At 42.8% G+C, this 61,068-nt stretch overlaps 1 protein-coding gene and 1 long non-coding RNA gene across 3 annotated transcripts; one reads left to right on the forward strand and one right to left on the reverse strand.

Moving 5' to 3' along the window:
• Positions 1-14,470: 14,470 nt before the first annotated feature.
• Positions 14,471-23,000, reverse strand: LOC120033109. Its single transcript, XR_005473930.1, has 3 exons — positions 22,887-23,000; positions 19,999-20,335; positions 14,471-14,514 (listed from the first exon to the last, which is right to left on the reverse strand). It is a non-coding gene; the product is annotated as an uncharacterized LOC120033109 (long non-coding RNA).
• Positions 23,001-23,956: 956 nt separating this feature from the next.
• Positions 23,957-45,871, forward strand: LOC120033606 (sex comb on midleg-like protein 2). Of its 2 annotated transcripts, XM_038980024.1 has the most exons (9): positions 23,957-24,038; positions 26,670-26,731; positions 35,032-35,134; positions 35,227-35,310; positions 35,405-35,475; positions 35,988-36,222; positions 43,287-43,375; positions 45,098-45,206; positions 45,390-45,871. In XM_038980024.1, the coding sequence occupies exons 3-9, from the start codon at positions 35,113-35,115 to the stop codon at positions 45,572-45,574; spliced, it is 795 nt and encodes a 264-aa protein (XP_038835952.1). In that variant the 5' UTR covers positions 23,957-24,038; positions 26,670-26,731; positions 35,032-35,112; the 3' UTR covers positions 45,575-45,871. The 2 variants fall into 2 exon arrangements, with proteins under 2 accessions (XP_038835952.1, XP_038835953.1); XM_038980025.1 differs by lacking the exon at positions 26,670-26,731 and having other exon boundaries at positions 23,960-24,038.
• Positions 45,872-61,068: the final 15,197 nt, after the last annotated feature.

Genomic DNA, 61,068 nt, shown 5'->3' on the forward strand with positions numbered 1-61,068 from the left:
AAGGACAGCCAGTAACCCACCTCCTACAGTTCTCTCATAAGGACAGCCAGTAACCACACCTCTACAGTTCTCTTCATAAGGACAGCCAGTAACCACACCCCTATTGTTCTCTTCATAAGGACAGCAGTAACCACACCCTCCTACAGTTCTCTTCATAAGGACACTGGCCAGTAACCACCTCCTACAGTTCTCTTCATAAGGACACTAGCCAGTAACTCCACTCCTACAGTTCTCTTCATAAGGACACTGGCCAGTAACCACACCTCCTACAGTTCTCTTCATAAGGACACTAGCCAGTAACTCCACCTCCTACAGTTCTCTTCATAAGGACAGCCAGTAACTCCACCTCCTACAGTTCTCTTCATAAGGACACTGGCCAGTAACCACACCTCCTACAGTTCTCTTCATAAGGACAGCCAGTAACCACACCTCCTACAGTTCTCTTCATAAGGACAGCCAGTAACCACACCTCCTACAGTTCTCTTCATAAGGACAGCCGGTAACCACACCTCCTACAGTTCTCTCATAAGGACAGCCGGTAACCACACCCCCTACAGTTCTCTTCATAAGGACAGCCAGTACTCACCTCCCCCTCTACAGTTCTCTTCATAAGGACAGCCAGTAACCACACCCCCTACAGTTCTCTCATAAGGACAGCCGGTAACCACACCCCCTACAGTTCTCTTCATAAGGACAGCCGGTAACCACACCCCCTACAGTTCTCTTCATAAGGACAGCCGGTAACCACACCTCCTACAGTTCTCTTCATAAGGACAGCCGGGTAACACACACCTCCTACAGTTCTCTTCATAAGGGACAGCCGGTAACCACACCTCCTACAGTTCTCTTCATAAGGACAGCCAGTAACCACACCTCCTACAGTTCTCTTCATAAGGACAGCCAGTAACTCCACCTCCTACAGTTCTCTTCATAAGGACACTGGCCAGTAACCACACCCCTACAGTTCTCTTCATAAGGACAGCCAGTAACTCCACCTCCTACAGTTCTCTTCATAAGGACAGCCGGTAACCACACCCGTACAGTTCTCTTCATAAGGACAGCCGGTAACCACACCCCCTACAGTTCCCTTCATAAGGACAGCCGGTAACCACACCCCTACAGTTCTCTTCATAAGGACAGCCGGTAACCACACCTCCTACAGTTCTCTCATAAGGACAGCCGGTAACCACACCTCCTACAGTTCTCTTCATAAGGACAGCCAGTAACCACACCTCCTTACAGTTCTCTTCATAAGGACAGCCAGTAACTCCACCTCCTACAGTTCTCTTCATAAGGACATTAGCCAGTAACTCCACCTCCTACAAGTTCTCTTCATAAGAACACTGGCCAGTAACCACACCTCTACAGTTCTCTTCATAAGGACAGCCAGTAACTCCACCTCCTACAGTTCTCTTCATAAGGACAGCCAGTAACCACACCTCCTACAGTTCTCTTCATAAGGACAGCCAGTAACCACACCCCCTACAGTTCTCTTCATAAGGACAGCCAGTAACTCCACCTCCTACAGTTCTCTTCATAAGGACAGCCAGTAACTCCACCTCCTACAGTTCTCTTCATAAGGACAGCCAGTAACCACACCTCCTACAGTTCTCTTCATAAGGACAGCCAGTAACCACACCTCCTACAGTTCTCTTCATAAGGACACTGGCCAGTAACTCCACCTCCTACAGTTATCTTCATAAAGACAGCAAGTAACTCCACCTCCTACAGTTCTCTTCATAAGGACAGCCAGTAACTCCACCTCCTACAGTTCTCTTCATAAGGACAGCCAGTAACCACACCTCCTACAGTTCTCTTCATAAGGACAGCCAGTAACCACACCCCCTACAGTTCTCTTCATAAGGACAGCCAGTAACTCACCTCCTACAGTTCTCTTCATAAAGACAGCAAGTAACTCCACCTCCTACAGTTCTCTTCATAAGGACAGCCAGTAACCACACCTCCTACAGTTCTCTTCATAAGGACACTGGCCAGTAACTCCACCTCCTACAGTTCTCTTGATAAGGGACAGCCAGTAACCACACCTCCTACAGTTCTCTTCATAAGGACAGCCAGTAACTCCACCTCCTACAGTTCTCTTCATAAGGACAGCCAGTAACTCCCCCTCCTACAGTTCTCTTCATAAGGACAGCCAGTAACCACACCTCCTACAGTTCTCTTCATAAGGACAGCCGGTAACCACACCTCCTACAGATCTCTTCATAAGGACACTGGCCAGTAACTCCACCTCCTACAGTTCTCTTCATAAGGACACTGGCCAGTAACCACACCCCCTACAGTTCTCTTCATAAGGACAGCCAGTAACCACACCCCCTACAGTTCTCTTCATAAGGACAGCCAGTAACCACACCTCCTACAGTTCTCTTCATAAGGACAGCCAGTAACCACACCTCCTACAGTTCTCTTCATAAGGACAGCCAGTAACCACACCCCCTACAGTTCTCTTCATAAGGACAGCCAGTAACTCCACCTCCTACAGTTCTCTTCATAAGGACAGCCAGTAACCACACCTTCTACAGTTCTCTTCATAAGGACAGCCAGTAATTCCACCTCCTACAGTTCTCTTCATAAGGACAGCCAGTAACCACACCTCCTACAGTTCTCTTCATAAGGACACTGGCCAGTAACCACACCTCCTACAGTTCTCTTCATAAGGACACTAGCCAGTAACTCCACCTCCTACAGTTCTCTTCATAAGGACAGCCAGTAACTCCACCTCCTACAGTTCTCTTCATAAGGACACTGGCCAGTAACCACACCTCCTACAGTTCTCTTCATAAGGACAGCCAGTAACCACACCTCCTACAGTTCTCTTCATAAGGACAGCCAGTAACCACACCCCCTACAGTTCTCTTCATAAGGACAGCCAGTAACTCCACCTCCTACAGTTCTCTTGATAAGGACAGCCAGTAACCACACCTCCTACAGTTCTCTTCATAAGGACAGCCAGTAACCACGCCTCCTACAGTTCTCTTCATAAGGACAGCCGGTAACCACACCTCCTACAGTTTCTCTCATAAGGACAGCCAGTAACCACACCCCCTACAGTTCTCTTCATAAGGACAGCCAGTAACCACACCTCCTACAGTTCTCTTCATAAGGACAGCCAGTAACCACACCTCCTACAGTTCTCTTCATAAGGACAGCCAAGTAACCACACCTCCTACAGTTCTCTTCATAAGGACAGCCAGTAACCACACCCCCTATTGTTCTCTTCATAAGGACAGCCAGTAACCACACCTCCTACAGTTCTCTTCATAAGGACACTGGCCAGTAACCACACCTCCTAGAGTTCTCTTCATAAGGACACTAGCCAGTAACTCCACCTCCTACAGTTCTCTTCATAAGGACAGCCAGTAACTCCACCTCCTACAGTTCTCTTCATAAGGACACTGGCCAGTAACCACACCTCCTACAGTTCTCTTCATAAGGACAGCCAGTAACCACAACCTCCTACAGTTCTCTTCATAAGGACAGCCAGTAACCACACCCCCTACAGTTCTCTTCATAAGGACAGCCAGTAACTCCACCTCCTACAGTTCTCTTCATAAGGACAGCCAGTAACCACACCTCCTACAGTTCTCTTCATAAGGACAGCCAGTAACCACACCTCCTACAGTTCTCTTCATAAGGACAGCCGGTAACCACACCTCCTACAGTTCTCTTCATAAGGACAGCAGTAACCACACCCCCTACAGTTCTCTTCATAAGGACAGCCAGTAACCACACCTCCTACAGTTCTCTTCATAAGGACAGCCAGTAACCACACCTCCTACAGGTCTCTTCATCAGGACAGCCAGTAACCACACCTCCTACAGTTCTCTTCATAAGGACAGCCAGTAACCACACCCCCTACAGTTCTCTTCATAAGGACAGCCAGTAACTCCACCTCCTACAGTTCTCTTCATAAAGACAGCAAGTAACTCCACCTCCTACAGTTCTCTTCATAAGGACAGCCAGTAACCACACCTCCTACAGTTCTCTTCATAAGGACACTGGCCAGTAACTCCACCTCCTACAGTTCTCTTCATAAGGACACTGGCCAGTAACCACACCCCCTACAGTTCTCTTCATAAGGACAGCCAGTAACCACACCCCCTACAGTTCTCTTCATAAGGACAGCCAGTAACCACACCTCCTACAGTTCTCTTCATAAGGACAGCCAGTAACCACACCTCCTACAGTTCTCTTCATAAGGACAGCCAGTAACCACACCCCCTACAGTTCTCTTCATAAGGACAGCCAGTAACTCCACCTCCTACAGTTCTCTTCATAAGGACAGCCAGTAACCACACCTTCTACAGTTCTCTTCATAAGGACAGCCAGTAACTCCACCTCCTACAGTTCTCTTCATAAGGACAGCCAGTAACCACACCTCCTACAGTTCTCTTCATAAGGACACTGGCCAGTAACCACACCTCCTACAGTTCTCTTCATAAGGACACTAGCCAGTAACTCCACCTCCTACAGTTCTCTTCATAAGGACAGCCAGTAACTCCACCTCCTACAGTTCTCTTCATAAGGACACTGGCCAGTAACCACACCTCCTACAGTTCTCTTCATAAGGACAGCCAGTAACCACACCTCCTACAGTTCTCTTCATAAGGACAGCCAGTAACCACACCCCCTACAGTTCTCTTCATAAGGACAGCCAGTAACTCCACCTCCTACAGTTCTCTTGATAAGGACAGCCAGTAACCACACCTCCTACAGTTCTCTTCATAAGGACAGCCAGTAACCACGCCTCCTACAGTTCTCTTCATAAGGACAGCCGGTAACCACACCTCCTACAGTTCTCTTCATAAGGACAGCCAGTAACCACACCCCCTACAGTTCTCTTCATAAGGACAGCCAGTAACCACACCTCCTACAGTTCTCTTCATAAGGACAGCCAGTAACCACACCTCCTACAGTTCTCTTCATAAGGACAGCCAGTAACCACACCTCCTACAGTTCTCTTCATAAGGACAGCCAGTAACCACACCCCCTATTGTTCTCTTCATAAGGACAGCCAGTAACCACACCTCCTACAGTTCTCTTCATAAGGACACTGGCCAGTAACCACACCTCCTACAGTTCTCTTCATAAGGACACTAGCCAGTAACTCCACCTCCTACAGTTCTCTTCATAAGGACAGCCAGTAACTCCACGTCCTACAGTTCTCTTCATAAGGACACTGGCCAGTAACCACACCTCCTACAGTTCTCTTCATAAGGACAGCCAGTAACCACACCTCCTACAGTTCTCTTCATAAGGACAGCCAGTAACCACACCCCCTACAGTTCTCTTCATAAGGACAGCCAGTAACTCCACCTCCTACAGTTCTCTTCATAAGGACAGCCAGTAACCACACCTCCTACAGTTCTCTTCATAAGGACAGCCAGTAACCACACCTCCTACAGTTCTCTTCATAAGGACAGCCGGTAACCACACCTCCTACAGTTCTCTTCATAAGGACAGCCAGTAACCACACCCCCTACAGTTCTCTTCATAAGGACAGCCAGTAACCACACCTCCTACAGTTCTCTTCATAAGGACAGCCAGTAACCACACCTCCTACAGGTCTCTTCATCAGGACAGCCAGTAACCACACCTCCTACAGTTCTCTTCATAAGGACAGCCGGTAACCACACCTCCTACAGTTCTCTTCATAAGGACAGCCGGTAACCACACCCCCTACAGTTCTCTTCATAAGGACAGCCAGTAACCACACCTCCTACAGTTCTCTTCATAAGGACAGCCAGTAACCACACCTCCTACAGTTCTCTTCATAAGGACAGCCGGTAACCACACCTCCTACAGTTCTCTTCATAAGGACAGCCGGTAACCACACCTCCTACAGTTCTCTTCATAAGGACAGCCGGTAACCACACCCCCTACAGTTCTCTTCATAAGGACAGCCAGTAACCACACCTCCTACAGTTCTCTTCATAAGGACAGCCCGTAACCACACCCCTTACAGTTCTCTTCATAAGGACAGCCAGTAACCACACCTCCTACAGTTCTCTTCATAAGGACAGCCAGTAACTCCACCTCCTACAGTTCTCTTCATAAGGACAGCCAGTAACCACACCCCCTACAGTTCTCTTCATAAGGACAGCCGGTAACCACACCCCCTACAGTTCTCTTCATAAGGACAGCCGGTAACCACACCCCCTACAGTTCTCTTCATAAGGACAGCCGGTAACCACACCTCCTACAGTTCTCTTCATAAGGACAGCCGGCAACCACACCTCCTACAGTTCTCTTCATAAGGACAGCCGGTAACCACACCTCCTACAGTTCTCTTCATAAGGACAGCCAGTAACCACACCTCCTACAGTTCTCTTCATAAGGACAGCCAGTAACTCCACCTCCTACAGTTCTCTTCATAAGGACACTGGCCAGTAACCACACCCCCTACAGTTCTCTTCATAAGGACAGCCAGTAACTCCACCTCCTACAGTTCTCTTCATAAGGACAGCCGGTAACCACACCCCGTACAGTTCTCTTCATAAGGACAGCCGGTAACCACACCCCCTACAGTTCCCTTCATAAGGACAGCCGGTAACCACACCCCCTACAGTTCTCTTCATAAGGACAGCCGGTAACCACACCTCCTACAGTTCTCTTCATAAGGACAGCCGGTAACCACACCTCCTACAGTTCTCTTCATAAGGACAGCCAGTAACCACACCTCCTACAGTTCTCTTCATAAGGACAGCCAGTAACTCCACCTCCTACAGTTCTCTTCATAAGGACATTAGCCAGTAACTCCACCTCCTACAGTTCTCTTCATAAGGACACTGGCCAGTAACCACACCTCCTACAGTTCTCTTCATAAGGACAGCCAGTAACTCCACCTCCTACAGTTCTCTTCATAAGGACAGCCAGTAACCACACCCCCTACAGTTCTCTTCATAAGGACAGCCAGTAACTCCACCTCCTACAGTTCTCTTCATAAGGACAGCCGGTAACCACACCCCCTACAGTTCTCTTCATAAGGACAGCCGGTAACCACACCCCCTACAGTTCTCTTCATAAGGACAGCCGGTAACCACACCCCCTACAGTTCTCTTCATAAGGACAGCCGGTAACCACACCTCCTACAGTTCTCTTCATAAGGACAGCCAGTAACTCAACCTCCTACAGTTCTCTTCATAAGGACAGCCGGTAACCACACCCCCTACAGTTCTCTTCATAAGGACAGCCGGTAACCACACCCCCTACAGTTCTCTTCATAAGGACAGCCAGTAACCACACCTCCTACAGTTCTCTTCATAAGGACAGCCAGTAACCACACCCCCTACAGTTCTCTTCATAAGGACAGCCAGTAACCACACCCCCTACAGTTCTCTTCATAAGGACAGCCGGTAACCACACCCCCTACAGTTCTCTTCATAAGGACAGCCGGTAACCACACCCCCTACAGTTCTCTTCATAAGGACAGCCGGTAACCACACCCCCTCACAAAAGTCAGAAGTGCAACAAATGAGTTAGTCGTTGTTCAGAACGTGTGACTAGCAAGTGGAGCCTAACATTAGTCATGCTGTGTCTGCAGTCACTCCAAATGTATTTTTTATTTATTTAACTAGGCAAGTCAGTTAATAACAAATTCTTATTTACAATGACGGCCTAGAAACAGTGGGTTAACTGCCTTTTTCAGGGACAGAACAACAGATTTTTACCTTGTCAGCTCGGGGATTCAATCTAGCAACCTTTCGGTTACTGGCCCAACGCTCTAACCACTAGGCTACCTGCCGCCCCAATCTTCCTCAGAATGGATGGTGAAGTGAAACATAGGCTAGTTCAACTCTACAAATTATTTTCAGCCCCCACACAAGACAGAAAACTATTTTCTATGAGTTGTGAGCTGAAAGCCATGCCCAGAGTTGAGTTTGGTTTGGGGGAGCTGGAGCACAAGCGTCCACAGCTGTGCCCAACTGTGCAAACAGAAACGCGTCTGGGAGAGAAAAGACAAATGAAAAGATGCAGTCTCTCTCTGCTGTCTCAAAATAGACCAGCCAGAAACAACACATGTAGACGACACAATCACAGGGAGGAGAGGAGAGCCACCCCTCCATCTCTCCGTTTCTCCATCCAAAGAAACAATGACAGAATGGTAAACAAACTTCAACCAAGTAAAATACCCGTTCATCAAGACAACCTCAACCATCAGGCTGCCGAAGTGGAGGGCTGTGTGTGATTGGTTGGTCAGCCTGTCAATCAAGAGACCAAACATTCTTTTGACAAATGGTAAATTCTCACCAGGCATTAAATTCTATTAGATTTCATCTGAAACATGTACTAGAAGATTCAGCTACTGAGGTGGGTGCTGTTCTGCATGATGGCTTTGACCAAGGCTGCATCCCAAATGGGACCCTATTCCCTATATAGTGCACTACATTTGACCAGGTCCTGCATAGGGTCTGGTCAAAAGTAGGACACTATGTAGGGAATAGGGTCCCATTTCAGACTCAGACCATATTACAGTGAGCAGAGAAATTAAATATTCATCAGGATTCAGGAAACCCCTTTCCACTAAAAAAGTTTCAGGCTAAAAATACACTTCATAACAGGATTTCTGAGAGGCTATTGGGGAACATTAGCATAATGGTAATAATTGAGATAAGAGGTAACTTGGACTGGAAAATATTTTCTGGGACATGGCCTGTATATTGCAGAGAAACTTTAGTGAACTTTTCATAAAAATGATTTAGCCTCATTTGCAAATTAGTCCAGATATTATTATTCTGAATTTATTATGATTCTGACTTGAATAGTTCAATTAATTCAATTAGTAAATAATTTCCCAACCTGTGAATGGAGGTGTCTGCCTACTAAAACTATTGCTAGATTCTAAAATGTCACTCAATTCTCTATTTGGTGCACTACTTTAGACCAGATCCCTATGGGCCCTATGAGCCCTGGTCAAAAGTAATGCACTATTGTTACGCCCTAGCCTTAGTTATCTTTGTTTTCTTTATTATTTTAGTTAGGTCAGGGTGTGACATGGGGGATGTATGTGTTTTGTATTGTCTAGGGTTTTTGTATGTTTATGGGGCAGTGTCTAGTCTAGGTGTATGTATATCTATGGTTGCCTAGATTGATTCTCAATTAGAGACAGCTGTCTATCGTTGTCTCTGATTGGGAACCATATTTAGGCAGCCATATTCATTAGGTAGTTCGTGGGTGATTGTCTATGTCTATGTCGCATGTTAGCACATTGTTTCTATAGCTTCACGTTCGTCGTTTTATTGTTTTGTATAGTTTGTATAGTGTTCTTCATTTTTTCGTCTTCAATAAAAGAAGATGTATTGTTATCACGCTGCGCCTTGGTCCTCCTCTCTTCCACCATACGACGATCGTGACAACTATATACAGAATAGAGTGCCATTTGGGACGTACACTATTAACTTTTCCCCTTGCTCCAAATAGTTTCTCCCCAGGCCTGATCAACTGACCAACTAAGAGATGATCAATACAGGTTTGGCTGCAGCCTAATTAATCAATATGATGCGGAGTTGATGATGTCAATGGTTAAAGGTCCACGTTACAAACACTGCTACTGATTGACCTTGGTTCTGTTGCTTTGCCCTGCCCTGGACAACTATCAATAAACTACAAGGTTCTGTTGCTCTGCCCTGGACAACTATCAATAAACTACACGTTTCTGTTGCTCTGCCCTGGACAACTATCAATAAACTACAAGGTTCTGTTGCTCTGCCCTGCCCTGGACAACTATCAATAAACTACAAGGTTCTGTTGCTCTGCCCTGCCCTGGACAACTATCAATAAACTACAAGGTTCTGTTGCTCTGCCCTGCCCTGGACAACTATCAATAAACTACAAGGTTCTGTTGCTCTGCCCTGCCCTGGACAACTATCGATAAACTACAAGGTTCTGTTGCTCTGCCCTGGACAACTATCAATAAACTACAAGGTTCTGTTGCTTTGCCCTGGACAACTATCAATAAACTACAAGGTTCTGTTGCTCTGCCCTGGACAACTATCAATAAACTACAAGGTTCTGTTGCTCTGCCCTGCCCTGGACAACTATCAATAAACTACAAGGTTCTGTTGCTCTGCCCTGGACAACTATCAATAAACTACAAGGTTCTGTTGCTCTGCCCTGCCCTGGACAACTATCAATAAACTACAAGGTTCTGTTGCTCTGCCCTGGACAACTATCAATAAACTACACGTTTCTGTTGCCCTGCCCTGCCCTGGACAACTATCAATAAACTACATGTTTCTGTTGCTCTGCCCTGGACAACTATCAATAAACTACAAGGTTCTGTTGCTCTGCCCTGCCCTGGACAACTATCAATAAACTACAAGGTTCTGTTGCTCTGCCCTGCCCTGGACAACTATCAATAAACTACAAGGTTCTGTTGCTCTGCCCTGCCCTGGACAACTATCAATAAACTACAAGGTTCTGTTGCTCTGCCCTGCCCTGGACAACTATCGATAAACTACAAGGTTCTATTGCTCTGCCCTGCCCTGGACAACTATCGATAAACTACAAGGTTCTGTTGCTCTGCCCTGCCCTGGACAACTATCAATAAACTACAAGGTTCTGTTGCTTTGCCCTGCCCTGGACAACTATCAATAAACTAGAAGGTTTGTAGTGAGTTCAACATGATTTCCATGTAGTGAATCAGTAAGTTGATCCTATTGTTCCAAACTACACTGGGCTTTATGTCAGGGCCTAATCATCAGGTGTAGTCAACACTGGTGAAATGACATTTCATGGGTAACCATTCAGGGAGAACACGTATCACATCAAAATATGTCCCCGTGAAGACAATGACCAAAAGTTAACTTTTTGCACACCACACATTCCATCAAAGAAATAGATCAGCCCCGGGTATCAGATTCTGCCTGTCTATGGATCTCTGCAGGCTTAATCTCTTAAAAACATGACGTCCTTTCATCAGAACCCACACACTGTAACGGGCCTACAGTGCATTCAGACAGTATTCAGACCCCTTCACTTAAAATGGATTAAATAAAACAATCTATACACAATACTCCATAATGACAAAGCACATTTTTTAAATATATTTTTTAAACAAATGTATAAAACATAAAAACTGAAATACCTTATTTACATAAGTATTCAGACACTTTGCTATGAGACTCGAAATTGAGCTCAGGTGCATCCGGTTTCCATTGATCATCCTTGAGATGTTTCTAGAACTTCATTGGAGTCCACCTGTGGTAAATTCAATTGATTGGACATGATTTGGAAAGGCACAAACCTGTCTGTATAAGGTCCCACAGTTGACAGTGCATGTCAGAGCAAAAACCAAGCTATGAGTTCGAAGGAATTGTCCTTAGAGCTCCGAGAAAGGATTGTGTAGAGGCACAGATCTGGGGGAGCATTGAAGGTCCCCAAGAACACAGTGGCCTCCATCATTCTTAAATGGAAGAAGTTTGGAACCACCAAAACTGTTCCTAGAGCTGGCCGCCCTGCCAAACAACGCCCAGCAAACGGGGGAGAAGGGCCTTGGTCAGGGAGGTGACCAAGAACCCGATGGTTACTCTGACAGAGCTCCAGAGTTCCTCTGTGGAGATGGGAGAACCTTTCAGAAGGACAACCATCTCTGCAGCACTCCACCAATCAGGTCTTTAAGGTAGAGTGACCAGACGGAAGCCACTCAATAAAAGGCACATGACAGCCCGCTTGGAGTTTGGCAAAAGGCACCTAAAGGACTCTCAGACCATGAGAAACAAGATTTTATGGTCTGATGAAACCAAGTTTGAACTCTTTGGCCTGAATGCCTAGCGTCACGTCTGGAGGAAACTAGGCACCGCTCATCACCTGGCCATTACCATCCCTACGGTGATGCATGGTGGTGGCACCATCCCTACGGTGAAGCATGGTGGTGGCAGCATCACGCTGTGGGGATGTTTTTCGGCGGCAGGGACTGGGAGACAAGTAAAGACCGAGGGAAAGATGAACGGAGCAAAGTATAGAGAGATCCTTCATGAAAACCTGCTCCAGGACCTCATACAGGGTCGAAGGTTCACCTTCCAACAGGATAACGACCCTAAGCACACAGCCAAGACAACGCAGGAGTGGCTTAGGGACAAGTCTCTGAATGTCCTTGAGTGGCCCAGCCAGAGCCCAGACTTGAACCCAATCCAACATCTCTGGAAAGACCTGAAAACAGCTGTGCAGCGACGCTCCCCAACCACCCTGACAGAGCTTGAGAGGATCTGCAGAGAAGAATGGGAGAAAATCCCCAAATACAGATGTGCCAAGCTTGTAGCATCATACCCAAGAAGACCCGAGGCTGTAATCGCTGTCTAAGGTGCTTCATCAAAGCACTGAGTAAAGGGTCTGAAAACGTATTAAATGTGATATTTCCATTTTTTTTAATGTTTAATACATTTGCAAAAATGTCTAAAAATCTGTATTTGCTTTGTCATTATGGCGTATTGTGGGTAGATTGATGAGAAAAAACAACTATTTAATAAATGTAAAAATTTTAGACCTTAAACGTGCCCAGTGGGTAGTGACCAATATTTTGTTTCATTTCCTCCAGTTTTACTCGGTAGGACTGAGTCTATCATATAAAATAGTGACTCATCTTTGCCAGAACAATAGTTTTCCTGGAGATTTGATTGATCATTGTCATATTTCAGATAGGCCTAGTTTGGGTGGCTTCTGGCTAGATGTATAAATATAGCTGTAACATCGCACTGCCTTTAATATTACGGAACGAAGATGCCTAATTGTGGGGAAGCACAGCAAGCAGGCTGCCATCCAAAGTGGTGCAGAGAGAACATGCTTTCCATCTGATCCTGCAACCTCCACTACAAGTAGGCTGGATGATTCTGCTTCCTCTGGACTCTAGAGAAGTGACATGATACAGCCCTAGTTGATTCTGCTCTAGACTCTAGAGAAGTGACATGATACAGCCCTAGTTGATTCTGCTCTAGACTCCAGAGAAGTGACATGATATAGCCCTAGTTGATTCTGCTCTAGACTCTAGAGAAGTGACATGATACAGCCCTAGTTGATTCTGCTCTAGACTCCAGAGAAGTGACATGATATAGCCCTAGTTGATTCTGCTCTAGACTCTAGAGAAGTGACATGATACAGCCCTAGTTGATTCTGCTCTAGACTCTAGAGAAGTGACATGATATAGCCCTAGTTGATTCTGCTCTAGACTCCAGAGAAGTGACATGATACAGCCCTAGTTGATTCTGCTCTAGACTCCAGAGAAGTGACATGATATAGCCCTAGTTGATTCTGCTCTAGACTCTAGAGAAGTGACATGATACAGCCCTAGTTGATATTTGCTGCTAACATGAATGACTTTCAGCTCCAAATGCAAGTACAGGATGCAGTTTATTTCTGTAGCCCGTCTTGCATTTTGAAAATGCATCACCTTTTATGTCTGTAATGACAGGCTACATTTGTGCAGCGATTGCACGCGCATGTTCACGTGTGCAAAAAATTGCACCAGCTTCAAACAGCTGAAAATACAATATTTTGGGTTATGGAAAATATATTTCACAGCGCTTTAGGTGGTACAATGATTCTCTACACTATACTTGCTTGTTTTGACACTTAAACTGAAAAAGGGGCAAACTATTTGAATTTTAGCAACCAGGTAAGCGGTTTCAGCATATTGCACCTTAAGGATAAAGAGAACCTGTTATAAACATGTATACCGTAAGGATAAAGAGAACCTGTTATAAACATGTATACCGTAAGGATAAAGAGAACCTGTTATAAACATGTATACCGTAAGGATAAAGAGTACCTGTTATAAACATGTATACCGTAAGGATAAAGAGTACCTGTTATAAACATGTATACCTTAAGGATAAAGAGAACCTGTTATAAACATATATACCTTAATGAAGAGAACCTGTTATAAACATATATACCTTAAGGATAAAGAGAACCTGTTATAAACATGTATACCTTAAGGATGAAGAGAACCTGTTATAAACATGTATACCGTAAGGATAAAGAGAACCTGTTATAAACATGTATACCTTAAGGATAAAGAGTACCTGTTATAAACATGTATACCGTAAGGATAAAGAGAACCTGTTATAAACATGTATACCTTAAGGATAAAGAGAACCTGTTATAAACATATATACCTTAAGGATAAAGAGAACCTGTTATAAACATGTATACCGTAAGGATAAAGAGAACCTGTTATAAACATATATACCTTAAGGATAAAGAGAACCTGTTATAAACATATATACCTTAAGGATAAAGAGAACCTGTTATAAACATGTATACCGTAAGGATAAAGAGAACCTGTTATAAACATATATACCTTAAGGATAAAGAGAACCTGTTATAAACATATATACCTTAAGGATAAAGAGAACCTGTTATGAGCATTTAAACCTTAAGAATAAAGAGTAAAATGTCACTGTGTATTTCACATGAGACTTCCTGAAGAATCAACTGTGTGACAATGATGCCGTTATGGTCTTACCTTGTGCCTGCACTTCAGGACTACTCCATAGGCTCCTGGAGAGAGAAGAGAGGAGAACGGTTAGTAACAGGGATTTATCCAAACATGACTTACATTTGTATTAATGGTTCAGCTAGAAAAGGTTGGTGAATCCTCCTATAAAGAGTTGATATTCTCTAAACAAGGTGTAGATGAAGTGGAGCTCATCTTTCCTATGTTCTGTAGTCATTCAAGGGTGAAGAAACGGTCCTGGGAGATGTCATGCACCTCAGCTCCTATAAAGAGTTGATATTCTCTAAACAAGGTGTAGATGAAGTGGAGCTCATCTTTCCTATGTTCTGTAGTCATTCAAGGGTGAAGAAACGGTCCTGGGAGATGTCATGCACCTCAGCTCATGCACACTTTATGCTCATCCATATTTCAAAGATGAAGACTTCAACTGTGAACCCTTCATTTGGCTTTCTGGCTTTGTTTTTATTTATTTATATATTAAAAAAAATGTGTTTACCCTTTTTCTCCCCAATTTTGTGATATCCAATTGGTAGTTACAGTCTTGTCTCATCACTGCAACTCCCGTACGGACTCAGGAGAGGCGAAGGTCGAGGGCCGTGCGTCCTCCAAAACACAACCCGACCAAGCCGTACTGCTTCTTGACAAGCCGTACTGCTTCTTGACAAGTCAGCCGCACCAATGTGTCAGAGGAAACGCCCTGTACCTTGTGACCGCGTCAGCGTGCACTGCGCCCGGCTACAGGAGTCGCTAGAGAGCGATGGGGACATCCCTGCCCTGCACCTTGCGACCGTGTCAGCGTGCACTGCGCCCGGCTACAGGAGTCGCTAGAGAGCGATGGGGACATCCCTGCCCTGCACCTTGCGACCGCGTCAGCGTGCACTGCGCCCGGCTACAGGAGTCGCTAGAGAGCGATGGGGACATCCCTGCCCTGCACCTTGCGACCGTGTCAGCGTGCACTGCGCCCGGCTACAGGAGTCGCTAGAGAGCGATGGGGACATCCCTGCCCTGCACCTTGCGACCGTGTCAGCGTGCACTGCGCCCGGCTACAGGAGTCGCTAGAGAGCGATGGGGACATCCCTGCCCTGCACCTTGCGACCGTGTCAGCGTGCACTGCGCCCGGCTACAGGAGTCGCTAGAGAGCGATGGGGACATCCCTGCCCTGCACCTTGCGACCGTGTCAGCGTGCACTGCGCCCGGCTACAGGAGTCGCTAGAGAGCGATGGGGACATCCCTGCCCTGCACCTTGCGACCGTGTCAGCGTGCACTGCGCCCGGCTACAGGAGTCGCTAGAGAGCGATGGGGACATCCCTGCCAGCCAAACCCTCCACTAACCCAGACGACGCTGGGCCAATTGTGCACCGCTCCATGGGTCTCCCGGTCGCGGCCGGCTGCGACAGAGCCTGGACTCGAACCACGATCTCTAGTGGCACTGTGATGCAGACCACTGCACCACCCTTGGGAGGCCCACTGCTTTCTGGCATTCTGACAGATGCTGTCAGAGCAAACATGATTCCTCCATTACAACATGACCGGTCAGTCAGTAGTCAGTTTATAGCCAGTTTATAGTCAGTGAATAGTCAGTTTATAGTCAGTTTATAGTCAGTTTATAGTCAGTGGATAGTCAGTTTATAGTCAATTTATAGTCAGTTTATAGTCAGTTTATAGTCAGTAGATAGTCAGTTTATAGTCAGTGGATAGTCAGTTTATAGTCAGTTTATAGTCAGTGGATAGTCAGTTCATAGTCAGTTTATAGTCAGTTTATAGTCAGTGGATAGTCAGTTTATAGTCAGTAGATAGTCAGTTTATAGTCAGTTTATAGTCAGTTTATAGTCAGTGGATAGTCAGTTCATAGTCAGTTTATAGTCAGTTTATAGTCAGTGGATAGTCAGTTTATAGTCAGTGGATAGTCAGTTTATAGTCAGTTTATAGTCAGTAGATAGTCAGTGGATAGCCAGTTTATAGTCAGTTTATAGTCAGTAGATAGTCAGTTTATAGTCAGTGGATAGTCAGTTTATAGTCAGTTTACAGTCAGTAGATAGTCAGTTTATAGTCAGTTTATAGTCAGTGGATAGTCAGTTTATAGTCAGTTTATAGTCAGTGGATAGTCAGTTTATAGTCAGTTTATAGTCAGTAGATAGTCAGTTTATAGTCAGTTTATAGTCAGTGGATAGTCAGTTTATAGTCAGTTTATAGTCAGTTTATAGTCAGTAGATAGTCAGTTTATAGTCAGTTTATAGTCAGTTTATAGTCAGTGGATAGTCAGTGGATAGTCAGTTTATAGTCAGTTTATAGTCAGTGGATAGTCAGTTTATAGTCAGTTTATAGTCAGTTTATAGTCAGTGGATAGTCAGTTTATAGTCAGTGGATAGTCAGTTTATAGTCAGTTTATAGTCAGTTTATAGTCAGTGGATAGTCAGTTTATAGTCAGTTTATAGTCAGTGGATAGTCAGTTTATAGTCAGTTTATAGTCAGTAGATAGTCAGTGGATAGTCAGTTTATAGTCAGTTTATAGTCAGTTTATTGTCAGTTTATAGTCAGTTTATAGTCAGTTTATAGTCAGTGGATCGTCAGTGGATCGTCAGTGGATAGTCAGTGGATAGTCAGTTTATAGTCAGTTTATAGTCAGTTTATAGTCAGTTTATAGTTAGAGAATAGTTATTATATTGTCATCAAATAGTCAGTAGATAGTTAGAGAATAGTTATTATATAGTAAGTAGACAGCTGCCACATAGTCATTACGTAGTCAGTAAATATTAATTGAATAGTTATCACATAATCAGTAGATAGTTGGTGAATAGTCATTACACAGACAGTAGATAGTTGGTGAATAGTCATCACACAGACAGTAGATAGTTGGTGAATAGTCATCACACAGACAGTAGATAGTTGGTGAATAGTCATTACACAGACAGTAGATAGTCAGTAAATAGTCATTACACAGACAGTAGATAGTTGGTGAATAGTCATTACACAGACAGTAGATAGTTGGTGAATAGTCATTACACAGACAGTAGATAGTTGGTGAATTGTCATTACACAGACAGTAGATAGTTGGTGAATAGTCATTACACAGACAGTAGATAGTTGGTGAATAGTCATCACACAGACAGTAGATAGTTGGTGAATAGTCATCACACAGACAGTAGATAGTTGGTGAATAGTCATTACACAGACAGTAGATAGTTGGTGAATAGTCATTACACAGACAGTAGATAGTTGGTGAATAGTCATTACACAGACTGTAGATAGTTGGTGAATAGTCACACAGACAGTACATAGTTGGTGAATAGTCATTACACAGACAGTAGATAGTTGGTGAATAGTCATCACACAGACTGTAGATAGTTGGTGAATAGTCATCACACAGACAGTAGATAGTTGGTGAATAGTCATCACACAGACAGTAGATCGTTGGTGAATAGTCATCACACAGACAGTAGATAGTTGGTGAATAGTCATTACACAGACAGTAGATAGTTGGTGAATAGTCATTACACAGACTGTAGATAGTTGGTGAATAGTCATCACACAGACAGTAGATAGTTGGTGAATAGTCATTACACAGACAGTAGATAGTTGGTGAATAGTCATTACACAGACAGTAGATAGTTGGTGAATAGTCATCACACAGACAGTAGATAGTTGGTGAATAGTCATTACACAGACAGTAGATAGTTGGTGAATAGTCATCACACAGACAGTAGATAGTTGGTGAATAGTCATCACACAGACAGTAGATAGTTGGTGAATAGTCATTACACAGACAGTAGATAGTTGGTGAATAGTCATCACACAGACAGTAGATAGTTGGTGAATAGTCATTACACAGACAGTAGATAGTTGGTGAATAGTCATTACACAGACAGTAGATAGTTGGTGAATAGTCATCACACAGACAGTAGATAGTTGGTGAATAGTCATTACACAGACAGTAGATAGTTGGTGAATAGTCATTGCACAGACAGTAGATAGTTGGTGAATAGTCATCACACAGACAGTAGATAGTTGGTGAATAGTCATCACACAGACAGTAGATAGTTGGTGAATAGTCATTACACAGACAGTAGATAGTTGGTGAATAGTCATTACACAGACAGTAGATAGTTGGTGAATAGTCATTACACAGACAGTAGATAGTTGGTGAATAGTCATCACACAGACAGTAGATAGTTGGTGAATAGTCATTACACAGACAGTAGATAGTTGGTGAATAGTCATTACACAGACAGTAGATAGTTGGTGAATAGTCATCACACAGACAGTAGATAGTCAGTGAATTTCAATCTACTACTGAAAAATGGACTTCTCTATTATCTTCAGAACTACATGTCAGATATGCCAATCAACTAATAATAAATAATGACTCTAGGAAATGCCGAATGTACTCCATTCATCGCTCTTGAAAACTAACTTACTAACTTCCTGGTATGAAGTTCCTTTCTGTGTCACTCAGTCAAGAGTGTCTTGATGGGAGAACCAAAGCCCTATCATGATATGTTCTGTAAGTGGTGGTCCCTCCCCTCCTTTGTTGCTTCACTTCCTGAATTGACGGGAGTTGGAAACTGAATTGCTCTTAACCCCCGGTGTGATGGGTGACCAGTAATCTGTGTGATGAGGATCCTTCAGTCAACAAATGGCATGAGAATGAAATGACTCATCTGATCTAGCGTTAAATTGTATTAGTGGAGGGACCAGTGAAGGAACCATGGGCCAGAGAAGTAGCCAGTCATTATACCCCAGCTCGGAGTATCTCTCCCTGGCCTGAGAGAGGCTTGCCACTACCTCGCCCTGTAGCCCTGGGCTATCAGCCTCAGCCCTTTAGCCAGTCAACCACATATACAGGAGAATTCAGGGGCTAAAGAGCTACTGAATAGATGATTACACACTCTTCCTCCATCTATGTAATTTATGCACATATTATGTGAATTTTGACATGAAATGACAGTTAGATTATTTACACGAAAGTAAAAGTGCGTAGCTCAAGAGATGAAGACATCATTTCCAAAACTCCATTTATGAATCTAAAAGGAATGGATGAAGAGCCAGTTGTGTAAATGGAAAAGGTCAACGAGTGTGATGTTGTCCGTTTGGCAGTGGTTTCTGGAAGGGTTTCATGGGCACAGCAGCTACAAGGCCTAGCCAGAGGACACATGGAGAGATGGAGACAGTTTTAGCCCACTTTAGACCCTCCGGTTAAGTGGCGACTGTTCAGAATTGGGAACATGATGAGCACTTCAGAATAATAATTTAGCTCTAGTTCTGCAAACAGTGTTTTTGGACACAGTACAGAGAACTCCTGGTGGGCTTTACGTTAACCCTTGATCGTTGTAAACGTTTTCAGTCACAGCCATAAGTAACGCAGTGATAACAAGGTCAGAGAGGTAGCTAGAGAAATGGTTTTGGCTTTCAGCTTTGACCACCACACCAACATCACTAAAAACAACCACAAATAAACACATTACTGTGAAACCGTAGTGTTCCCTTTGACAGTGTAACACAGTAGTTGTAAATAATGATCATCAACTTACCTTCACCTACAATGCCAAGGACTTCAAATTTATTCATCACATCACCAATGTCAGTGGTCTTCATGAAGAGGAAACCAGCTGAGAGGAGCAGGAAGGTCTTAGAGAAGAGAGAACTCCAGGCAGGACTGAGACCAGAGTTTTACCACGCAACGCAGAGGAGAGTCCTGAAGGAGTCTCCTCATCTTCTCTCTCTTTCTCTCTCTCACACACACTCTGCCTCTTTCACTCTCTCTCACTCTCACGCTTTCACTTTCTCTCACAAGTCTCTCTCTTCCTCAAACATGATTTATCTTGCAGTCTCTCTGTCTCTCACACCCCACATCCCACACACTCTCACCTGAAAAAAGCAGAGGGAAAATAGGGAAAGTGTGAGGTCACACAGCGCAGATCAGCTGGAGGTCCCAGCTAACGTCATGCCTTTCTGCTGCCTGTGTGACAGCTAGAGACACACACACACACACACACACACACACACACACACACACACACACACACACACACACACACACACACACACACACACACACACACACACACACACACACACAGTCTTGCGCAGCTAACCTTGTGGGGACATACAATTCAGTTCCATTCAAAATTATATTTTCCTTAACCCCTAACACTAAACCCCCTAGAAATAGCATTTGACCTTGTGGGGACTAACAAAATGTCCCCAGTTGGTCCAATTTTTGTTTGTTTACTATTCTTGTGGTGACATCGGGTCCCCACAAGTATAGTTAAACACGTCCACACATACACACACACACACACATACACACACGTCACATGTCATCACACGTCAAATAACATCACGCACAGATGGTAGTCAATACATACAGCAACATTTCCTTCGGTTCTATAACTCTTATAACCCTCCCTCCCTCCCTCCCTCCCTCCCTCCCTCCCTCCCTCCCTCCCTCCCTCCCTCCCTCCCTCCCTCCCCTGAAGGAAGACATTACAGAAACAGAAAACATCAGGGATGGAAACGCTACCTTCTAAATGACAAAGTTGAAACGATCGATATGACATATGTACAGGATAAAACCCTCACGTAGATTTGATGCAGTCATTAGGTAGGACTGTGAAAGACATAGGACCATGAAAGACTGGGACTTTGTAATCACAGACACTGCCGAACTGGGTACTACAACAACCTCGTTTTTGGAGAGTATGTGAGGGGAATCACAGTTAAAATAAGGAATGAAATTAATGCTATAAATATCATTACAAAAAGGACCTGGATAATCAGTGCATATTTCCAAATGTTGGTGATCCCTGGACCGCTTGGCTGGCAATATGTTACAGGTTAACTATTCCACTACAGTAGCCTTGGTAATAACTGCACAGTCAGTGTACTCCACATCATGTGTGGCAGACAAATACTCTGGAATCAACTCCCATAGGCAGGACCTCCACATAGTTAAGAAGGAACATGAGTCTAAAAACAGCAGCTGACCCCAACCATTTTCCGTAGAGGTCTGTTCTGCACTTAGGAAAACGCATGAAGGAGAAAAAAAAAACATTAAAAATGTAGAACTGTAGTTTAAAATACTCTGCACATTGTTGGCTTATGGAATGTACTGTTCTGTGCTAACTAGCTGCAGTTATTATTTCATTAAATCATTAAATGAGGAAATAGCAATATGGAAATACACAATGTAGCCAAAGCAAAGATTTGTATAACTAACCCAAAATAGCATGTATTTGCATATTTCTGTTACGCCTACTCTGTGCAATAACTAAATTCGCCCTTCGCACTCCGTCTAAACAACACTTTTATTTACTTTGGCAAAGGGTCAAATCTATCAAACTTAGTCCACTCTGTTCGTAACAGATTCTATTTCTGGGAACAGAAAACTGCATCGAGATCAGATGTTTCATCGATGAGAAAATGTGCAGAACGTCGGCCAACATCCATCTCCTTCCATCTTCTCCCACTGCCGGCCAGCGGGCTTCCTGTCACTACCATATATGGTGGTGAGTGGAAACGCCAACCGGATGCTTCAGATGTATACATCTGGTGAAACATCAGTGTTCTATCTGTGGACTGACCTAGAAGACAGAGGCAGTGGCTCCCAAAAGCTCAACATCTACAAGTGTTACGTTGTAGGAAATACCCCAGACTAGGTCTGACAACAGGCAAATGAACAGATACAAACTAGTCCCTGCTATTCTGGGGTTGCTACATCCCACTGGTTCAGAACTTGAAATGATGAATGATGGATTGTATGTATGTGTGTATGTGTGTATGTGTGTATGTGTGTGTGTGTGTGTGTGTGTGTGTGTGTGTGTGTGTGTGTGTGTGTGCGCGTTGGTGTGACAGAGTGAGAGAGAGAGAGAGAGAGAGAGAGAGAGAGAGAGAGAGAGAAAGAGAGACAGAGAGACAGAGAGAGAGAGAGAGAGAGAGAGAGAGAGAGAGAGAGAGAGAGAGATGGTGTGCGATGAAACTGCGTCTCTAAATCGCAGTGACGCTAAAGCAAAGCAAAACAGCATTCCTATAGCCTGCTCTGTCAGCCTCCCACATACTGTTCCTCCTGCATCACCATGTAATGTAGGCAGCCTATGTAGGCTATGCCATGTATCGATCACGATGTCTAGCAACAAACGGCTTTACCAAAACCTGATTCCATTCTCCTGACAAATGAGATGTTATGTCTGTGATATAACAGAATGACAGAAGGGAATCTGGATAATAAGCTAGTATAATTGTCATCAGGTTGACTGTAAGCTATGCCTGCCCCTGCCTGTGCAGTCTATGAAAAAAACTCGATCTGCACTGACTGAATAACACCATGTCCATGAAAATGATGATGTGGTGTGATGGTGGAGACAGAACAGAACAACAGCATACTAAACGGGGAAAACACATATAACGATCCAATACTCACTCAGTCAGATCTTTGAAACGGATAAAACGATTCCACCTGCATCATCCTATAACGAAGTGTCGGATGCAGCTAGCCTCAACAGTAGCTATTATTAACCTGCACGGTGTTCCATACTCAGCCTACTGCTGGTTATAGCAGCAACGGCATCCTTCTGACTGGCGTCAGCTTAGACCAATAGAAAGGCGAGAAGGGTCATTCCACCGACACCCTGTTTCTCTTAACCTATGAGGGTAGAGTAAGTGTAAAACATTGTCCAAAAGGCGGGATTTTATTTACGTTCGAGCTGTCTCTCTAGTGACGGTCTGTCCTGCTTTGACAGTGCTGAAAGTCTTAGAGCCATGCAGACTATTTTATCCTATTCTATTCTATTATTTAACTTAGCCTAGTTATTTACTGTTCATAATGCTATGTTATGGTATGATGGTTTCTTCTGTCACCTAATTCGTTTAAATGCAAGTAAAGGTGAAATCAGGAAATAATTGAATATTAAAACCATCTCTAAATTATTTGTCTGTAATTATTTCAAGGCTCATTCTATGGAAAAGAGCTAACAAAGCCCAAAACAGTCTGAAACCATTAAGCTACCTGTGGCATCTCCTTCTATTCTATTCTATTCTATTCTATTCTATTCTATTCTATTCATAATTAATGCTAATGAGCCAAGTAAAAGATGCTATGGGTTTCTATCTATTCGTCGTTCGTTTTATAATAAACTCTGTGACTAAATAGTAGACCTCTCTCTCTCACCCTCTCTCACTCTCACCCTCTCACTCTCTCGGCTAATATAGATCCTTTACCATAGCATATGTTTTTCATAACATTTTCCTATATATTTTGTACATATTTCTATTCAGATTCAAGATTTTGAATATTATATAATTAATTTATATTCCTTCTACTATGCAAAAAAGTACCACCAGTCTATTGTAGTTTCGTTTCATTATAAATATATTTAGTAAATATGGTTAATTTCACAGAAAGATATTCTGTATTTTATAGAATCTATGAATAAATTCCCCTTATTATAAAACCTACAGTGGAAAACATAAATTGCAGCTCGCTGTTGGACATGCGCGTGGTGTAGAGCACGGAATATGGCGGCCTGCATCTGATGGCAAAAGAAGGATCTGACGCGAATACCTTCTCGAAACTGTGAGTACTACATTGTGTGTATTTCATGATAACTTCCAGATATAGTATATGGAATTTTCCCTCTCATCTAGGCCTACTGGTTTGTGTAGGCTATGTACAAACGCTGAGAGAGCAGAGATTAAACGTAAACAATGAGTACTACGCCATGAGCTCGGTGTGTATTTTTCATGGCACATTTTGGCTCTTGTAACATATTCCCTGGACTCTACTGCTGCACAGTGGGCGCTATTGGTGTTTACGATGGTCAATTCCTTTCAGAGAAAGAGATCGTCACAATAATAATACTTGTGGAGATATGATCGAGGCACATGTTCCATTTCTAAATCGTAATATTAGTTCCTAGCTGACATCATTGACAGGAACAGAGAGAATTATGAAAAAGGGAAAAGGAAACGCATCACACGCCGATGTTTTATTTGGTCAATTGATTGCCAACACACGTTAGTATGTTTTTATTTATACTTTACTGTTTTATTTACACTAGGCTTGCCGCATTTCCCCAAAAACTTATTTTCACAGGGTTGTCTTTGAAAAACAATGAGTCAATCAATAGGCTTTTCTTTATCTAACATAATGCTTAACAGTTGCCTATCTATGTACCCATTTTTGCAATATATATTAATGAATTAAATAAGTAGTAACGAAAGATAAACTAAGGGCATATTTTTCTAATTTCTAAACTGCTGTGAGCCTCTTCGGTTAACGCCCACATCTGAGGAGTGCAGCCACTCGATATGGACACGCCCCCTACATTCGTTTTTCTCGGACACCATTCACGTCATGTCATGTTATACAATGTATCAAATAGAGATTTTATGGTGTAACAGCAAGGGTTCTTAAAGGGTAGGTAACATAAACGTAACCACATGTAACATAAGGATTTGCATTAGTGTACACATGAAAAATCACAATGCAAAGTTACACCTTTTTTTGGGAGTATTACATAAAACGGATTAGAATTTCCAAAGAATGCCGAAGTCATGTCGGGAAAGGTTTTTCAAGGGTGTGATGTAATATGGAAGACCCTGCAAGCCAACCTATTCCCTAAAATGTAAACTCCAAAAGGAATAACTTCAAATGTATAACTTCAAATTAAACCAAATCGTTGGCACTCATGACTACTGGTTTCAATTACTTTCAGCCAACTTACAAGCAAATACTTTATGAATTTATTTTTACAAATGAACTTGCAAGGTTGCTAGCCAACTAACCTAACATTAGCCCTACTTGCCTGCTAATATTAGCCCTACCAGCCAGTTGCTATCAACACCTAGCTTACAGCTACATTAAAGTAAACCAAAGTCTTGGAAATATATAACACCATACAACCAGTTATCAATGAATGTTAGCTGTATGCAGCTATCATAGCCAGCAAGCTAACCAGCCAGCTAAAGTTAGCTATTTAGCCAACTAGCTATTAGCCTAGCCAGCCTAGCCAACCACCACGGTTATGGTCGGCAAGCTAGAGCCCTCCTACTAGAGACCAGCTAGAACACAACTAACACATAACTGCAGATTAAAAGCAAAGAGAAAGCAGAGACTTACAGATTGATAGTTGGGGGCCCATCCGATGCAAACACTTATAAAAGAGTGCAGGCTGAGTTAGCTACCGAAGAGAGGAGAGACGGGTGCTTCATCGGGCCGAAATCCAAAATAGATTTCAGATGTCCGTCAGCTAGCGCGCTAGCACTAATCCAAGGTTGGAAAAGTTGCAAAACTCCCGTAGCCTACTTCACAGAGAACATGCCAAAAAGTTGACAAAACAAAAAGGAGAACAGACGAGGTAATACACAATTACAGCAAGCAGGTATGAGTCTTTCTGTCGTTTGGAGCCCACGGCAAGAAGGCACCGGTGCTAGCTTGCTAAAGGGGTCCCACCTAGATAATACAGCCACAGTTGTGGAAAAGTACACAATTGTCATACTTAAGTAAAAATACCTTAATAGAAAATGACTCAAGTGAAAGTCACCCTGTAAAGTACTACTTGAGTAAAAGTCTAAAAGTATTTGGTTTTAAATATACTTAAGTATCAAAAGTAAAAGTATAAATAATTTCAAATTCCTTATATTAAGCAAACTAGACGGCACTATTTCTTCATTTTTTATTTATTTTTACGAATAGCCAGGGGCACACTCCAACACTCTGACATAATTTACAAACAAAGCATGTGTGTTTAGTGAGTCTGCCAGATCAGAGGCAGTAGGGATGACCAGAGATGTTCTCTTGATAGGTGCTTGAATTGGACCATTTTCCTGTCTTGCTAAGCAATATAAATGTAATGAATACCTTTGGGTGTCAGGGAAAATGTATGGAGTAAAAAGTACATTATTTTCTTTAGGAATGTCGTGAAGTAAAGTTGTCAAAAATATAAATAGTAAAGTACAGATAGCCCAAAAAACTACTTAAGCAGTACTTAAGTATTTTTACTTAAGTACATTACACCACTGCACAGCCACAAAGTCAGTGAATAGCATGAGGTGTGGCTAACGTTAGCCAGCTTGGGCTAAATTCGCTAGTATAGAGTAGATCCTCCATATGGCGTTGAGAAATTGTGGGTAGTTTAGAAGTTATCCGGAAATAAGTTAGTAATGTTTTTGTGTTATTACATATTTATTATGTCTGTACTTATAGGTAACCAGATCGGGACTACAACTACGTTACTAAGTCTTTGGCCGTGCTGTGTTCTTACCGTGGTGAGTAAAAACGAATGCTTGCTACCCGTTTAAACTTTTTCACCTCGAGACCCAAATGAGAAATTGATGGTCCTTCTGTGACCCAAATCGTCCTACAACAACCCAAACTAATAATACATAGTGTGTAATAATAGATATACAGTGGCTCGCAGAAGTATACACCCCCTTGGCATTTTTCCTATTTTGTTCCCTTACAACCTGGAATTAAAATAGATTTTTGTATCATTTGATTTACACAACATGCCTACCACTTTGTAGATTAAAAATATTTTTTTATTGTGAAACAAACAAGAAATAAGACAAAAAAACTGAACTTAATGGTGCATTACTATTCACCCCCCCAAAGTCAATACTTTGTAGAGACACCTTTTGCAGCAATTACAGCTGCAAGTCCCCTGCCGGTATGTCTCTATAAGCTTGGCACATCTAGCCACTGGGATATTTGCCCATTCTTCAAGGCAAAACTGCTCCAGCTCTTTCAAGTTTAATGGGTTCCGCTGGTGTACAGCAATATTTAAGTCATACCACAGATTCTCAATTGGATTGAGGTCTGGGCTTTGACTAGGCCATTCCAAGACATTAAAATATTTCCCCCTAAACCATTTGAGTGTTGCTTTAGCAGTATGCTTAGGTTCATTGTCCTGCTGGAAGGTGAACCTCCGTCCCAGTCTCAAATCTCTGGAAGACTGAAACAGGTTTCTCTCAAGAATTTCCCTGTATTTAGCACCATCCATCGTTCCTTCAATTCTGACCAGTTTCCCAGTCCCTTCCGATGGAAAAACATCCCCACAGCATGATGATGCTGCCACCACCATGCTTCACTGTGGGGATGGTGTTCTCTGGTGATGAGAGGTGTTGGGTTTGCCCCCGACATAGAGTTTTCTTTGATGGCCAAAAAGCTCAATTTTAGTCTCATCTGACCAGAGTACCTTCTTCCATATGTTTGGGGAGTCTCCCACATGCCTTTTGGCAAACACCAAACGTGTTTGCTTATTTTTTTCTTTAAGCAATGGCTTTTTTCTGGCCACTCTTCCGTAAAGCCCAGCTCTGTGGAGTGTACGGCTTAAAGTGGTCAAATCAAATCAAATGTATTTATATAGCCCTTCTTACATCAACTGATATCTCAAAGTGCTGTACAGAAACCCAGCCTAAAACCTAAAATCTGTCCTATGGACAGATACTCCAATGTCCGCGGTGGAGCTTTGCAGCTCCTTCTGGGTTATGTTTGTCTCTTTGTTGCCTCTCTGATTAATGCCCTCCTTGACTGGTCCATGATTTTTGGTGGGCAGCCCACTCTTGACAGGTTTGTTGTGGTGCCATATTCTTTCCATGTTTTATTAACGGATTTAATGGCGCTCCGTGGGATGTTCAAAGTTTTGGATATTTTTTTATAACCCAACCCTGATCTATACTCTCCAACTTTGTCCCTGACCTGTTTGGAGAGCTCCTTGGTCTTCATGGTACTGCTTGTTGGTGGTGCCCCTTGCTTAGTGGTGTTGCAGACTCTGGGGCCTTTCAGAACAGGTGTGTGTGTGTGTGTGTGTGTGTGTGTGTGTGTGTGTGTGTGTGTGTGTGTGTGTGTGTGTGTGTGTGTGTGTGTGTGTGTGCGCGCGCGCGTGATACTTAGATTGCACACAGGTGGACTTTATTTAACTAATTATGTGACTTCTGAAGGTAATTGGTTGCACCAGATCTTATTTAGGGGCTTCATAGCAAAGGGGGTGAATACATATGCACACACACCACTTTTCAGTTTTATATATTTTTTGAATCAAGCTATTCTTTTTTTTTTTCACTTCATCAATTTGGACTATTTTGTGTATGTCCATTACATGAAATCCAAATAAAAATCAATTTAAATTACAGGTTGTTAAGCAAACAAAATAGGACAAATGACAAGGTCGATGAATACTTTTGCAAGGCACTGTATTCTCATGACTCACCCCTGACATTCCCAGGGCCCCCTTTGGGACCCTACCCATAGTTTAAGACACCCTATGTTACAGGTTAGTAAACATAGAAGGTTTCCTTCCTATGACAACAAAAACTGAACAGTAGAACAATAATCCCTGAGTGGTGTTTATGTCATAATATTATTCATCTTCTAAATCAGAGAAGTGTATATCAGTACTGGTATATGTTGGACTACTGGTATAACCATCCTTTTATACATTATAACCATTTAATATGATGTTATTAAAGTGCCAGTATTATTTAGTATGGTATTGTTACTGTGGTTCCCCCCAAGCTAAGGAACAGTGTCAGATGCTCTCTCTGACCCTCCAAAATGGACATTACACACAGATATTACTGTATATATTATTTAAGTTTAAAACAGGTTGTCAGTGGTCTACTCCTGGGCAGGTCCATTTAAAAAGGACACATGAGCGCCAACATGTGAAGTTCATAGAAGCATGTCAAATGAAAGCTAAGAGTCTATATATATATATATATATATATATATATATATATATATATATATATATATATATATATATATTTTAATTAAGGCATATATACATTCTTCAACCATTTTCCATCCTAAAAATGTGGAATAATCAAAGGCTTTGATTTCTGGTCAAACAGATGGAAAAGGAGTCTTAGAAAATATCTAGCAGGAAAAAGTCCAAAAAAGTATCAGAAATAAACTCAAACACAGTAATGTGGCAGTAAAGACCCCTGCCAACTAATATCAACACCTAGATTTAGTTTGGGAGATTTGCCTTCTGTACGTTTAAGAAACATTGCCTTGTGCCCTTCCCACTGGGCACAGATGTCAGTTCAACGTCTAGTTTTGATTTACATTTGGTTGAGTTGTCAATTCAACTAAACATGTAGGTTCAAAGTTGGGTAAAAAAAGGTCACTTTTTGCAGATCAATCAGTTTTCCACGCTGATTCAACGTCATCATTTAATTCTCTTTTTTTTTTTTTAAATGACATGGAAACAATGTTGAGTAAACCAACTTTTGCCCAGTGGGTTATAATTCCGTTACCAAAAACCCACATCTTTAAGATAAAAGTTCACAACGGAATTACCCAACATTCTGTAATGGAATTACTGCAATTGAATCGGCTACAATGGTAAATCATAGTAGTCACAAACCAGTTGTGTCACCTGCTACTGTCATTCCTTCCTCTGGCATAATGTTATGTTAAGCTCATTACTGTCTTCTGCCATCTAGTGGTCAGAGAAAGACAGTGAAGACCTAGACAACATTTCTCTCTCTCTCCAGTTAATGCCATCTCTCCTGGCTCTTACTGATACCTACCTACTAGGGCTGGGAATTGCCAGGGACCAAAATGCTGTTAACGGATGTAAATCCACTTCACCTACTGTAGTTCAATAACCAACTTAAAAAAATATTTTTTACTCAAGGTGTGATGTCATAGGCACAGCTGACACCCCATTCTTTCTGCAGACATCTTTGAATCTTAATTCGGAGCAGGTATTTAAGAGTTTTGGAAAACGTGGTCGCATAAAAAACTGAGGGAGATTCTACCGTAAGTCTGTTTCATTTTGATGTGAAAAGTTGGAGTCAAAGCGTAATTCCGTTATCGTGGAATTGCCCTCCTCTAGTAATAAGGAAGGAGACCTAACTAAAACACTAGCACTTCCTCTCCTGTTGTAAAGTGGAGACTTCTCCTCTAGTAATAAGGAGACCTAACTAAAACACTAGCACTTCCTCTCCTGTTGTAAAGTGGGGACATCTCCTCTAGTAATAAGGAGACCTAACTAAAACACTAGCACTTCCTCTCCTGTTGTAAAGTGGAGACATCTCCTCTAGTAATAAGGAGACCTAACTAAAACACTAGCACTTCCTCTCCTGTTGTAAAGTGGAGACTTCTCCTCTAGTAATAAGGAGACCTAACTAAAACACTAGCACTTCCTCTCCTGTTGTAAAGTGGGGACATCTCCTCTAGTAATAAGGAGACCTAACTAAAACACTAGCACTTCCTCTCCTGTTGTAAAGTGGGGACATCTCCACTCCTCTCTGTCCTGGGGGCGTGGCCCTCCTGAATGGAACGCGGCCTCGACCAGTGAGCAGACACACATCGTCTGTCTGTTAATGAGAGGTTCTGGAATCCTTTTCATGTTAGAGTTCTTGACTCCCCCAGACAGACTCCCCCAGATGTACATGGCTTAATGGCCTTTTACAGAGGCTAGGAATCTTTATGGCTGGGGCAAGCTCAATGAGATCCACATCTAAGAAGGGGAGGGAGGAAGGAAGCGAGAGAGGGTGAGGGGCTGGGGAGAGGGACAGAGAGCTCTTACACTGCAAAACCTAAACCTGACATTTTTGTTGGCTCAGGAGAGATGTTGATAGAGAGAGAATTCCTTCTTCTTTTTCCATCACATGGATTTAATTGGGACTTTACTGGTTAGCTGGATGCTTTCTCACCTTGAGTGTCCTCTTTGGTGATTGGTTTCATCTTGCGAATGTAAGATATCCGTAGAACCAGAGTGGTCTAGGCTCCATTGCTCATTGTTACCTACCTAAAACAGCCTTATCTAGTTGGCTGTGTGGACACATTTCCTTTCTATGTGTTGTTGTTTTGTACCTTGCACTGGGACAGTGATTAGATTGGATGTGCACTACATTTGAACAGGTTCTAATTGTTAGACAACACCAGTTATTATTCTGTCTGTCTGTACTGTCTGGAGGCTTCAGTCTTCAGCCTGGGTCATGTTATTATTCTGTCTGGAGGCTTCAGCCTGGGTCATGTTATTATTCTGTCTGTCTGGAGGCTTCAGTCTTCAGCCTGGGTCATGTTATTATTCTGTCTGGAGGCTTCAGCCTGGGTCATGTTATTATTCTGTCTGTCTGGAGGCTTCAACGTGGGGCATGTTATTATTCTGTCTGTCTGGAAGGCTTCAGTCTTCAGCCTGGGTCATGTTATTATTCTGTCTGTCTGGAAGGCTTCAGTCTTCATCCTGGGTCATGTTATTATTCTGTCTGTCTGGAAGGCTTCAGTCTTCAGCCTGGGTCATGTTATTATTCTGTTTGTCTGGAGGCTTCAGTCTTCAGCCTGGGTCATGTTATTATTCTGTCTGTCTGGAAGGCTTCAGTCTTCATCCTGGGTCATGTTATTATTCTGTCTGTCTGGAAGGCTTCAGTCTTCAGCCTGGGTCATGTTATTATTCTGTCTGTCTGGAGGCTTCAGTCTTCATCCTGGGTCATGTTATTATTCTGTCTGTCTGGAGGCTTCAGTCTTCATCCTGGGTCATGTTATTATTCTGTCTGTCTGGAAGGCTTCAGTCTTCATCCTGGGTCATGTTATTATTCTGTCTGTCTGGAGGCTTCAGTCTTCAGCCTGGGTCATGTTATTATTCTGTACTGTCTGGAGGCTTCAGTCTTCAGCCTGGGTCATGTTATTATTCTGTTTGTCTGGAGGCTTCAGTCTTCAGCCTGGGTGATGTTATTATCCTCCCGGGTGGCGCAGTGGTCTAGGGCACTGCATCGCAGTGCTAGCTGCGCCACCAGAGTCTCTGGGTTCGCGCCCAGGCTGGGCTGGGTTCGCGCCCAGGCTCTGTCGCAGCCGGCCGCAACCGGGAGGTCCGTGGGGCGACGCACAATTGGCATAGCGTCGTCCGGGTTAGGGAGGGTTTGGCCGGTAGGGATATCCTTGTCTCAGTATGTAAAATGTAATAAAATGTATGCACTCTACTGTAAGTCGCTCTGGATAAGAGCGTCTGCTAAATGACTAAAATGTAAAATGTAAATGTATTATTCTGTCTGTCTGGAGGCTTCAGTCTTCAGCCTGGGTCATGTTATTATTCTGTCTGTCTGGAGGCTTCAGTCTTCAGCCTGGGTCATGTTATTATTCTGTCTGTCTGGAGGCTTCAACGTGGGGCATGTTATTATTCTGTCTGTCTGGAAGGCTTCAGTCTTCATCCTGGGTCATGTTATTATTCTGTCTGTCTGGAGGCTTCAGTCTTCAGCCTGGGTCATGTTATTATTCTGTCTGTCTGGAGGCTTCAGTCTTCATCCTGGGTCATGTTATTATTCAGTCTTCATCCTGGGTCATGTTATTATCCAGTCTTCATCCTGGGTCATGTTATTATTCAGTCTTCATCCTGGGTCATGTTATTATTCAGTCTTCATCCTGGGTCATGTTATTTTTCAGTCTTCATCCTGGGTCATGTTATTATTCTGTCTTCATCCTGGGTCATGTTATTATTCAGTCTTCATCCTGGGTCATGTTATTATTCAGTCTTCATCCTGGGTCATGTTATTATTCAGTCTTCAGTCTGGGTCATGTTATTATCCAGTCTTCATCCTGGGTCATGTTATTATTCTGTCTTCATCCTGGGTCATGTTATTATTCTGTCTTCATCCTGGGTCATGTTATTTTTCAGTCTTCATCCTGGGTCATGTTATTATTCTGTCTTCATCCTGGGTCATGTTATTATCCAGTCTTCATCCTGGGTCATGTTATTATTCAGTCTTCAGTCTGGGTCATGTTATTATCCAGTCTTCATCCTGGGTCATGTTATTATTCAGTCTTCAGTCTGGGTCATGTTATTATCCAGTCTTCAGTCTGGGTCATGTTATTATCCAGTCTTCATCCTGGGTCATGTTATTATCCAGTCTTCATCCTGGGTCATGTTATTATCCAGTCTTCATCCTGGGTCATGTTATTATTCTGTCTGGAGGCTCCAGTCTTCATCCTGGGTCATGTTATTATCCAGTCTTCATCCTGGGTCATGTTATTATCCAGTCTTCATCCTGGGTCATGTTATTATCCAGTCTTCATCCTGGGTCATGTTATTATTCTGTCTGGAGGCTCCAGTCTTCATCCTGGGTCATGTTATTATCCAGTCTTCATCCTGGGTCATGTTATTATTCAGTCTTCATCCTGGGTCATGTTATTATTCTGTCTGGAGGCTCCAGTCTTCATCATGGGTCATGTTATTATCCAGTCTTCATCCTGGGTCATGTTATTATCCAGTCTTCAGCCTGGATCATGTTATTATTCAGTCTGTCTGGAGGCTCCAGTCTTCAGCCTGGGTCATGTTATTATTCTGTCTGTCTGGAGGCGTCAGTCTTCATCCTGGGTCATGTTATTATTCTGTCTGTCTGGAGGCTCCAGTCTTCAGCCTGGATCATGTTATTATTCTGTCTGTCTGGAGGCTCCAGTCTTCAGCCTGGATCATGTTATTATTCTGTCTGTCTGGAGGCTCCAGTCTTCAGCCTGGGTCATGTTATTATTCTGTCTTCATCCTGGGTCATGTTATTATTCAGTCTTCATCCTGGGTCATGTTATTATTCAGTCTGTCTGGAGACTTCAGTCTTCATCCTGGGTCATGTTATTATTCTGTCTGGAGGCTCCAGTCTTCATCCTGGGTCATGTTATTATTCTGTCTGGAGACTTCAGTCTTCATCCTGGGTCATGTTATTATTCTGTCTGGAGACTTCAGTCTTCATCCTGGGTCATGTTATTATTCTGTCTGGAGGCTCCAGTCTTCATCCTGGGTCATGTTATTATTCTGTCTGGAGGCTCCAGTCTTCATCCTGGGTCATGTTATTATTTCTATGCATTGAACGGATTTTCCTTTTGTCGACCTCCTTTCACTACTCTGGACGTGACTAAAAACCGCACCTTTCACTACTCTGGACGTGACTAAAAACCGCACCTTTCACTACTCTGGACGTGACTAAAAACCGCACCTTTCATGTCGGTAAAAGTTGTTTAAGGTGTCCTAACTCCTCTGTATGGGCTAGTACAAGAGCATGGACTCCAGTATTACTGTACTTTGGATAAAAGTGTCTGCTACATGGCGTATATTACTGTACCGTCCACAGCCATGACAGCTGTGGAGAGCTCCAAGTACTCTTTGATGTTCAGAAGCCTGCATGGTCCGGAGGCCCAGTAAATTATTACACTGTCTGTCAGTGATGAAATCCACTTCTGCTTTTCATTCCCTCAGAATGCGTTCCTCGTGATTAACACTGATCCTTTTCCTTCTGTGTCCTGTTCCCAGCTTCTGCTGCTTTAGTTGCTGTGGCAATGAAGATGATCAAAAAATTCCCCTCCATGTCAGTTGTTGCTGTTAGATATTTCTCCAGTAGATGTTTCTTTGTGTGTACTCTTGCTGAAACAAGCTGTGGATATAGATTTTGCCTGCTGTACCAACCTAGAAAGAGGGCCCCGCCTAACTCTACTTGTATCCCTTGTTTAAAATGTATCTTGACCTCAATGGAACTTGGTTAAATAAAGGTTAAGAAAACATGCATTGGGATTTCCTGGTTAAATACAGGTTAACAAATAAATGTCTCTCTCTGTGTATCTGCTCTAGGGGCTCAGCACCGCGTCGGTAGTGGCACATTGACCAGTCTGGGGTCCCCTCACCTGGCACCTGGTGGTACCATCGGTCAAAATGGGCCGAACACCTCAGAAAGGTCATCACTTTTTTAATGCTTTGTGTTGAATTGGTTCTATTATTTTCTACTCTAAAGTGTTTAAATGAGGTGTTGAACTGTCTCCTTTTCAGAGCCAAAAGAAGAGAGGAGGGAGAAACCTGAGAGAAGTAACCCCTCTCCAGGAACCGGTCCCCCCTCTCTGGATAAATCTAATGGTATTAAACATGTCCTACAATGTTCTTCTCTGTCACAATATAGTGTAACCTAAGATTGTCAGATAGTATGAACTATGACCTTTTGTTTTGCCAGAACCCTTCAGTTGGGAGGAGTACCTTAAGGAAACGTCATCCACAGCCGCTTCTCCCAGCTGTTTCAGACAGGTAGATATGACCCAGTAACTACAACACTATGGGCTGCTTTAGGAAGTGCTTTTTGACTTGTGTCCAATCCCAAATCAACCCCTAACCCCCCCATGCATTCCTAGATCTGAGAGGATTAGAAAAGGTGTCAACAATTTGGTAACATTAGGTTTAGATAAAACTCTGCCTAACATAACATTAGGTTTAGATAAAACTCTGCCCAACATAACATTAGGTTTAGATAGGGAAAGGGGGATACCTAGTTAGTTGTACAACTGAATGCATTCAACTGAAACGTGTCATTTAACCCGACCCCTCTGAATCAGAGAGGTGTGGAGGGCTGTCTTAATCAACATCCACGTCTTCACGGGCCGGGGAACAGTGGGTTAACTTCCTTGTTCAGGGACAGAACGACAGATTTTTTATTTATTTTGGTTACTGGCCCAACGCTCTAACCACTAGGCTACCTGTCGCCCCATTATAAGCAAATCATTCCATTAATGACTGATCCATTGTCCTCCTGTCTCCCCCAGTCCCGTTTCCCTCCCAGTAATGACTTCAAGGCTGGTATGAAGCTGGAAGCCCACGACCCTCGGAACAACACGTCCATCTGCATCGCCACGGTGATGGGTATGATGGGTACGCGCCTGCGTCTCCGTCTGGACGGGAGTGACAACACCAACGATTTCTGGAGACTGGTGGACTCCTCAGACATTCAGCCTATAGGGACCTGTGAGAGGACAGGAGACATGCTGCAGCCACCTCTGGGTAAGGCTACATAGAGAGATATGACATGTTATAAGACTTTATAAAGGTTTATTATACATCCAGCCTATAGGGACCTGTGAGAGGACAGGAGACATGCTGCAGCCACCTCTGGGTAAGGCTACATAGAGAGATATGACATGTTATAAGACTTTATAAAGGTTTATTATACATCCAGCCTATAGGGACCTGTGAGAGGACAGGAGACATGCTGCAGCCACCTCTGGGTAAGGCTACATAGAGAGATATGACATGTTATAAGACTTTAGAAAAGTTTATTATACATCCAGCCTATACGGACCTGTGAGAGGAAAGGAGACATGCTGCAACTGCTGCTGGGTAAAGGCTGCACTATATCCTGAAATGTGCAGCATAGAAATAACATATTATAACATATAACGTTATAACATATTATAACATAACACATAACATATTATAGCATATAACATATTATAGCATATACCATGTTATAATATAACATCCCATATAACATATCATATAACATATTATAACATAACATATTATAACATATTATAACATATCATATAACATTATAACATATCATATAAGATTATAACATTACATATTATAACATATCATATAACATATTATAACATACCGTATAGCATATTATAACATATTATAACATATCATATAACACATAACATATAACTATTATAACATAACATATTATAACATAACATATTATAACATAACATATCATATAACATTATAACATATCATATAAGATTATAACATTACATATTATAACATATCATATAACATATTATAACATAACACATAACATATTATAACAACATATAGCATATTATAACATATTATAGCATAACATATTATAGCATAACATATCATATAGCATATTATATAATATTATAACATAAAAACAAAGAGTTGCACACTCTATATGTATAACCTCACAGTAATTTATTGGGTAAAAAATGTATTACTGTGAGGTTATACATACAGTTGAAGTTGGAAATTTACATACACCTTAGCCAAATACATTTAAACTCAGTTTTTCACAATTCCTGAAATTTAATCCCAGTAAGAATTCCCTGTCTTAGGTCAGTTAGGATCACCACTTTATTTTAAGAATGTGAAATGTCAGAATAATAGTAGAGAGAATTATTTATTTCAGCTTTTATTTCTTTCATCACATTCCCAGTGGGTCAGAAGTTCACATACACTCAATTAGTATTTGGTAGCATTGCCTTTAAATTGTTTAACTTGGGTCAAATGTTTCGGGTAGCCTTCCGCAAGCTTCCCACAATAAGTTGGGTGAATTTTGGCCCATTCCTCCTGACAGAGCTGGTGTAACTGAGTCAGGTTTGTAGGCCTCCTTGCTCGCACACGCTTTTTCAAGTCTGCCCACAAATGTTCTATAGGATTGAGGTCAGGGCCTTGTGATTGCCACTCCAATACCTTGACTTTGTTGTCCTTAAGCCATTTTGCCACAACTTTGGAAGTATGCTTGGGGTCATTGTCCATTTGGAAGACCCATTTGCGACCAAGCTTTAACTTCCTGACTGATGTATTGATGTTGCTTCAATATATCCACATAATTTTCCTCCCTCATGATGCCATCTATTTTGTGAAGTGCACTTCTGCAGTAAAGCACCCCCACAACATGACGCTGCCACCCCCATGCTTCACGGTTTGGATGGTGTTCTTCGGCTTGCAAGCGTCCCCCTTTTTCCTCCAAACATAACAATGGTCATCATGGCCAAACAGTTCTATTTTTGTTTCATCAGACCAGAGGACTATTCCCCAAAAAGTACGATCTTTGTCCCCATGTGCAGTTGCAAACCCTAGTCTGTCTTTTTTATGGAGGTTTTGGAGCAGTGGCTTCTTCCTTGCTGAGCGGCCTTTCAGGTTATGTTGATATAGGACTCGTTTCACTGTGGATATAGATACTTTTGTACCTGTTTCCTCCAGCATCTTCACAAGGTCCTTTGCTGTTGTTCTGGGATTGATTTGCACTTTTTGCACCAAAGTACGTTCATCTCTAGGAGACAGAACACGTCTTCTTCCTGAGCGGTATGATGACTACGTGGTCCCATGGTGTTTATACTTGCGTACTATTGTTTGTACAGATGAACAAGGTACCTTCAGGCGTTTGGAAATTGCTCCCAAGGATGAACCAGACTTGTGGAGGTCTACACTTTCTTTTCTGAGGTCTTGGCTGATTTCTTTTGATTTTCCCATGATGTCAAGCAAAGAGGCACTGAGTTTGAAGGTAGGCCTTGAAATACATCCACAGGTACACCTCCAATTGACACAAATTATGTCAATTAGCCTATCAGAAGCTTCTAAAGCCATGACATAATTTTGTGGAATTTTCCAAGCTGTTTAAAGGCACAGTCAGCTTAGTGTATGTAAATTTCTGACCCACTGGAATTGTGATACAGTGAAATAATCTGTCTGTAAACAATTGTTGGAAAAATTACTTATGTTATGCACAAAGTAGATGTCCTAACCGACTTGCCAAAACTATAGTTTGTTAACACGAAATTTGTGAAGTGGTTGAAAAACGGGTTTTAATGACTCCAACCAAAGTGTATGTAAACTTCCGACTTCAACTGTATATGGATTGTGCCACTCTCTTTGTATTTATAGTTTACAGTTTATTCACCGTTAGTCAGCACCTCGACACTAAATAATGTTCTCTGGGTCTGCGCCAGCTCATGCTTTTTATTTAACATATTATAGCATAACACATTATAACACATTATAACAACATATTATAGCATAACACATTATAGCATAACATATTGTAACAACATATTATAGCATAACACATTATAGCATAACACATTATAGCATAACACATTATAGCATAACACATTGTAACACATTATAACAACATATTATAGCATAACACATTATAACACACTATAACAACATATTGTAGCATAACACATTATAACAACATATTATAGCATAACACATTATAACACATTATAGTATATTATAGCATAACACATTATAACACATTATAGTATATTATAGCATAACACATTATAACAACATATTATAGGATAACACATTATAATACATTATAGCATAACACATTATAACAATATATTATAGCATAACACATTATAGCATAACACATTATAGCATAACATATTATAGCATAACACATTATAGCATAACACATTATAGCATAACATATTATAGCATAACACATTATAGAATAACACATTATAGCATAACATATTATAGCATAACATATTATAGCATAACACATTATAGAATAACACATTATAGCATAACACATTATAGAATAACATATTCTAGCATAACATATTATAGCATAACACATTATAGAATAACATATTCTAGCATAACATATTATAGCATAACACATTATAGAATAACACATTATAGCATAACACATTATAGCATAACATATTATAGCATAACACATTATAGCATAACACATTATAGCATAACATATTCTAGCATAACACATTATAGCATAACACATTATAGCATAACACATTATAGCATAACACATTATAGCATAACACATTATAGCATAACACATTATAGAATAACATATTCTAGCATAACATATTATAGCATAACACATTATAGAATAACACATTATAGCATAACATATTATAGCATAACACATTCTAGCATAACACATTATAGCATAACACATTATAGCATAACATATTCTAGCATAACACATTATAGCATAACACATTATAGCATAACATATTGTAACAACACATTATAGCATAACATATTATAGCATAACACATTATAGCATAACATATTATAGCATAACACATTATAGCATAACACACTATAGCATAACACATTATAGCATATTATAGCATAACACATTATAGAATAACACATTATAGCATAACATATTCTAGCATAACACATTATAGCATAACACATTATAGCATAACATATTGTAACAACATATTATAGAATAACACATTATAGCATAACACATTATAGCATAACATATTATAGCATAACACATTATAGAATAACACATTATAGAATAACACATTATAGCATAACACATTATAGCATAACACATTATAGAATAACACATTATAGCATAACACATTATAGAATAACATATTATAGCGTAACATATTATAGCATAACATATTATAGCATAACAGATTATAGAATAACACATTATAGCATAACACATTATAGCATAACACATTATAGCATAACATATTCTAGCATAACATATTATAGCATAACACATTATAGAATAACACATTATAGAATAACATATTCTAGCATAACATATTATAGCATAACATATTATAGAATAACACATTATAGCATAACACATTATAGCATAACATATTATAGCGTAACACATTATAGAATAACACATTATAGCATAACACATTATAGAATAACACATTATAGAATAACACATTATAGAATAACACATTATAGCATAACACATTATAGAATAACACATTATACTATAACACATTATAGAGTAACACATTATAGAGTAACACATTATAGCGTAACACATTATAGAATAACACATTATAGCATAACACATTATAGCATAACATATTGTAACAACATATTCTAGCATAACACATTATAGCATAACACATTATAGCACAACATATTATAGCATAACACATTATAGCATAACACATTATAGCATAACATATTCTAGCATAACATATTGTAACAACATATTCTAGCATAACACATTATAGCATAACATATTATAGAATAACATATTGTAACATATTATAGCGTAACACATTATAGAATAACATATTGTAACATATTATAGCGTAACACATTATAGCATAACATATTGTAACATATTATAGCGTAACACATTATAGCATAACATATTGTAACATATTATAGCATAACACATTATAGCATAACACATTATAGCATAACATATTATAGCATAACACATTATAGCATAACACATTATAGAATAACACATTATAGCATAACACATTATAGAATAACATATTGTAACACATTATAGCATAACACATTATAACAACATATTATAGCATAACACATTATAGAATAACATATTGTAACACATTATAACATAACACATTATAGAATAACATATTATAGCATAACACGTTATAGCATAACACATTATAGCATAACACATTATAGCATAACATATTATAGCATAACACATTATAGCATAACATATTATAGCATAACACATTATAGAATAACATATTGTAACATATTATAGCATAACACATTATAGCATAACACATTATAGCATAACACATTATAGCATAACACATTATAGCATAACATATTATAGCATAACACATTATAGCATAACACATTATAGCATAACACATTATAGCATAACACATTATAGCATAACATATTATAGCATAACATATTATAGCATAACATATTATAGCGTAACATATTATAACATAAACTCAACGAAAAAGAAACGTCTTCTCACTGTCAACTGCGTTTATTTTCAGCAAACGTAACATGTGTAAATATTTGTATGAACATAATAAGATTCAACAACTGAGACATAAACTGAACAAGTTCCACAGACATGTGACTAACAGAAATGGAATAATGTGTCCCTGAACAAAGGGGGGGTCAAAATCAAAAGTAACAGTCAGTATCTGGTGTGGCCCCCAGCTGCATTAAGTACTGCAGTGCATCTCCTCCTCATGGACTGCACCAGATTAGCCAGTTCTTGCTGTGAGATGTTACCCCACTCTTCCACCAAGGCACCTGCAAGTTCCCGGACATTTCTGGGGGGAATGGCCCTGGCCCTCACCCTCTAATCCAACAGGTCCCAGACGTGCTCAATGGAATTGAGATCCGGGCTCTTCGCTGGCCATGGTAGAACACTGACATTCCTGTCTTGCAGGAAATCACACACAGAATGAGGAGAATGGCTGGTGGCATTGTCATGCTGGAGGGTCATGTCAGGATGAGCCTGCAGGAAGGGTACCACATGAGGGAGGAGGATGTGTTCCCTGTAATGCACAGCGTTGAGATTGCCAGCAATGACAACAAGCTCAGTTCGATGATGCCGTGACACACCACCCCAGACCATGACGGACCCTCCACCTCCAAATCGATCCCACTCCAGAGTACAGGTCTCAGTGAATCGCTCATTCCTTCGACGATAAACGTGAATCCGACCATCACCCCTGGTGAGACAAAACCCTGACTCGTCAGTGAAGAGCACTTTTTGCCGGTACTGTCTGGTCCAGCGACGGTGGGTTTGTGCCCATAGGCAACGTTGTTGCCGGTGATGTCTGGTGAGGACCTGCCTTACAACAGGCCTACACGCCCTCAGTCCAGCCTCTCTCAGCCTATTGCGGACAGTCTGAGCACTGATGGAGGGATTGTGCGTTCCTGGTGTAACTCGGGCAGTTGTTGTTGCCATCCTGTACCTGTCCCGCAGGTGTGATGTTCGGATGTACCGATCCTGTGCAGGTGTTGTTACACGTGGTCTGCCACTGCGAGGACGATCAGCTGTCCATCCTGTCTCCCTGTAGGCGTCTCACAGTACGGACATTGCAATTTATGGCCCTGGCCACATCTGCAGTCCTCATGCCTCCTTGCAGCATGCCTAAGGCACGTTCACGCAGATGAGCATGGACCCTGGGCATCTTTCTTTTGGTGTTTTTTAGAGTCAGTAGAAAGGCCTCTTTAGTGTCCTAAGTTTTCATAACTGTGACCTTAATTGCCTACTGTAAGCTGTTACTTTCTTAACGACCGTTCCACAGGTGCATGTTCATTAATTGTTCATGGTTCATTGAACAAGCATGGGAAACAGTGTTTAAACCCTTTACAATGAAGATCTGTGAAGTTATTTGTATTTTTACAAATGATCTTTGTTTCTTTTTTTGTTTATTATAATGTAACATATTATAGCGTAAAATATTATAACACATTATAACATATCATATGTTAATAAGACATTATAAAGTGTTGTACTTGCTTATAACAGCAATAAAGTAGCAATATATTCTAAATCTTTAACTTTTTCTTTGAGTTGTCTTTAGGCTTCAGAATGAATGCCTCCTCGTGGCCTATGTTCCTCCTGAGAACCCTGACTGGAGCAGAGATGGCACCAGCCACAGCTTTTAAAAAGGTCAAGAAAGAAAAATGGAACATTTCACATTGGACCATAAAGCTTTACTGTAGTGTATTGTAGTGTATCAATGATTTACGTGTGTGTACATAAACAGATCTGTCTGGTCTGGACTAACAGAGAGTTCTCTGTGTGTGTATATAAACAGATCTGTCTGGTCTGGACTAACAGAGAGTTCTCTGTGTGTATATAAACAGATCTGTCTGGTCTGGACTAACAGAGTTCTCTGTGTGTGTATATAAACAGATCTGTCTGGTCTGGACTAACAGAGAGTTCTCTGTGTGTATATAAACAGATATGTCTGTTCTGGACTAACAGAGTTCTCTGTGTGTGTATATAAACAGATCTGTCTGGTCTGGACTAACAGAGAGTTCTCTGTGTGTGTATATAAACAGATCTGTCTGGTCTGGACTAACAGAGAGTTCTCTGTGTGTATATAAACAGATCTGTCTGGTCTGGACTAACAGAGTTCTCTGTGTGTGTATATAAACAGATCTGTCTGGTCTGGACTAACAGAGAGTTCTCTGTGTGTATATAAACAGATATGTCTGTTCTGGACTAACAGAGGTCTCTGTGTGTGTATATAAACAGATCTGTCTGGTCTGGACTAACAGAGAGTTCTCTGTGTGTGTATATAAACAGATCTGTCTGGTCTGGACTAACAGAGAGTTCTCTGTGTGTATATAAACAGATCTGTCTGGTCTGGACTAACAGAGAGTTCTCTGTGTGTGTATATAAACAGATCTGTCTGGTCTGGACTAACAGAGAGTTCTCTGTGTGTGTATATAAACAGATCTGTCTGGTCTGGACTAACAGAGAGTTCTCTGTGTGTGTATATAAACAGATCTGTCTGGTCTGGACTAACAGAGAGTTCTCTGTGTGTATATAAACAGATCTGTCTGGTCTGGACTAACAGAGAGTTCTCTGTGTGTGTATATAAACAGATCTGTCTGGTCTGGACTAACAGAGAGTTCTCTGTGTGTGTATATAAACAGATCTGTCTGGTCTGGACTAACAGAGAGGTCTCTGTGTGTGTATATAAACAGATCTGTCTGGTCTGGACTAACAGAGAGTTCTCTGTGTGTGTATAAACAGATCTGTCTGGTCTGGACTAACAGAGTTCTCTGTGTGTGTATATAAACAGATCTGTCTGGTCTGGACTAACAGAGAGTTCTCTGTGTGTATATAAACAGATCTGTCTGGTCTGGACTAACAGAGTTCTCTGTGTATATATAAACAGATCTGTCTGGTCTGGACTAACAGAGGTCTCTGTGTGTGTATATAAACAGATCTGTCTGGTCTGGACTAACAGAGAGTTCTCTGTGTGTATATATAAACAGATCTGTCTGGTCTGGACTAACAGAGGTCTCTGTGTGTATATATAAACAGATCTGTCTGGTCTGGACTAACAGAGAGTTCTCTGTGTGTATATAAACAGATCTGTCTGGTCTGGACTAACAGAGTTCTCTGTGTGTATATAAACAGATCTGTCTGGTCTGGACTAACAGAGAGTTCTCTGTGTGTGTATATAAACAGATCTGTCTGGTCTGGACTAACAGAGTTCTCTGTGTGTATATAAACAGATCTGTCTAGTCTGGACTAACAGAGAGTTCTCTGTGTGTGTATATAAACAGATCTGTCTGGTCTGGACTAACAGAGTTCTCTGTGTGTGTATATAAACAGATCTGTCTGGTCTGGACTAACAGAGTTCTCTGTGTGTAGGAACCCTCCATGCCCTCCCAGAACCTCTTTAAACCTGGGATGAAGCTAGAAGCAGTGGACAAGAAGAACCCCTACCTGATTTGCCCGGCAACCATCGGAGAGGTCAAAGGTAACAAGATATTTTTATATGACCCACCTTTACCCCATCTCTTTGGAGGACAACTTTATAACTGTACCTCTATAATGGTTGTTATTTACTATAACACTATTGTTCCTTTGTCCCCTATTTGCCGTATGATTGATGTATCTCCTGCTACGTCTTACTGTTTGTTATTGTAATCTTTATTTTTAGGTGATGAGATCTTTGTGATGTTTGACGGCTGGAGAGGGGCCTTCGACTACTGGTGCCAGTTTGACTCCAGAGACATATTCCCTGTAGGATGGTGTTCTCTGACCAGGCACAGCATCCAGCCTCCTGGCAACTTCTGTAAGTATCTCAACCTCACCACTAGAGGACAGCAGAGCCCTGCTTTCTGATGCGTTTGACCTGTCTGTCTGTCACCACGGGTGCTGCTGGCCCAGGGTTTCTTTCTGAAGCTGCCTGAATGAGCAGAGCTGGATGAGAAAAACAAACTGTTTCTTTCTGCGAGGATTTCGCTGGCTGTTTTCCCCTATTTCCTGTGCTATTTCCTTTATATTTGACTAAAATACAACTAGTAGGTTTACTACAATTAGTACTTTTCCACTGGTAATAATATTCCTTAATGTGTTCCACTGGTGTACATTCAAGCAGGATTGTCCTTCACACATTGCATTTGGGTCTAGTTTGCTTGTAAAAAGCAAAGATTATATATATCGTTATTTTGTATTGCCTTTTTTTTTGACAGGTTAAGATAATTTTCTGATTCAAGTAAATCATTGTAAATATATGATTGTGAGCTTCGTAATATCTTCCTTAATGTGTTATCTGTTTAACACTCTACTGCACACAACCTTTTTGCCCCCATATCATTTAAAAAAATTCCTACACATGACAATATGAGATGACATGTCTGTAAACAAGCCAATGAGGTGCAGAAGTTGGTATGACGTATCAATTGGGGGAGGGACCTTCTTACAGGAAGCAGAGCGACCTGAGTGCATGGTTTAAGTGAAGGGTACAATGCATTTCATTATTTTGCATGTTTAAATAGAGACAATAAAAAATATGTACTTGTGTAGGAACCTCTAAAGCAGAATATTTGATAGGTTTTAAACATTTAGTTTTTATATTTATTCAAAAAATGAAATGTTATTTTGTTGCCTCAGGGCAACATTGTGCAGTCGGGCTACTTTTCTTTTTGCCTCAGGGCAATATCATGCTCAATGAAAGACGTGTAAAAGGATGGCCTTGGACAATGTTTGGCCAACATATCCACTGACATTCACAGGCAGTGGACACAGAGACATTCCATTCTAGCCTAATCTGATAGAGAGGGCCATGAACTTTAGGACAATGACAGCTAGGAAGAATGGGCCCCAGAATGTAGTTTATGCGCAACTTGTATTTTTCGAATGAAAAGAGTGCTTCTTTGTACTACGTTCCCCTTAATCTGTTGTTGGTCTTAAACATTAGTTTCAAGTTCTATTCTGTCTTTTTTTCAATAGATTTTTTTTTCAATTATTGATACATTATCAAAAAGCATAAAACTTACCAAAAAATAGTATGAAATATTTGTAATAATGAACAACCAAATGGTGTGCAGTACAGGGTTAATTCTTCATCACGTCCTACAGCAGCAGCTGGTGTTGATTCTTAATGCTAGATTACTACATGTAGCTGTATTGTTCAGACCTATTTGTTCATGTCAAGCTGTGACCAATTATTGTTCCTTCTCAGCATACCACAGGGTATGTGTTGCTTTTCATAACCCTTTGATTGGTAAACCCTCATAGTAAGGCTGATGATCACGGGGCCTTTATTTCATCTATTGTACACAGACTTCCCTTGGCTTTCTTCAATTCCTCAACTTGACCCATTTTTCATAGAAATCTACCCATTTCTTAAATCATTTCTGGTTATTTTTAAGTAATATGTTCTTAACACCAAACAAACTAAAATAGAGAAGTAATTAACTCTTAATTCCATGACAAATGAAAGGGGTTTAACACAACGTTGACTCACCTACCAATCATTTTAAATGTGTGAATGATTTCAGCTCAGACACACTTTCCTTCAGTGCAGGAAGAATGTTGTTTTGCCTTATTTAATAGAGCCTGATTACCAGCCAGGGCCTGTCATCCCTGCTACCGTGCTGTATGCTCGTTTTGATAGGTTTTAGCATACACAAAACATCCAGCAGTCTTCTATACTCCACATTACCAGCCAGGGCCTGTCATCCCTGCTACCGTGCTGTATGCTAGTTTTGACACAAAACATCCAGCAGTCTTCTATACTCTACACTATCTATCACTTTACTTAGAGAGTCAAAACAACTCTCCCAGTACAGCTTCATGATCTCTTGTGCTATAAAGCTTCAAGCTGCTCTCTACAGCTCCGACAGGGGACTTGATATGGATAGCGTTAAGACTTCTGACAGAGGTTGTATCCCAAATAGCCCCCTATTCCCTATATAGTGCACTGCAAATAGCCCCCTATTCCCTATATAGTGCACTGGTCAAAATGAGTGCACTATAAAGGGAATATGGGGCCATTTGGGATACAGTCTGTGACTGATGGTGGTAGTTATGTGTCTTTCAAACTGGCCTCAATCTGGTCCTCTTCCCCCGAGCCACTGGCATGTTTACAACTGTCTTCCTGTGTTTATTGTGTGTGTGTCTGTTTGTCATCTGTGTGTGTGTGTGTGTGTGTGTGTGTGTGTGTGTGTGTGTGTGTGTGTGTGTGTGTGTGTGTGTGTGTGTGTGTGTGTGTGTGTGCCACGGTGTAGGTGCAGAGAGGATATAGTATGACGTGGAGATGGATGCATCTCTTCTCTCAGCAGAACTTTAACTGTTAGGAAACACACACTTCCTCTATCTCAGTATCAGTAACAGTCAGTTGGGGGGGGGGGGTTACTACCACCTTGTTCAGGTCAACGGCTCACATTTCTCTGACTGAAAAAAGTATTTATCAGGCTTCAAATGTATATCTCTTTTGCTATGTTTTTTAAAGATGCAATATGCAGAAATCGCTCTGCTATTTCCTGACTGCTAAAATTCTAATAGTTCTCCTGATTTCAGTTTGTTCCTAAACAACCAATATACGGTACAATGATTCTCTACACCATCTAAAGAGCTGTGAGTAGAATCATTGTGCCATCTAAAGAGCTGTGAGTAGAATCAAAGTGACACATTGCTGCTTTTAAAAGAGGTAATGACATTTATCATTTTTAGTCATTTTACATTTTTTTATTTATTTTTTATGTTCCGTTAAACTTTTGTTTGGTTTGATCATAATTTCTACCAAGTTTTATTACAAATCTTTTATAAGAAGTTATCAATGCAACTTGATAATTTGATGCAGAAGTTTAGATGGAGAAAAAGGTTTCCTTCCCGTAGCTGCTTTTAGAGAGCATGAGATCTATCCTCAGAGTGGGGACTATCCTCCTCCCTCTCCCTTCCAATTTGAGTCTGATGAGGGGATAATTGGCAGAAGATTGGTCTCAGTGATGAGCCATCAGAGGGATGTGGGGGGTAGAGAGGGTGTGGTTGAAGGGGCGGGCTCACACTTTACCCACGTCTCTATTGTTGAACGTCCCCCTGGTTGAGACGGGACAGTCTGGTGGGAAAAGAGTTCTGCCGGACACACAGTGGAGAGAACAGCCCACTGATTATATTGCATTTACATTTCAATAGTTTTCTCGTACACTATTTTAGTTTTTCTTTTCATTAACAGTGATTGAGTAATCAGATTAAGGGATGTAAGAAAGTGTACATTTGATCCATTATAAAATAAACATTATTTTAGTTTTTTGATTTAAGAGAAGGAACGTGAGAATCTTTAAACAATAAGCCATTCAATGACCTTATGAAAGTACATTCAGCCCAGTCTGTTATAACCTAGAACACTGCTGTCAGTTTGATCAGAGAATCATTTCTAGACTAAATCCTTCCCATACTAATGTACAGTTAGGAATGTGTTCATTTCATTTTCCTCATTAGCAAAAGGCTGTTTTGGGTTTCCAAATTCAGATGTTTATTTTTTTTATTTTAGCAATCAGAAAATAATAAATATTTAAAAATATGTTTTTTGTATAATTTTGATCCTGATATATAGTTACTTTTTTCCTTAAACATTAACTCTCTTTATTGTAGATTTTATAAAAATAAAAAGTAGTTTAGCTTTGAGTTGCCAACTTTGACTTTTTCATCAAAGTCAAATTAACTTTAGTTTCATGAGGTGAAATTAACTTTAGTTTCATGAGGTGAAATTAACTTTAGTTTCATGAGGTGAAATTAACTTTAGCGGATGTGTCATACAATTAAACATAGTTCATCAAATTACGTTTTCGTGGTGTTTTTAAAATATTTTTTACTAGCAGCCAAACGATTTACGTCTTGGTGTTCTACTGTTAGAGTAGAGAAAGACAATTACAAAAGAAAAGTGTAATTTTAGTATTGTGAATAGATTTTCTTCATTCATAAAATAATAATTGAATCCCATTGTATAAAAATGCCACACAAATGCTCTTCATCAGTAAATGAGGAATAAACGGTTGCTTTTTCAAAACAAACACTGTAGAACACACTTTCATTCTTATTTACCACTTCAATTCAAGTAACATGATGAGTCATCTTCATGAACTATGTGTTTGTAAGAAACACTACAGGAGTGTCCTGAAGTTAGTTTCTAGCTGCTGTCTTTGGTTGTGTCTCTTCTACCTCACAAGCATTAGTTATGCATGATGGGAAAACAACAGCCTCTTCATTTTAGAACAGACCATTTATGAATTTATTAGGGGAACCATTTCCTATAGTTCACAGTCCTACACCCTAACTACACCGGCAGGCTGCCAAGCAACACCCCCATGTATTATTGTTTCATTATAACCTGAAGTAAATAACCCTCAGGTCATTTCTCTGGCTCCATGGTGAAACAACCAAATGAGCAGCGTTGAGGTCTTGTGTTCTGGAGATGAAGCCGTCTTTGTTTGCCTCAGATCAGTCAGATTAGAAGGAGACTTTCTGAAGCAGGAGGGCTGCTTCCCAAATGACACCCTATTCCCTTTATAGTGCACTACTTTAGACCAGGGCAAATGGCACCCTATTCCCTTTATAGTGCACTACTTTAGACCAGGGCAAATGGCACCCTATTCCCTTTATAGTGCACTACTTTAGACCAGGGCAAATGGCACCCTATTCCCTTTATAGTGCACTACTTTAGACCCTATTCCCTTTATAGTGCACTACTTTAGACCAGGACCCCTATAAAGGGCACAGGGTGTTATTTGAGACAGACAGGGTATCTAAAGCCGTGGCTGCTCCGTGCTCCCTGCCACTGTTTCCTGCCCCTATCCAAGCCGTCTTTCACCAGGTCCTCCAGGGACGTCTGAATAGGCTTGGGTTACGGAGAGAGGGATGAGGGACCCCCCCCTCTTTTTGGGTTCTGAGTCAGGGAGACCCCTCTCTCCCCTTTCCTCCCATTCTCCTGGAGGGTTGTCTGAGCCTTCTAATGCAGCCTACAGGGGACCTCTTGTGCCCATTCCTCAATCGGGGTCCTCTCATCCATTTGAACCTTTTACACCCCCCCCACCCCTCTCCCCAGGCACCCCACCTCTCAACCCCCCACCCCTCAGAGAGTTGGGCCTGGCGAGGAGAGTGAACGGCAGGTGACCGATGAGCACTGTCAATATAGCTCTTTGATCACATGCATAAAACCCTTCCCCCTTTACCCCTCCCTCCCACCCCTCCTCCGCCTGCTAGCCTCATCCACCCCCCTCCTCTTTCCCCGCGATGCAAATCAGCCCTTCAGCTCTCTGCTGCTCTGCTCTGTTCATTCACAGGGGCAGAGGGAGGGGCCACTAGTAGCTAGCTCCTCCTGTTTCTAATAGCGCCTCAGTCAGGCAGCAGCAGCATGGGGCTTTGTTGTGGACTGGAGCTGGACAGAGAAAGAGAGAACGAGGGAAGGAGAGAGAAATAGGGAGAATAGAGAGAGAGAGGAAGAGGGAGAGAGAGAGAGAGAGAGACCCTGAAGTTAACCAGGGCTCAAACTAGTAAAGAGGGACTGTTCTGTTGTTGTGGACTACTACTGCTGCTGTTGCTGCCCGGAAACGTAACACCGTGTTGGGAGTTCCTGGTGAGTTTGCTGCCTCTGCTTTTGTCTGGTGTCTATTTTTAACTGGTGGTGGCTGTTCAGTTCCTCTTCCTCTCACGTGAGAGCCGGCGTTAGACTTCGTCTTCGTTAGCAGTCCGTTTCTAGAAAGGAGGGAATCCACTGTTTGTGTGAATGAATGGCTGTTGCATCTCAGTCCCCCGTAGATGTACTTAATGCAGATGATGTAGCTATTGTTTGCATGGCCCTGACTGTTTCAACCACTCTCTTTGTTTGCTCTGGTTGATTTGAATGATTGAAATGAGGGCTCATAGGGAACAGTCACTGATATTCAGGACTACTGGTCTCTGCTCAGGGTTGGTATATGTGTCTACCGGCTATCGTATAATGTACATATGTTCAATCAATTTATGACTGTTAAGACAACGTCATTTTGTTAGAACCGCGCAATAGAACCATGCAAATTGCTTCATAAATGTAAATTCCAGAATATAATTGTCCATACATTTAAATACACTATTTAGTCCTTAGAGAATTGCTTTACTCTCTTATGTTTATGGAAATATTCACCCATCTTTTTATGCAAAAACCTTGTTTCTAATTATTGGAACATCCTGAAGTAGAAGTACTTTTCCATCAAGTTAAATATTTTTTCAGTATAAAAATAATTGTTCTGTTTGATGTTTGACACAGTAACAGATTGTTTAAATGGGTCTACCTGGGGCTATCAGTACCACCCTACCCCCTCTCTAAACCCCAGTCCTCCCCTGGTCTACCATACTACCTCCTCTCTAAACCCCAGTCCTTCTCTGGTCTACCATACTACCCCCTCTCTAAACCCCAGTCCTTCCCTGGTCTACCATACTACCTCCTCTCTAAACCCCAGTCCTTCTCTGGTCTACCATACTACCTCCTCTCTAAAGCCCAGTCCTTCCCCGGTCTACCATACTACCCCCTCTCTAAACCCCAGTCCTTCCCTGGTCTACCATACTACCTCCTCTCTAAACCCCAGTCCTCCCCTGGTCTACCATACTACCCCCTCTCTAAACCCCAGTCCTCCCCTGGTCTACCATACTACCTCCTCTCTAAACCCCAGTCCTCCCCTGGTCTACCATACTACCTCCTCTCTAAACCCCAGTCCTCCCCTGGTCTACCATACTACCCCCTCTCTAAACCCCAGTCCTCCCCTGGTCTACCATACTACCTCCTCTCTAAACCCCAGTCCTCCCCTGGTCTACCATACTACCCCCTCTCTAAACCCCAGTCCTTCTCTGGTCTACCATACTACCTCCTCTCTAAACCCCAGTCCTTCCCCGGTCTACCATACTACCCCCTCTCTAAACCCCAGTCCTTCCCTGGTCTACCATACTACCGCCTCTCTAATCCCCAGTCCTTCCCCGGTCTACCATACTACCCCCTCTCTAAACCCCAGTCCTTCCCCGGTCTACCATACTACCCCCTCTCTAAACCCCAGTCCTTCCCCGGTCTACCATACTACCCCCTCTCTAAACCCCAGTCCTTCCCTGGTCTACCATACTACCCCCTCTCTAAACCCCAGTCCTTCCCTGGTCTACCATACTACCCCCTCTCTAAACCCCAGTCCTTCTCTGGTCTACCATACTACCGCCTCTCTAAACCCCAGTCCTCCCCTGGTCTACCATACTACCCCCTCTCTAAACCCCAGTCCTCCCCTGTTCTACCATACTACCTCCTCTCTAAACCCCAGTCCTTCCCTGGTCTACCATACTACCTCCTCTCTAAACCCCAGTCCTTCCCTGGTCTACCATACTACCCCCTCTCTAAACCCCAGTCCTCCCCTGGTCTACCATACTACCTCCTCTCTAAACCCCAGTCCTTCCCCGGTCTACCATACTACCTCCTCTCTAAACCCCAGTCCTCCCCTGGTCTACCATACTACCTCCTCTCTAAACCCCAGTCCTTCCCCGGTCTACCATACTACCTCCTCTCTAAACCCCAGTCCTTCTCTGGTCTCAAAGCATGTGGTTTATATTCACACTGCACCAGGGAGCTCAATGGTTCTGATTCCCTCCAGAGCTCCCAGTTCAAACTGAAATGGAAATATTACAGGAGGGAGAGCTGGGTAATACGGCTTGAGGCGTGGTCAAACACACACACGCACGCACGCACGCACGCACGCACGCACGCACGCACGCACACACACACACACACACACACACACACACACACACAGGCCCCGACCCAACCCCCAACCAGTCATCCAGGCCGCCAGGCAGGAGCCACACTTCTCAGCCCCAGTAGTAGCGCCTCTCACCGCCCCGGGGCTCCAGACCTCCTGGCTACCGGGTCATTGGGTCAGCCTGAAATGACCCGTCATGATTAACTCCTTACACTCCTACTACAGGACAGGTTTAACGGAATGGAATGGAAGGCTCTATGTTAGAACAACAAGAGGGACAGTTTAATATAAACTGAATGGAAGGTTCTATGTTAGAACAACAAGAGGGACAGTTTAATATAAACTGAATGGAAGGTTCTTTGTTAGAACAACTAGGGGGACAGTTTAATATAAACTGAATGGAAGGTTCTATGTGAGAACAACAAGAGGGACAGTTTAATATAAACTGAATGGAAGGTTCTATGTTAGAACAACAAGAGGGACAGTTTAATATAAACTGAATGGAAGGCTCTATGTTAGAACAACAAGAGGGACAGTTTAATATAAACTGAATGGAAGGCTCTATGTTAGAACAACAAGAGGGACAGTTTAATATAAACTGAATGGAAGGCTCTATGTTAGAACAACTAGAGGGACAGTTTAATATAAACTGAATGGAAGGTTCTATGTTAGAACAACAAGAGGGACAGTTTAATATAAACTGAATGGAAGGTTCTTTGTTAGAACAACTAGGGGGACAGTTTAATATAAACTGAATGGAAGGTTCTATGTTAGAACAACAAGAGGGACAGTTTAATATAAACTGAATGGAAGGTTCTATGTTAGAACAACTAGGGGGACAGTTTAATATAAACTGAATGGAAGGCTCTATGTTAGAACAACAAGAGGGACAGTTTAATATAAACTGAATGGAAGGCTCTATGTTAGAACAACAAGAGGGACAGTTTAATATAAACTGAATGGAAGGCTCTATGTTAGAACAGCAAGAGGGACAGTTTAATATAAACTGAATGGAAGGTTCTATGTTAGAACAGCAAGAGGGACAGTTTAATATAAACTGAATGGAAGGTTCTATGTTAGAACAGCAAGAGGGACAGTTTAATATAAACTGAATGGAAGGCTCTATGTTAGAACAACAAGAGGGACAGTTTAATATAAACTGAATGGAAGGCTCTATGTTAGAACAGCAAGAGGGACAGTTTAATATAAACTGAATGGAAGGTTCTATGTTAGAACAGCAAGAGGGACAGTTTAATATAAACTGAATGGAAGGTTCTATGTTAGAACAACAAGAGGGACAGTTTAATATAAACTGAATGGAAGGTTCTATGTTAGAACAACAAGAGGGACAGTTTAATATAAACTGAATGGAAGGCTCTATGTTAGAACAGCAAGAGGGACAGTTTAATATAAACTGAATGGAAGGTTCTATGTTAGAACAACTAGGGGGACAGTTTAATATAAACTGAATGGAAGGCTCTATGTTAGAACAACAAGAGGGACAGTTTAATATAAACTGAATGGAAGGTTCTATGTTAGAACAGCAAGAGGGACAGTTTAATGGAATGGAAATGAAACTTTGTCTTGACTTGGAACTAAAATATGTTTTTGTTTATTGCTCGCTAAGCTGTTGTGGAGAGGTGGAGTATTGTAGTGTGTCTGTATGTGCTAGAGCAAATGTGTGTGTGTGTGTGTGTGTGTGTGTGTGTGTGTCTCTGTCTGTGTGTGTGTGGGGGGGTAGCCCTGCCCCTAGTGAGTGATCTTTCCCTCCTTGTGAAACAAAACACTCGTCTGTTCTTCCCCCACTTTCCCTCATCTCTCAATGAAACCTTTTCCCAAGCTGCTTAAGCAGCAATAGAGGCATTTTGCTGGCCCATAGAGAATGCTGTAGAGCCAGCCATAGAGGCATTTTGCTGGCCCTTAGAGAACGCTGTAGAGCCAGCCATAGAGGCATTTTGCTGGCCCTTAGAGAACGCTGTACAGCCAGCCATAGGGGCATTTTGCTGGCCCATAGAGAATGCTGTAGAGCCAGCCATAGAGGCATTTTGCTGGCCCTTAGAGAACGCTGTAGAGCCAGCCATAGAGGCATTTTGCTGGCCCTTAGAGAACGCTGTAGAGCCAGCCATAGAGGCATTTTGCTGGCCCATAGAGAATGCTGTAGAGCCAGCCATAGAGGCATTTTGCTGGCCCATAGAGAATGCTGTAGAGCCAGCCATAGAGTCATTTTGCTGGCCCTTAGAGAACGCTGTAGAGCCAGCCATAGAGGCATTTTGCTGGCCCTTAGAGAACGCTGTAGAGCCAGCCATAGAGGCATTTTGCTGGCCCATAGAGAATGCTGTAGAGCCAGCCATAGGGGCATTTTGCTGGCCCTTAGAGAACGCTGTAGAGCCAGCCATAGAGGCATTTTGCTGGCCCATAGAGAATGCTGTAGAGCCAGCCATAGAGGCATTTTGCTGGCCCATAGAGAATGCTGTAGAGCCAGCCATAGAGTCATTTTGCTGGCCCTTAGAGAACGCTGTACAGCCAGCCATAGAGGCATTTTGCTGGCCCTTAGAGAACGCTGTACAGCCAGCCATAGAGTCATTTTGCTGGCCCTCAGAGAACGCTGTAGAGCCAGCCATAGAGGCATTTTGCTGGCCCTTAGAGAACGCTGTAGAGCCAGTCATAGAGGCATTTTGCTGGCCCTTAGAGAACGCTGTAGAGCCAGCCATAGAGGCATTTTGCTGGCCCTTAGAGAATGCTGTAGAGCCAGCAATAGAGGCATTTTGCTGGCCCTTAGAGAACGCTGTAGAGCCAGCCATAGAGGCATTTTGCTGGCCCTTAGAGAACGCTGTAGAGCCAGCCATAGAGGCATTTTGCTGGCCCTTAGAGAACGCTGTACAGCCAGCCATAGGGGCATTTTGCTGGCCCTTAGAGAACGCTGTAGAGCCAGCCATAGAGGCATTTTGCTGGCCCTTAGAGAACGCTGTAGAGCCAGTCATAGGGGCATTTTGCTGGCCCTTAGAGAACGCTGTAGAGCCAGCCATAGAGGCATTTTGCTGGCCCATAGAGAATGCTGTAGAGCCAGCCATAGAGGCATTTTGCTGGCCCATAGAGAATGCTGTAGAGCCAGCCATAGAGTCATTTTGCTGGCCCTTAGAGAACGCTGTATAGCCAGCCATAGAGGCATTTTGCTGGCCCTTAGAGAACGCTGTACAGCCAGCCATAGAGTCATTTTGCTGGCCCTTAGAGAACGCTGTAGAGCCAGCCATAGAGGCATTTTGCTGGCCCTTAGAGAACGCTGTAGAGCCAGCCATAGGGGCATTTTGCTGGCCCTTAGAGAACGCTGTAGAGCCAGCCATAGGGGCATTTTGCTGGCCCTTAGAGAACACTGTAGAGCCAGCCATAGAGGCATTTTGCTGGCCCTTAGAGAACGCTGTAGAGCCAGCCATAGGGGCATTTTGCTGGCCCTGGGCACCTGAGTGGCACAGTGGTCTAAAACACTGCAGCTCGGTGCAAGAGGCGACACTACAGTCCCTGGTTCGAATCCAGGCTGATTCACATCCGGCCGTGATTGGGAGTCCCATAGGGCGGCGCACAATTGACCCACCATCGTCCGGGGTAGGCCGTCATTGTAAATAAGAATTTGTTCTTAACTGACTTGCCTAGTTAAATAAAGGTTTAATAACATTTTTAAAATAGAACGCTGTAGAGCCAGCCATAGGGGCATTTTGCTGGCCCTTAGAGAATGCTGTAGAGCCAGCCATAGGGGCATTTTGCTGGCCCTTAGAGAATGCTGTAGAGCCAGCAATAGGGGCATTTTGCTGGCCCTTAGAGAACGCTGTAGAGCCAGCCATAGAGGCATTTTGCTGGCCCTTAGAGAACGCTGTAGAGCCAGCCATAGAGTCATTTTGCTGGCCCTCAGAGAACGCTGTAGAGCCAGCCATAGAGGCATTTTGCTGGCCCTTAGAGAACGCTGTAGAGCCAGCCATAGAGGCATTTTGCTGGCCCTTAGAGAACGCTGTAGAGCCAGCAATAGAGGCATTTTGCTGGCCCTTAGAGAACGCTGTAGAGCCAGCAATAGAGGCATTTTGCTGGCCTTTAGAGAACGCTGTAGAGCCAGCCATAGAGGCATTTTGCTGGCCCTTAGAGAACGCTGTAGAGCCAGCCATAGAGGCATTTTGCTGGCCCTTAGAGAACGCTGTAGAGCCAGCAATAGAGGCATTTTGCTGGCCCTTAGAGAACGCTGTAGAGCCAGCAATAGAGGCATTTTGCTGGCCCTTAGAGAACGCTGTAGAGCCAGCCATAGAGGCATTTTGCTGGCCCTTAGAGAACGCTGTAGAGCCAGCCATAGGGGCATTTTGCTGGCCCTTAGAGAACGCTGTAGAGCCAGCCATAGAGGCATTTTGCTGGCCCTTAGAGAACGCTGTAGAGGCAGCAATAGAGGCATTTTGCTGGCCCTTAGAGAACGCTGTACAGCCAGCAATAGAGGCATTTTGCTGGCCCTTAGAGAACGCTGTAGAGCCAGCCATAGGGGCATTTTGCTGGCCCTTAGAGAACGCTGTAGAGCCAGCCATAGGGGCATTTTGCTGGCCCTTAGAGAACGCTGTAGAGCCAGTCATAGAGGCATTTTGCTGGCCCATAGAGAACGCTGTAGAGCCAGCCATAGAGGCATTTTGCTGGCCCTTAGAGAACGCTGTAGAGCCAGCCATAGAGGCATTTTGCTGGCCCTTAGAGAACGCTGTAGAGGCAGCAATAGAGTCATTTTTCTGGCCCTTAGAGAACGCTGTAGAGCCAGCCATAGGGGCATTTTGCTGGCCCTTAGAGAACGCTGTAGAGCCAGCCATAGAGGCATTTTGCTGGCCCATAGAGAACGCTGTAGAGCCAGCCATAGAGGCATTTTGCTGGCCCTTAGAGAACGCTGTAGAGCCAGCCATAGAGGCATTTTGCTGGCCCTTAGAGAACGCTGTAGAGGCAGCAATAGAGGCATTTTGCTGGCCCTTAGAGAACGCTGTAGAGCCAGCCATAGAGGCATTTTGCTGGCCCTTAGAGAATGCTGTAGAGCCAGCCATAGAGGCATTTTGCTGGCCCTTAGAGAACGCTGTAGAGCCAGCCATAGAGGCATTTTGCTGGCCCTTAGAGAACGCTGTAGAGCCAGCCATAGAGGCATTTGCTGGCCCTTAGAGAACGCTGTAGAGCCAGCCATAGAGGCATTTTGCTGGCCCTTAGAGAACGCTGTAGAGCCAGCCATAGAGGCATTTTGATGGCCCTTAGAGAACGCTGTAGAGCCAGCCATAGAGGCATTTTGCTGGCCCTTAGAGAACGCTGTAGAGCCAGCCATAGAGGCATTTTGCTGGCCCTTAGAGAACGCTGTAGAGCCAGCCATAGAGGCATTTTGCTGGCCCTTAGAGAACGCTGTAGAGCCAGCCATAGAGGCATTTTGCTGGCCCTTAGAGAACGCTGTAGAGCCAGCCATAGAGGCATTTTGCTGGCCCATAGAGAACGCTGTAGAGCCAGCCATAGGGGCATTTTGCTGGCCCTTAGAGAACGCTGTAGAGCCAGCCATAGAGGCATTTTGCTGGCCCATAGAGAACGCTGTAGAGCCAGCCATAGGGGGGCATTTTGCTGGCCCTTAGAGAACGCTGTAGAGCCAGCCATAGGGCATTTTGCTGGCCCTTAGAGAACGCTGTAGAGCCAGCCATAGGGGCATTTTGCTGGCCCTTAGAGAACGCTGTAGAGCCAGCCATAGAGGCATTTTGCTGGCCCTTAGAGAACGCTGTAGAGCCAGCCATAGGGGCATTTTGCTGGCCCTTAGAGAACGCTGTAGAGGCAGCAATAGAGTAATTTTTCTGGCCCTTAGAGAACGCTGTAGAGCCAGCCATAGGGGCATTTTGCTGGCCCTTAGAGAACGCTGTAGAGCCAGCCATAGAGGCATTTTGCTGGCCCATAGAGAACGCTGTAGAGCCAGCCATAGAGGCATTTTGCTGGCCCTTAGAGAACGCTGTAGAGCCAGCCATAGAGGCATTTTGCTGGCCCTTAGAGAACGCTGTAGAGGCAGCAATAGAGGCATTTTGCTGGCCCTTAGAGAACGCTGTAGAGCCAGCCATAGAGGCATTTTGCTGGCCCTTAGAGAATGCTGTAGAGCCAGCCATAGAGGCATTTTGCTGGCCCTTAGAGAACGCTGTAGAGCCAGCCATAGAGGCATTTTGCTGGCCCTTAGAGAATGCTGTAGAGCCGCCATAGAGGCATTTTGCTGGCCCTTAGAGAACGCTGTAGAGCCAGCCATAGAGGCATTTTGCTGGCCCTTAGAGAACGCTGTAGAGCCAGCCATAGAGGCATTTTGATGCCCTTAGAGAACGCTGTAGAGCCAGCCATAGAGGCATTTTGCTGGCCCTTAGAGAACGCTGTAGAGCCAGCCATAGAGGCATTTTTGCTGGCCCTTAGAGAACGCTGTAGAGCCAGCCATAGAGGCATTTTGCTGGCCCTTAGAGAACGCTGTAGAGCCAGCCATAGAGGCATTTTGCTGGCCCTTAGAGAACGCTGTAGAGCCAGCCATAGAGGCATTTTGCTGGCCCATAGAGAACGCTGTAGAGCCAGCCATAGGGCATTTTTGCTGGCCCTTAGAGAACGCTGTAGAGCCAGCCATAGAGGCATTTTGCTGGCCCATAGAGAACGCTGTAGAGCCAGCCATAGGGGCATTTGCTGGCCCTTAGAGAACGCTGTAGAGCCAGCCATAGGGGCATTTTGCTGGCCCTTAGAGAACGCTGTAGAGCCAGCCATAGGGGCATTTTGCTGGCCCTTAGAGAACGCTGTAGAGCCAGCCATAGGGCATTTTGCTGGCCCTTAGAGAACGCTGTAGACCAGCCATAGGGGCATTTGCTGGCCCTTAGAGAACGCTGTAGAGCCAGCCATAGAGGCATTTTGCTGGCCCTTCGAGAACGCTGTAGAGCCAGCCATAGGGGCATTTTGCTGGCCCTTAGAGAACGCTGTAGAGCCAGCCATAGAGGCATTTTGCTGGCCCTTAGAGAACGCTGTAGAGCCAGCCATAGGGGCATTTTGCTGGCCCTTAGAGAATGCTGTAGAGCCAGCAATAGAGGCATTTTGCTGGCCCTTAGAGAATGCTGTAGAGCCAGCCATAGAGGCATTTTGCTGGCCCTTAGAGAACGCTGTAGAGCCAGCCATAGAGGCATTTTGCTGGCCCTTAGAGAACGCTGTAGAGCCACCATAGAGGCATTTTGCTGGCCCTTAGAGAACGCTGTAGAGCCAGCCATAGAGGCATTTTGCTGGCCCTTAGAGAACGCTGTAGAGCCAGCCATAGAGGCATTTTGCTGGCCCTTAGAGAACGCTGTAGAGCCAGCCAGCCGATCCATAAGGCATTTATTGCTGGCCCTTAAGAACGCTGGTAAGCATCCATAGAGGCATTTTTTGAGATTCAAAAAGTAAAAAAAAAAAAGTCGGGTCGTGTGTCCATCGGGGGAGAGGAGCTTTGTGGGATCGGGGGCGCGCCAGTTTGAAAGGGGGGAAAAAAGAGACGAAAAAGAGAAAGAGAAGGACTTAGTACGAGAGAAGGTTAGCGTGGATGTTTGGGGGGTGAAGAAAAAAACACCCCACTCTTCTATGTCTTCTTAGCCGCTGTAGCATTGT

The sequence above is a fragment of the Salvelinus namaycush genome, chromosome 40, assembly GCF_016432855.1.
Source record: "Salvelinus namaycush isolate Seneca chromosome 40, SaNama_1.0, whole genome shotgun sequence".
Taxonomy (NCBI): Eukaryota; Metazoa; Chordata; class Actinopteri; order Salmoniformes; family Salmonidae; genus Salvelinus; species Salvelinus namaycush.

Bases quoted from the DNA above. Each gene is read 5' to 3' on its own strand.
- LOC120033606 (XM_038980024.1), top strand. From the start codon at position 35,113: ATGGGCCGAACACCTCAGAAAG. The intron at 35,135-35,226 runs GTCATCACTTTT...TCTCCTTTTCAG, and splicing joins GGGCCGAACACCTCAGAAAG to AGCCAAAAGAAGAGAGGAGG. The intron at 43,376-45,097 runs GTCAAGAAAGAA...CTCTGTGTGTAG, and splicing joins CAGCCACAGCTTTTAAAAAG to GAACCCTCCATGCCCTCCCA.